Source organism: Pempheris klunzingeri, chromosome 17 (assembly GCF_042242105.1).
Source record: "Pempheris klunzingeri isolate RE-2024b chromosome 17, fPemKlu1.hap1, whole genome shotgun sequence".
In the NCBI taxonomy this organism is placed as follows: Eukaryota; Metazoa; Chordata; class Actinopteri; order Acropomatiformes; family Pempheridae; genus Pempheris; species Pempheris klunzingeri.
The window spans coordinates 23,582,418-23,653,494 of record NC_092028.1 but is presented as its reverse complement, the minus strand read 5'-3'; the positions used below and the strand labels follow the sequence as shown (position 1 = coordinate 23,653,494).

At 42.3% G+C, this 71,077-nt stretch overlaps 4 protein-coding genes across 6 annotated transcripts in view; 1 reads left to right on the top strand and 3 right to left on the bottom strand.

Annotated features, from left to right (window-relative positions):
- Positions 1 to 23,755: 23,755 nt before the first annotated feature.
- Positions 23,756 to 33,858, bottom strand: micall2a (mical-like 2a). Its single transcript, XM_070848390.1, has 17 exons — positions 33,706 to 33,858; positions 33,351 to 33,399; positions 32,112 to 32,253; positions 31,798 to 31,964; positions 31,508 to 31,638; positions 30,909 to 31,418; positions 30,607 to 30,791; positions 29,411 to 29,468; positions 28,725 to 28,924; positions 27,545 to 27,652; positions 27,305 to 27,369; positions 27,004 to 27,127; positions 24,732 to 24,834; positions 24,314 to 24,387; positions 24,111 to 24,225; positions 23,944 to 23,990; positions 23,756 to 23,855 (listed from the first exon to the last, which is right to left on the bottom strand). Exons 1-17 carry the CDS (start codon positions 33,846 to 33,848, stop codon positions 23,776 to 23,778), a joined length of 2,301 nt encoding a protein of 766 aa, XP_070704491.1. The 5' UTR covers positions 33,849 to 33,858; the 3' UTR covers positions 23,756 to 23,775.
- Positions 33,859 to 36,909: 3,051 nt separating this feature from the next.
- Positions 36,910 to 39,843, bottom strand: LOC139216984 (retinal homeobox protein Rx1). The gene is made up of 4 exons (XM_070848237.1): positions 39,829 to 39,843; positions 38,567 to 38,840; positions 38,115 to 38,272; positions 36,910 to 37,332 (listed from the first exon to the last, which is right to left on the bottom strand). The coding sequence occupies exons 1-4, from the start codon at positions 39,841 to 39,843 to the stop codon at positions 36,910 to 36,912; spliced, it is 870 nt and encodes a 289-aa protein (XP_070704338.1).
- Positions 39,844 to 45,667: 5,824 nt separating this feature from the next.
- ints1 (integrator complex subunit 1) lies at positions 45,668 to 64,417 on the bottom strand. Of its 2 annotated transcripts, none has more exons than XM_070847530.1 (47): positions 64,312 to 64,417; positions 63,918 to 64,208; positions 63,632 to 63,828; positions 63,273 to 63,410; positions 63,034 to 63,193; positions 62,833 to 62,938; positions 62,500 to 62,686; positions 62,121 to 62,266; positions 61,901 to 62,042; positions 61,620 to 61,796; positions 61,419 to 61,527; positions 61,213 to 61,333; positions 61,042 to 61,119; positions 60,810 to 60,967; positions 60,422 to 60,518; positions 60,240 to 60,331; positions 60,072 to 60,132; positions 59,794 to 59,991; positions 59,446 to 59,575; positions 59,151 to 59,330; positions 58,843 to 58,992; positions 58,590 to 58,769; positions 58,392 to 58,496; positions 58,136 to 58,303; positions 57,708 to 57,819; positions 57,468 to 57,626; positions 56,692 to 56,838; positions 56,499 to 56,597; positions 56,174 to 56,298; positions 55,740 to 55,994; positions 55,474 to 55,633; positions 55,268 to 55,399; positions 52,849 to 53,017; positions 51,918 to 52,044; positions 51,702 to 51,817; positions 51,451 to 51,538; positions 51,087 to 51,337; positions 49,495 to 49,624; positions 48,864 to 48,997; positions 48,577 to 48,769; positions 48,035 to 48,159; positions 47,800 to 47,909; positions 47,578 to 47,691; positions 47,412 to 47,482; positions 47,232 to 47,323; positions 46,976 to 47,085; positions 45,668 to 46,871 (listed from the first exon to the last, which is right to left on the bottom strand). In XM_070847530.1, the coding sequence occupies exons 1-47, from the start codon at positions 64,364 to 64,366 to the stop codon at positions 46,756 to 46,758; spliced, it is 6,561 nt and encodes a 2,186-aa protein (XP_070703631.1). In that variant the 5' UTR covers positions 64,367 to 64,417; the 3' UTR covers positions 45,668 to 46,755. The 2 variants fall into 2 exon arrangements, with proteins under 2 accessions (XP_070703631.1, XP_070703632.1); XM_070847531.1 differs by having other exon boundaries at positions 51,918 to 52,041.
- A 6,162-nt stretch (positions 64,418 to 70,579) lies between these two features.
- Positions 70,580 to 71,077, top strand: part of mafk (v-maf avian musculoaponeurotic fibrosarcoma oncogene homolog K) — a 7,784-nt gene continuing 7,286 nt past the window's right edge. The window contains exon 1 of one of the 2 annotated variants that reach the window (XM_070848255.1): positions 70,580 to 70,653. Coding sequence is in view for 1 of the 2 variants with exons in the window: in XM_070848253.1 (XP_070704354.1) it covers positions 70,652 to 70,812 (161 nt within the window). In the remaining variant the exon portion in view is untranslated. Of the gene's footprint in view, positions 70,813 to 71,077 lie in introns of both variants that reach the window. The other variant, XM_070848253.1, reaches the window with a different exon arrangement.

The window sequence follows — 71,077 nt, the reverse complement described above, 5'->3', positions numbered from 1 at the left end:
GACGACTTCAGATCTGGAGAATCTGCTTTTATTAAATGACTTCAAAACAGTGGCGTGTCACTCATTAGTTTATGTAACAAAACAAATGTGTACAATGCATTCACACTCACAGTGATTGTACAGAGGGAAAGAGACAGAGAATGCGAGAGAGGGAAAGAGAGAGTGGGGGGAGGGGGGTTAATTGGCTTTTTATGACTCCAATTAAATAACATTATGCATATACTGGCTTAACGGCTTATATGTGGCCTCCATTAACAATGTCCTCTTGATTGGTTCTTGGGCTTAAGGTCTTCTCCAACTCAGGCAGCGCTCGTCATAGTGTTTAAACCCCGTATGTGGAGAAAAAGGCTTGTGACAGTTAGAGATTCCATACATGTGTGAATAATTTGAAAGGAAAACTGCAAATCTCGAAAAGATCAATGACCCTTTTCCCGAACCGACACAACCTGCAACAAGACCGCTTGAAAACGTTATCTGTCGGAGATGACAATTGAAAAAAATAAATCTCATCATTAAGGCCTCGGTGTGTTATCTTGAAAGCAAAGAGAGAAAAAAGAGAGAAAGAAAACAAGCATGTGCCTGTCCTGAAGCGGAGCTCCTGAGGTGTTAACTAATCTCTAGTGGCCAGTCTATGCACTGCCTCCTCTAATTGCTCCCTGTATTTCAGTCTGGTGTGAGAGCAGCCATTGTAGCGAGCGCCCAGTCAGCCCCCAGAGGTCTCACACCTTCATTATCACTCTTTATTGCAGAACCTTATACGGGCACTCGGCACCAAACAGCCTGCCCGTTAAAAATAGAGCCTTCTCCTCTCCTCTCCTTTTGGTGGTTTCAGTTTTAATTACTAACACAGAGCCAAAGCCAGAGTCCTCAGCAGGCCTGGCGTTTTTTGTTCACTAATTAAAGCGAGGATGGAGTTTATTGAAGGGACCCTGACTCTGCTCTCTCATCTATTATTAAGAGGGCAGGACAAATCATTTTCAAATTTATATGCTGAAACCTGTCCAGGGACAGGCACAGGGCGGTAAAGGTTGGGGGAAGGTGGGGTGAAATGGTGCTGAACACAAGGGAAGGTGGTTGAGACACTATGTATGAGGAGAGTGGAGGAGATCCTGAGGAAGAAGAAAAAATGCGTTAAACCAACTGTTATATAACACAACACGAAGGACGGAGGTGCAGCATGTTAATGCTAACTGTTGTACGTGGGAAAAGTTCCTGTGATGGCGCACACCTTAATTTTGCTCATTAAGGGATGAGAGTTTGGTGGAGCTGCAGCAGTTGTATTAGAAAAGATAATGGCATTGATTGGAGGACCCCCTCTGTGTGCTCTGTGTAAACAGTGGGCATAAATACCAAAACAGCAGGGCGGTAATGTGAGAGCACAGTGTCCAGCCAGATTGATGTTCTTAGTGATTCACTAACCCCCTCTGTCTAACATTCTTAATTGTCTAAACAGCCGCGACCCTGACAGCTGCACAGGTACCTCTCTGAGAGAACAAAAAGACAAGCCTGTGACTGGATACTTGGAAAGGTGCAAGACATTTGGCAGCAAAACATCAAGTAAAGCAGTAGAAACAGTTGAAATGTGCCTTTACACACATACTTTTATGTCATACAAATACTCTAAATCTGATGTTTATACAGATTTTTTAGCAAAAATATGTCAAAGCGAGATATAAAACGATCATGAAGTCAAGGATTCTTGTTTTTGCGTGGGAATTATCGCAGGTAATATTGATGGAAAAGTATGTATGTATATACATATGATGTAAGTGAATCCATATTGTTTAATTGCAGAGCCAGTTAGCCAACTTTGTAACAAAACTGTTAATACAGGAAAGGGTTTATGGAGCCTAAGAGAAAACTAATAAGCTGGTTGGTGAGGAGAAATCCTGCAAACCCATTTTTTTTATTTTTTTTTTACCAAAAGGAGTCTGTGTGTGACATCAAAAAACTGACCAAAGCTTGCATTGGGAGAAATGATCCAGCTTAAGAAATTAAAAGTAAAACAACCTCATACTTTTAAACTGTTACATATAAAACAAAAGCTTTGTCAGAATCCTGCTGTACATTAAATTGGTCTCGAGCAGTCTCAGTATGTGTGGTATCCGTTGTGAAAACCACAAGTGGGAGCAGGTCCACATGGAAAATTAGCAACATACAATTAGAGAAAGAAAATCTTCACATCTGGTTTCTAACCTTTATAAGATGAGGTAGAGTGAATTGAAAAAGAGAAATAATTAATTTAGCCAAGTGAAGAGCAAGAGAGTCCTCCCTTTGCCTAACAAGCAGCTTGCATCCTCAGGGCAATTAGTCACTGTCATATGAGGGCAAATGTAGAACCTTTTGCATGCTTGTTAAGTAAAAACTTACACAGAGGTCACTGACATGTAAGAGAAATGCAGTGTAACCACTGAGCTATAGAGGATTTCCAGAGTAAAAAACTCCACCATTACAGTAAATCTGTATCTCTGTGATTTTAGATATAATCTAACTTAGTCTTATTAACCACATTCAAATGAATGTACAGCAAAACACAATGGGCTTCTGGTGCTGTGACTGATATTGATTACCTTTATTCATCACACTTAATGTCGCTGGCCACATAAGCCTCCCACCCCAAACAACATAACAAATCATTTTATATATCACTATCTTACCTTAATTCATTTCATAATAAGGTATTTTAAATTATTTCCAAGACAATTAGCATAAAGTAATCAGACCTCTGTCACGTTACACTGCTGTTTTCACAATATTGTTCTATTTCCTTTAGTGTTTGGGCAGGATTTTGCTGATTTTCTGTCAACCCTTCATGTACTGAATGCGCCTAATATATTTCCATCCAGACAATTTGACCCAATGCTTCACCCAGCAAACACCAAACAAATCCTCCCTGTACAGCAAACTGAAGAATAAAGTGAATTTCACAGCCGTTCAGTGTGTGATTGTTTAATTTCACCATTTCTATGCATTATAAATGTACATTTCTTTCAGGGTGGATTTTTCCAATACATACAGGGAGGGATATATAGGTCAGAGACCCCAGTGCCTTATCAGTAATTCGCCATTGCCTGGTTATTAAGGACAGCTTAGGTGGAGAGGGCTGGAGTACCAGGAGGGGTTAAGGTGAATTGATTGCCTGTGGACATGTTAAACATGACCCTGTCAGGCCTCCACTCCACTCCTAAAATGCACCAACCTGTGCACCTCACTCCAAGTAATCAGCTGTAGAGGCTTTAATAAAATTCAGAAAGCCCCGAGAACTTCCCCCCAGGGACTGTACCAAGTTGGAAATAATCGAAACCCGCGGCAAGAGACATTTGCACTGTGTTACTGTAGGACGCATAAGAAAATGCCTGGTGCTCTGAACCCTTAAAAATGTTTTCAGGAAGGAAAAAAAAAAGTTGTGGTTTATGAGCGTAATAGAGGCACATAGGTTGTTGTTGTTCACTGTTAAACAGATTGGAAAGTAATCACCAAAGTGTCTGTTCCTCTGCTGACTGGGTTCAGATGCAGCAGCTTGCAGCAGAGGGGCAGTGGCAGGGTAATTACGGGGTAACTTGGGCTCAATCTGTCTGTAGACGCCCTCCCTCTTGGAAGGGGGTGTTTCCCTTGATTAGCCCGACTCAGGGTGAAGCCCCCTCTGCAAACGGCAGATTGAAGTTCATCACAGGGGTCTCAGCTGCCAGTATGTTGCAATGAATTGCTTGCTGTAAGAAGGTGTTGACAGGAGCAGCTGGACATCAGAGAGTGATGAAAAGAAAGGGAAATTCATGGAGAACCCAGACAGAACGGTCCACTGGGGAAAAGACAGAGAATTGGTCATCTGCTGGCGGAGAGCAGAACTGCAGCCATTGTAGTCTGGCCTCGGGGTGTGTGTACTAGTGATATTTGTTTACGTGTGGCCTTCATTGTGGAGAAAGCCTGCGTTTGAGACTTAAGAACACTGAAGTGTATGAAGTTCAGTCACGCTGATTGATTGGATCACTGCAGCCTCTGGCAATTACTCAAGTGAGACCCTCCCCGAAATAGATATTTAAGTCAAATGATAATGTGAACCATTCAGAAAATTATGATATGCCTGCAGCATGATGATAAAATGACAATGATGGTGAGACTACATGATAAATATTTCTTTTTTCTCCGTGTCATCTCTTGGCAGGCAGAGTGCGCACTGGCAGGAATTCATGTCAGAAAGTGTTGAATGTGTCGCTGTTTAAGACACAGATCACATCAAGCCTTGTTTAGCATGCAAATTATAAATAATGGCATTGGGCGGGCGTTTCAGGGCGGCTGACAGCGACTGCAGGACATTACACACATGTGCGTCTATTGTCTCACAAGTGCTGCTCCTTAGCTCAGCAATGGTGACTAATGCTAGTGAAAATGAGAAATGTGTGTGTGTTTTGATGAATAGAGATAGTGCCCTAAGGTGAGGACAGACTATATTGGTGTGATTCTACCATTCACTATATTAATGAACTGCCTAAAGGTGCAAATTACTTTTTAATGGGTGTTACTTTACTGGCTTGGTTCTACCACACACAAAGCCCTTTCACTCAATGTTCCTCCTGCACCTTTTTTTGAAAAAAAAAAAAAAAAAAAAAGCAATTACAATTTTGAGTCATTTCAGTAATGCCAAAATAAAATACAAACATTAGCAGCTCAACTTCTCAAGAGAGAAAAAAAAAATGCTTATTCATTTTGTTATGACACTATGTTCTGACTCTTTTCCCTCCACACTTGAAATGCCTCAACTCACACTGCCAAATTTTGTCTTCCACCAGCTTACTGCGAACAAAGCCAAACCATTTTGCATGCCTGCGTGTTTGAACCCTTCATGCTGTATAATTTAACGCTCTTTATTTTGCAGCAGGAGAATTTGGAAAGAGGAAATGTAGATTTCTCCATTTCAAAGAAATAGGTGGAAAAAAGAGAACTTTAAGGAGCGGGCGGGGGGGGAGACCTAAAGAACAAATGCTTTTTAAGCCATTGGTTTGAGAGAGCAGCTCATTGCCTAACACGGCCTCTTAGCATACTTAGCATACTTGACACCAGCCACTACTTAATTAGCTGCCATCATCTCTGAGCCCCAGAGAAAGAGGGACAGGGTAATGATTAATGATAAAAATGCCTGGAAAAAAAACCTTTGACAAAACACAACATGTCATCCTGTGTCCTCTACAGACCTGAACCACTGCTGTGATTTACCCTCCTTGAAGCCGACAGAGATCATTTATGCTCACAAACCTGATTCAGCTCAGATTCGTTTCCGCTTTTTCAAACACAGATGGAATCTCAGCACACTGTTTGCATTCGTAAATGACGCCGCCCCCCCCCCCCCACGATCAGTAATTCATGAGGTATTTTTGACACACATAATGGCTGACTGTGCAAAGTCTACAGGGAAATCTGAAGAGTCATGTTTCTGTCTGTATGTAATGGTCAGGTTGTATTGCATTTTTCATGCTTTAACTCCTCCACTGAATGTCTGAGCATACTGCAAAATCAATTGCTGTATTGATCTATAACTAATTAGAGGAAGATAAATGGTTCAACTAAACAAATACAGGCTCTATAATGAGCCGATACAGTGCAAGACGTATTAATTGAGTTCTGCATAATATGAAGCTATTCTTCTATATTAGACCTTGCATGGTGTTCACCCACTAAGAACTAATGTGACTGATGTGACTCTGCAGATACCTGAAGCCGGAACAAAACTAAATATTTTTTAGCTTGTAGTTAGAGGGATGTCTAATCTCCACATCACGGTGTTTTGTGTGCGCTTTCGCCAGTGTAGCAACCAGATCCCATTGGTAAAAACCAACCTCTCTGGTGTGACTCGTGTTGTGTGCAGTCACCAGCCATCAAAGGCTAATTAGTTTCAGCTGACACGGGGTACGGCCCTCAGGTCAAAGATCATGACTGATGTTATGGAGATGATGGTGGAGAGAGGGAGAAGCAGGGGAGAGCCCAGGGATCTGAATCCTCATTAAGCAGAAATTGTTGCGCTTACATCAAATCCCAGACTAAACTTAAGCCGAGCACATTTCCTGTATTAATCACTTGTGTCACACTTTTTAAAAAAAAAATCTCTACTTTGGGCTTTTTTTTTTTCGTGCAAACAGCTCATCCCTCGCTGTGTGTTTTAGTAGAAAAGCCGGAAATAGAAAGAGATCGTAATCCATAGATTTACTGTATTTGGCCCCAAAAGGCCATTTAAAAATCCTCAAAAATATACAGTAAGCAGCTCACATTAGTGTGAGTGTAATTCATGGGCAGACTCATAACCAGGGGCTCCCTCTACAGGCTGGCTGTTAACTCCAACAGCAGGCAGCTCAGTCTCTTACTGACAACATGCTCTCTCGCAATGCTTCATTTGTCATAGCAGATGTTCAAAACTATTTTCCCTGGAAGCCTAAAATCTGAAGAAGTAAATTAATATCCCCTCCCCTCCCGTTTTAAGTCCCTCAGACTCAGTTCATAGCCTGCACTAAGTGCCCTTGTTGACTCAATTGGATTAGCACTAATATGTAAACACAGGAGGTAAGAGGAGTAATCCTCTAATAAGAGGAGAAAAAGTGAAATAAATAAGTGGAAATGCCATGTCTTTCCTTTAACTGAAGCATCTGTCAGGTAAGCTGGATACGTGGAGATTGAAAGTAGGTATTAAATGTGGTCCAGGGGATATTTTGAGGTAAACAGTTGTGACCATTCAGTGACAGCGTAATTACTCGTTTGTAACTTAGTTGGATAATAGGAATACAGCCTCTAGGGGATAAGACAAAGACTTGTTAATTATTAAAGCTTACATCAGCCAGGCACTAGAGAGTTGCAATTATTAATGTTGTTGTTCTTGTTTGTGCTTAAACACTACCTCTGCTGTTAATATGCTCATTAACCAAAATGAGTGATTTTATTACTCTTGATTTGGTTTGGGGTTTGTTAAACGTATCAGAGCTCAGCTGTCGTTGTTTACTGAGGGATAAACACTTGTGGACAGGTGAGAGGAGTGAAGAGGTGAAGGAGGAGAAAAGAGACACATCCCACTGATTAATTATGGATTATATATTTATGTGTATATATATTTAGTTTTAATTATTTCAACTATTTGCCTTTTTAGTCATATATTTGCAGTAACTTATGGTGCATATTCCTGCTATAAAAAAAAAATATTTTCACCCAGTTTAATCAAGCAGATGCACCGCAGGGCTGACTCCAGTCTAATGTCACTTATCGTACTGCAAAGGATCATTCCCAATTTAAACATAATATCGCATTGCGCTCAAAATTAAACAAGTTGTGTCTAATTAAGCAAATGTTCCCGCTCAAATTTTCCTGTGCCATCTGAAGTCCTCGTTGAAATGGAGCTATAACATAACGCCTTCCTGTAAATGAAAAATAGCTCTATTAATATCTGTTGCATAAATGATCATGACTCTAAATGGGAATAAGTTACAGCAGCACAATCCACAAACTATATATGTATATACACCACGTATTCAATGGTGTATATCTACTTGCAGTATTTCAGTACATATATGCCATAATGGGGCATAATGTAAATTAAACTTTGTCTTGTGCAGGCCCAGAGCTTTTTCTTTGCTGCCTTTTAAAATCACAGCAGCTCCACAAATGTTTTGTTGGTGAAACTCTTAAGCAATAAAAGCCTCCCTTACATCTTGCCAATAGTGATTTCAGGTGTCCACACTGTTGTTGCTGCTCGTGAAGACTCTCTAATTGGACTTGTCTGTTGATCGAGGAAAGAAAAAAAGGATCTAATCACTGGATGTCACTTGGAGTACTGCTGTACGTCTGCGCAATAATGTATGACTGTGACTTATTATAATAAACAATAACTAGTTTGGTATTGTTCTGTATTTAGACACTGTGAGCTGTAGCTGCTGAGATATAACCTTTGTCCGGTTTGGAGAATCATCAGATTCTTGAAATACACAAACAGATGAAAAATGTTAAAGCAAACAAGCTATTATATTTGTGAGTTAAAACCATATGCAGCTTTAAAGGGTGTTCCTCATCCTAATGGGCCCCGTGGGGACGAAGGGGTTAATTGATGCAGATGTTGATCGCTTTTACACACGATGCAGGGAGCGTCTCCCCAGTGGCTCCTATTAGAGGCAGTTTTAATGAAGTGCTAAACAGAAGGCTTTCCTACAGTGTGGCCTGTCCTCAGGAATACTCGGCAAAGAAAAGCACTTCACAGGAAAACAAGGTCCCCTATTGATCGCCATGCCAAATAACTGAATCCTTTCCCAATCAATGCTTATTTCTCAACTTATGGAACCTAATAGAAGACAAAGTGAGAGAAAGTCAATCACAGAGGCATTATATTGCTTAGGGCACATGACTGAGTGTGTGGTTGTCATGTGAGGAAAAAAAACAAGGCCGTTTTTAACCTCTCGATGGTCTCGATAATTCAGCGTTCATTTCACGGACAGACTGCAGTTTAATGGGTGAATATCATATAGGCTAAATCCTTTAAAAATTCATAATTTGTCAAGATTATTTTATGGGATATCTGCTTTTTTTTAAAAAAATATGTTAGATGCGTTGAGGTGTTAGACTAGAAACTTGCTATACAGGGATTACATTAGGCCACATAGAAGAAATATAAATTAGCATAGAGGCAATTCACCAATGAATTTAATTCCAAAAAATTTGATCTCTAAAATTACACACAAGAAAGAAAAAAAATCATGCAACATAACACGTACTAGTCAGTGGAGGTTGGTTAAAGTGATGGTAATGTAATGGGGCTTCTCACGCAGCGTTACCAGCCCATAGTCACTAAATTCTGCTCATTAAAATGACAAACCCAAACACACAGTTACTCAGGCGTGATCTTCAGCTGTGTATGGCATCTGGCCCTGACGCACCTCCGCCCCCAACTCCCTAGAGCATTCACACACACACACACACACACACACACACACACACACACGCATGCATGCATGCACACACACACACACACACACACACACACACACACGCATGCATGCATGCACAAACACGCGCATGCACACACAAACACAAACACACACACACACACACACACACACACACACACACACACACACACACACACACACGCATGCATGCATGCACAAACACGCGCATGCACACACACACACACACACACACAGTAACCCCAATCAAATTTTAAAACAATCAGCATTCCTTTCATTTCCAATTTAGTCACCTGCCACTGCGTCCTATTAGTGTCCACTATGATACAGCATTAGAGCTTTATAAATGAGGACGGTCTCTTCCTCCCCTTCAGTCTGAAGGAGTTTTCCACATTTTCCCCAGTCAGCCTCTCACTCCATCCGTCAGCCTCTTCCATCCTGATTATCAGGAGACACCAATTTCAAAGAGACATCTTAATAGTGATGTCAACGTATTAATTAGAAGTGTTAATGAGCTAAAAGCAACCCAAATTAAATTAATGCAGCAATAGACAGAGAGCGAAATTAGCTTCAATTTCTGTAAATGATTCTGAAGTGTGCACAACGTATCAGCCTGTCTGAACATTCCCATCCCCCAAAGCTAATCAAGAGCTACATTGCAATTAGCTGCTTAATTAAAGCAACACTCTGCTCGGAAAATCCGGCACAATTAAGTAATGGCTGTTATAGCATGAAGACAGACTGTATTTTTCTTCTGGAGGAAAAAAATAGAAAACAACATATTCTATCCCTAATGGCCTGCAGGGGATTGAGCCGGCCAAGATGTGCCAAGATGGAGAGGTTTCTATCTCACGCTTCAATGGGGATCTTTGCTCCAGCTGGAAGCCTTGTGAATCAATGACAGCAAGGCAGATCAAACTGCCGTGCCCAGGGTTGCTAAGACATCTGAATTGGCACAGGCTGGGGTGACTGTGTCCTAATCTCCAGTTCTGTTTTAGCAGCTCAATGGCTTCCAGTTGGACAGAGGAGCTCCAGACTATTGACACTTTGCACATATTTCAGCAGTGGACCTGTTACTGATCCCCGTGGCTGTGGACACTGTTGTCCTTCGGTCCCTGCTGGCGTGGCTGGAATTTACCAGCAATGAGGGATAAACAGTGTCTGTGCCAAAGGGAAAAAAAAGCCTGCAGCTTTATATTTACATTCAGTTTGAATATCCATAAATTTGATTCATTTATCACAAAAATAATGTTAACACAACCAACACAAAGTGGGTGTTCTAATTAGGACAGTATGGGCCAGTTATTACCTGAGATTTAAATGTTCTTTTATATGGGACAAGAAATATTTGTTTTGGGGGATCTAATGAGAGCAGGTTGGGTCAGTTTAATGGCTGGTAATAAATTCAAAATATACATTTCAGAAGCTCAAAGAAAGCAGGAGATACATTTGATAAAAACTGATCTATTCACTGTTGACAGCAAACAGTACAAGCAGGTTATCATACCGTATAACTGTATAACACATTTTTAAAGTGTACTGCTTTTGCGGTTACTATACAAGAAATAAACCTACTTGTTAGTGTTTTACACGAAGAGGATATGCTGAAATAAATATGCAGATTATGCTGTTTTTTGTGTATAGTTCTACATTTGTGGAGCTGTTCTACGGCTAATCCTAATTACTGTTAGTATTTTGCAGCTGTGAGTGGCTCCTCCATGTCAATGTGCACTGCATCGTGGGACAATCGTGTCCCACTAGTGTTTTTAACATACAGACTTTTGTGAGAAATGTTTATTTTGCCATTTAATGGGTGTGAAAGCACTACCAAACCTGTTTAAAATTCACATGTAGCATGAAATTTGGACACAGGTCAGTGACAGCAGTTTTCAGATGAACTAACAAACACAGAAACAGAAACACAGGGGTGGTGTCCAGAATCTCTTTATTACACTAACGAGTAACAGCTTTCAGAGCCTCATAATTGTTCCGATAATGATACCAACAGACACGAACACAAACCCACAACACTGAGTTCAAGTGAGGAATCCTCCTGCTACTCAGTTGTTTTCCAGTTTTAAAAGCGCCCGAACGAGTGGTAAGCTGTGATTAACAGCCTTCTCGGAGGTGGAGTCCAGGGACTGTGGTGTAAACGCCATCCTTCAGCAGGTGTAGGCCACAGCAGAGCATATGCCGTCAGGTAACCAGGATGGTTTGCTCTTCAGAGACTCCACTGTGATCGTTTCCCTGGGCCTGCTTCTGCTGGGAGCCAGTGTCACTCACAAACACCATCTGCCAGAAAACAGCTCCGCCTGCTTAGAGCATTTATCGGCAGGTCAAAGAGCGGTGCCTTCCTCTCCAAGAAGCCCCACACACCTGCTGGAGAAAATACAAAGGGATAAGGCTGCTTTTACAGCTTCTAATTTCTTCTTTAGGAATCAGCCATGTAAACATAAAACAGTAAAAGCACCAGGCACAAGAGATGGCTCAGACCCCACAGTGCTCCAGGATACCTTTCCCTTTGCTGAAGAGAGGGGAAAAGACACCTGAAGTGTTTGACGCTAAATTAGCTTTTCAAAGACAATAATTAGACTTCTCCCCCTAAAGGTAAATTACCTGCTAGCCAACTGAACTGTGTTCTAATTATAGGATCTTGCCTCTGAGCCATTGCCAAGGATCCTTGTTCTTGCAAGAAGATGTAAAACGCATTAGAAAAAAAAAAAAAAAAACATGTCAAAGTGGTAAAGCCTACAGAATACACAGTGGAAACATGTTCTGTGCTCCTATTGCTCTGTAACACAGAGCTGAAAACCTGAAGGATCGCTTGCATAACTGCATAACCTTTAGAGGATTTAAACAAGATCATTTCGTACAGCAACCAGATGGCAGGTATCCGTATTTCGTTCCTTATGTGCGTTTTGACTGAGAGGGTTGACTGAGCAGCACTGGATGGGTGACAACTAGGTACTTATCTGTGCTTTGCATATTTTGCAGTTGATGTCGTGACACTGCAAATTGATTTGTAAGACACACAGTCAGTGAAAAGATATTGAATATTTACACTCGCCATGTAATAAAACCCGTCTGATGGGGAGGGCTTCGTTGGCCTTTGGGTCTAGGTAATTTCTCATTGTTCTGCTGGGTTGAGCGCTGAGCCTCCCGCAAGGCGGCACTGTGGCGGTGGATCGCTGCAGAGCCACAGCAAAGGGCCACGCATTTGAATTCATCACCCGTGCTGATAGCCTGCCACTAATTAATATGTAAATTTAACATTGTTTGTTTGCTGCTGTGTCAAACTTTGATGTGAGGAGCGGCTTCCAGGTTAACAGAGATTTAGTGGAGATTGAGGGCTGGAGACCTGCCACAAATCTCAACCAGCCTGTTATCTCATATTTTACTTAAATACATTGACTAATACTGTATGTCTCCACAGCTTAGAACCTGGGAGACAGGCTAATGATATTTTATTAAGCCACAGTAATTGAGGATCCCATCAAAATATGTAATTAAACACTTAAGCATAATTATCCAACACAGTAGGAACCCGAATGAATTAATTAAAAAAACGTCAATACATCAATTTATTTGAATTCCTTTGTCCCTTTTCTACTTGTAATAATTAACATTTTAATTGCCTTAATTTGTGATGAGTAAAAGAAATTCACACTTTATTTGACACCAGCAATAAAGCAAGAAATCTGAGCTTACAGGAATGTGTTCACAAGAAAAACCACGATGATTGTTCGCCTCTTGGAGCTCATTGCAGCTGACAGAAGGACAAACTGTCTAAATGTTGGGGTTTTTTTTTGTGGAGTAAAAGTAGGGGTGTGATTGGGTGTGCATCCATCTGTGTGTGTGTGTGTGTGTGTGTGTGTGTGTGTGTGTGTGCCTGGCTTGCTCGCTTGCCTGGGTATATGTTCATTATCAGCAGGCTGCCTGGGTTTGATGCATACCTGGAGAGCAACTTAATATCCTCAGGCCACTACTACATGTCAGGCCATGAGAAAGATACACACACAAGACAGAGGAACATCTCTGGCCCCGGTGGAGCCATTTACCTTTCTCCAAGTAGGTTCAAGATATTAATTAAGATAAATCTACCTCAATTCACACATTCTGCCATCTGCCTATTTATCAGAATTATGTTAATCATTTCTGTAGGGCAGAAGAATTATTACCCATTTTGTACGTAATTCGTATTAACATTCAGAACTAAATGATTTTGTATTCTGTTCCATATGGACTCCACACACCATGACATCTTTTCAGCGTACAGTAGTAAAATAAGTGACACATTCACAACACATACAGAGCACATGACAGTGCTTTCCCTCTGGTACTCCCACAAACAATATGGAAATGTTTCCATTCTAATCATGAACAGCCTCTCAGGATTTATTCGTCATGATGCACCTCGTGCGTCTGCAAAGCTTTAAACAAAACAATAATCTTAAGATGATCCGTTCTGTCTCGGTGGCTGCAATTTCAAGTGATTCAAGGCTGTTTTTTTTTTTTTCCTTTTGGCCAATAGATGAGCTAGTTAATTAAACTCTGAGGAGATAATTAAGATGAGACGGCTGCTTGAATCACTCCGGTCATTCTGTCATTATCTGGGGCAGGCCGACAGGTGGCACAGGCCCGCATCAGGTGACAGCTCAGCCAACAGATCGCACCATATGATGGTATGGGCAAATTTCATGGCATCCCCTGGCTCAAGACACTCCTGCAGACCCACATGTCACGTATATCTACTGTAGATCCACAGAGTTGTTGGACTTGATCTCAGCTTGGAGTTTGTGTCTGTGCGGATGCTGCGGGCTGATGGCACGTCTGGGTCAGAGTCTGAGCTGGGCGAACGATGCCGGTGCTAAAACAGGGCAGATCATACTCCTGCACAAGCCAAGGACTAATGAGGGTGAGGATGGGGCCAGGCGATGCTATGTGATTAAATTTAGATCTAGAGGGAGATCTTGACCCATGGTGGCCTACGTCTAAGTGACATTTACCCAAGAGAAACACACTGCAGCTGAGGCTTATTAACCTTTTATAGATCTAAGCACTGCCGCCTGTCTTAATTGGCAATTGGATTATTAAATGGACCAAATTCAGAGTGATTTGATCCAACAAGGTCTACAATGTGGAGGCTATTTTGAAAGGTCCGGTCTGTGACAATGTGTGCATCCAATCCATGTCAGAGGTTCAATCTCACGTAAATTCGCTGGTAAGATTCTCAGTCAATTACAGGATTCAGGCAAGTGTTACTGGAGGTAAGTCATTAGGGTAAAATCTGTGTCATAAGGAGAGAAGACAGATAAATGATGGAAACTGTGTCGACCTCTTTTAACTGGATTTCATAGGTAGAACAGCAAAGTAATTCCTCAGTTTGGGGAAACAAATATCTCTATCATTCAGTCTCCCTATTGAAGACCAATTACAGAGTTTTTATTCAGTTTAGTTATATAAAGGATGAACATGTTTGTCTTCTTTGCAGATAGTTTACATATACTCTTATCTAAATTAGGGGGGTTGTTAAAAATGACGTTCCAACTATGGCAAGTAAACGTGTACTATGGAATAAAATATGTTTCATATAAGACACTGAAAACAAATATTCATCTTATTTAATATTCTTGGTGCTGAAAATTCATTATCTTATTAATAAAATGGAAAACACCTCATTCTTTTTTTAGGAAAACACAAACATTTTGATAATTATACAAGTAGTCATAATAAAGTGTAAGTTTTATTTACTAAAATAGTAAAATACATTACAATGTTCTCATTATTATTTGTTTTGTACTACCAACTGTTTTTTTTAAGAATTCTGAGTTCATCTAAAGTGGAGACTTTCCTGCCTGTGACTGTGGACCCACTGTTTATTACCATATTCTTCTGTATACTTCATTAGCTAATTCAGTGGCAAAATAATGACCTAAACTGGGTTAATTACAGTGTTGTTGTATCGCAGCATCCTCTGTGTTTGCAGTTCTCCTGCTACATTATTCTGGGGCTCGATTGTATGAGGGCTTATTTTCATAGATATACTGTACTTGTATTCACCTTTGACATCTTCTAGTAGAGAGCTTAGTTTGCCTTTTTTTTTTTAGAAAAATATTGTTTCACACTACAAATATTTTACCATGGCACACATTTTATTTCATCAATAATATCATAAGGAGGGTGGGATTTCCCTGAAGAACTATTTTTGTGCTAAACAAATGAAGCCATAATAATGGTCGTCATAATATGATGCCTGTTTTACTCCAGAACAAACCAGCTGTCAGATCAATAACTAAGGATAAGTCCCATAAATTGATGTGTGGAGTTTGATTTCTGATATTCAAAAAGCAGATTCTAACTGTGAAATGTGAAAATCACAGAGAAGGCGTGCATCCGTCTTATGTTGTTGCAGGTAGAAAACTTGATCCTAGATGCAGCATAAAGGTTTAAATCATCAGTTTAACTGTGATTATCGTGTGTTGATACACAGTTTATTTACTCATGGAGGCTAAAGTGAAATAAAGATGATGAAGCCACTGAGCTAAATATCATCAGTACAACAGATTTTCCCAGCAGCTCTAAAACTTGCGTCTGTCTCGTGGTATTGATGCAGATATTCATTTGGAACAAGACGGCCACTTTTATGGACTTCTTACAGTCAGTTAAGATGACCGACAAGCAGTGGGAACATTAGTTCTGTGCCACAAGTCCCATACATCAACTGTCTTATGACGAGTAAGGGAGGGGATCAACATATTCTAAATGAGTAGACATAATCCCACTGAATGTGGAGTTAAGCCATTTCATAATTAGCAGATTTTCTAATGTATGCCAGGCTTTAATGACCTTTGCAAATGAGAATGGTTGTTTGAATTTCCATCCTTCACATCGTTTTATCCCTGCCATATCTGCCTGATAGAATGAGTGCACCAGTTGATGATACGCATAAGCTTAATGAACAAGTGCACACACTTCTGAATGGAAACTGATGGGCTCAAGCCAGGGAGATTGGAAATGCATTTCCACACCTTGCATAACATCATCATGGCCATAAGTGGTGTCTCTCTGACCCGTTAACAATGCATTTCAAGCCTTTTCCTTCAATTAGGTACACTTCTCCTTCAGATTTCGCTCATCAAAATGCTATTAGCATGCTATAGTATAAGAATATACTAGACTTCTATAGCATCGCAACCTCTTAACTGTTGTAAATGACAGAATTATTAGCATTCAGAAGTGCAGATGGCAAACTCCGATATACTGATATACTCATATATATATATATGTATATATATATATAAAGGTTTAAAGTGACTGATCAATATTTGTAGGCTGTATTAATGGATCACGTGATTACATGAAAGTGATGAGCCCGCAGAGAATTAGGAATATCTTCCCTCAGAGTCTTTCAGCTCACTGATTTGATTTCTTTGCTGTTTTGGTTCTCTCACCACCGCCAACAGTGTCGGACAGAGCAGGCAGCCGTGTTCACAGCCTGGCCAAACCAATTCAACTAGCAGGTCAAGAGCAAGATATTTCTGGTATTTCTGGTAATGTTGCTGGAGACCATAAGCAGCCACGAGACCACTGAATATCGGACGGTCTTACGTCCACCAGGATGCGTAAATAGGCAAGTGTTTGCTAACAAGCTCGTCATAATTAACTTAAAAGGGCCACTTTCTTGTCATTGCCCCCAAGAAGCCAAAAAGTAGGTCACTGCAGGTACAAGCTCTTAAATAAACAGTGGCCGTAAAGCTGTAACTTTTCCACATTCAAACTACAGCAAAGATAGCGGATAACCTCATGTAACATTTGTTAAGGTGTTCCCCCTCACGGTTGTTCGTTTGCAGGCAGCTTCTCATCAACTGAGCAGGCACCTGCAGCGAGGATGTTGTTGATGCAATCCTGATCACAATTTGTTATTACTGAGCATTGGTGTTTAGGACAGAGTCTACGGATAGAGGGTGTTATATGATTGTAAAGCCCCCTCAGGCAAATTGTGATTTGTGATTTTGGGCTAGGACTTGACTGGGACAAACTCATGTGCCTTACTTACATCACAGAAAAGACACCATTAAGATGGATGGCTGGTTTCACTGACTAAACACTGCCCATATACCTAACTATATACCATTAAAAACCTTTTCACGTTAGCTCTAAATGCTAATAGTTATGATTTCATACGTAGCTATAAGAGTTATAAGGTAAGTCAGCTCCAAACCGCACACAGAGATATATAAATCAATCAAAGGATGTTTTTTCAGTCTGATTAATGGGGAAACATTACCCGAACATGGAGAAATCAAGTTTAAGATACCAAATGCACCAGGGAGTGACAGCAGTTTATCCTGGACAGGGAAGTTTCAGGATACTTAACTTACTGGTGAAGAAAAAGGGAAAACTTTCATCAAATTACACCACTGATGTATTTAACATTCACGCTGCCTCACTTTGCCTTTCGTAAGACGCCTGGTAGGAAGCCACATGGTGGGCTCTGCTAAAAGCCACCAACATTCATCATGGCTTTAATGCTATCAAACTCTAATCTGTCTGGGATTTCATGTGTGTTAACACAGCTACAAATGCAGAGAGCAAACACTTCAACAGCACTACATAAATGTCTCAATATATTAACTAGACAATAAACAACCTATTCAATTCCAGGGATTTGCATGAGAAATGTGAGCATTAGTGAGCAGAGACAAGTCTTCTGGCTTTCTGCTGAGGGAAAGGATGGCTTCAAACATGATCCTTTGTCAGACGGGATGGGAAACACAGTCACACAAGCCTCCCGGTTTTGGCAGATCTGGGCTCACAATGCCATAGATTAGTAACAGCCTGACCACAGAGCTGAAATAAGCTAATTGCTTAATTAGCTGACCCAATTCTATAAGCTTCTTTTAGCATATTAACAAGAGCTATGTAACAAATACTTGTGTCTCACAGAGGTGGCGTTTGTTTATGGAATTACAATAACGAGGATCAAATACAAAACATACGGTCAATGGCACTCCTTTTATGGAAAATCAAAGCATTATTTCATTTCAGCAACACTGAGGTGCTTTTATTGGTGTAAAACACAATTCAGCCTTTGTCTGATCCACATGCAAATGATCCTGGTGCTTATTTGTGTTTGACATGCATTTACCATGTGCTATCCCTTGATGTTTTTGTGTGTATCTTGTTTATGTTATGTATGTTGGGTTTTTTTTGTTAAACAATTAAACAGCTTTGGGGAATAGTTTGACCGCCCTCTCAATATTTCTGGACATTTGAGCAATGAGGGACAAACGAGAGACATGAGAGAAAAAAAAAATCTTATTAGATTGAATGATGATTGAAATGGATTAATTTACATTTTCTGCATGCATACTTTACATACATGATCTTTGCTCAGCACAGGGAGTTCTGGGCAAAAGAGCACTATTTGTATGAGATGAACTCATCTATATGCTAATTCATTGGCATGTAGACCTGCTTCATTTCTTCCATTCAGGACTGTTTACCTATTAGCTCTTATAGATGCAAAGGGAATTGGAATATTAAAACCAAAAAGCTACGGAATACAGAGCATTAGCAGTACATCACCTGTTATTATATTTATATTACGCTGGTATTTCTGCCCTTTGTTTAAGCTGTAACCACGAGCCAACTTCCAGGACACTTACAAATAAAATAAGCCAACTCTGACACTTAAGTGAGACTTGTTGCCCCCAACAAAGGCACAGTAGGTTTTCAGAGGTCCTCCAAAGGACCAGAGCAAACTGCACCCTGCTGAAAACCATACGAGCTCTCCTGATTCAAATGAGGAATGATCTGACGTTCAAAAACAGAAAACAACTCAGACTGTGAGGCATTTCGCAATGTGCCTCGGAGCACAATTTATACCATTACTGAGCACAAAACCTAACTTGGCCTTATAAGGAGATGTTTGACAGATCAAGTTACAAGTGATACTTAAATGCTAATGTAATTTCATATGAACGAGCCTGAAAGAGATGCAATCAACCATTCCTGATTCAGACGACTGTTGTGTTTAAGAGGATGACAACCCCCTTTCTTATTGTCTATGTAATTCACCAAAATTGCCACTTACAGCCGCTAAGAGCAGGACGTTTCATCTCCAAGCTTCCTCTGGTCTTTGCTACTCATCCCATTTCTACTTCCTCCAAAAGTGCCACCACTTCATTAACCTTGCCAGGCATGAGATAAGAGAGGCAGTGCATCAAAGCTGCCTGCCCACAGAGAGAACAGAGCCCTGCATGTCTCCACTACACAGCAGCCATCATACACACTGGCAGATACACAGTCCACAACCCATCCAACATGCAGAAAGGACCTTTTGTGTTCCAAACTGTCATTCACAAATGCTTTTTTCTGTAAGCAGGACATCATCATGTTTTAAATATAAGTCTAAGTAGGGTGAAAACATTTGCCTGTTCCAAAGGTTTTAAGGCGGTTTGATTGGGAAGGAATGCAAAATAATTGGTGTGGGTAAGACTCTTCATTGCCTCATGCCCAGCAGACACTTATTTAAGGTGTCTCATTGCACTGTTACAAGAGGAATTCAGGTACACAATACTGTCACCACTATAAGCTATACTCTTAAAACCTTGAAAATGAAAAAATTAAAAAAGAAAAGCATCAAAGCCAACTTCAGCACGATGAGTAACAACTCCCGACTTTCTCAAAGCATGAAAGTAGATGGTAGGAAATGTATTAACTGAGTCACAATATTGTTTTACTTGCACCACATACAAATCTCTCTGGTGCATTTAATCCCTCTACCCACAGTTTCTCAGAAAGGAGGATATAAATTATTTTCCTTTGGTGGAAACTGCAAATCCCTGTCTGGATTCTGTTAAAAGGCTTAAAATGTCACTAAATGCCAAGGCTGAGACTCCTGCTAACACGTAGGTCTTTAAGACAAGATGTTAAAGCGTTGAAAGTTACCTGAAATTGATGAGGTTAATATTCTTATCGCAAACTGAGGCTTCTGTGAAAGTGGATATTGAAAATAGCCAGGTAACCCTTCATATTAGAGGCTATCACAAGGATTAGCAGCATAAACACCAATTACACATTTAATTGTTTATTGTCAGTAGCATTTAGAAAACATGCCACAGTGCATAAATTAAAAGGATTGGGATGTAGAGGGGGGTATTTGCCACAATATAGTATCACCATGAGTATGTATTTCAGTGAAGAAGACAAGGAAATGTTCCCAAAATAACAAGTCAAACTGCTGAATGCTGGGCTGTAAATGAGTAATTTACCATGAATATCCTTCTCTATCCCTTTACGGCCATATGAATTTCCAAACCACGTTATACTAGCATGGAAGGGCCTGTCACTGAAATTTGAAATAGAGGACAAAGGGCCACCGAGCAAATAGGTTTTTTAGACACCATCCTCTGAGTTCTCTGCCAATGTGAATCAGAGGTAAAATGCGGTGCATTAAGTCGACCTCTGAGGCAGCACAGAGGATGGTAGAGTGAGACATTCTGCTATCTATTAAGACTTGCGTTATGTATATATTGTGTTTTGAAGGAATTTTACTGATCCACAAAACCAGCGGGAAAGGATAAGAGTGAGTCCCTAAGACCATGTGGTAAGCAACTGCAGTGCAGAATCTCAGGCAAGTTGAAAGTTGCTGTGCCGTTAAGGAGAAAGTCTGGCAGAATCCTGCATGCCCGCTGATAACATGGTTGGATTAAGGATGTTTAAGGGAAGTGAAAATTATTCATTTGAGATGGATGAAAGCTGCACTTGTCAAGTCTACCAGTCATGCACTTTATACATTTCATTTCCACTAGCCAGCATGCATAATTTCCCCTCAATGCAAATTTCTACACACTGAAAATTGTGAGCATATTTACCCCGCTCCCTTAACACATTCTCTGACACAGAAAATGGATCATCTCCATTGAACAGGGAACAAAACAATGCAATTTTGTTTGCAGAGGTTTGAGAATCTAATTTTGTGCAGGAAGATAAAGTCACAAGACTCTGTAGAATACAAACAATAGCTTTCATTCGAAATCATGCCTGAATCAAAAAAAAAAAAAAAGACGTCGCTGCCTGGTTGCTCAGCTCATCAGAATGACACCTATGGAAATAATTTTAGCACATGCCCAATTATCCAAACAGTCTTCATGTTTTGAGCGTAATTACTAGTTTTAAGTCACACAAGTCTTGGCCTCAGCGTTGGTCTAGGAGCCGTGTATAATACTGTATATCTGTCTCTCTATACAAATATTATGATCTCTCTGATGAGAATTAAGTCTCCAGCCTGGATGGCCAATAAATTAGAGGCACGCTTCTCGTTTACTCATCAGAGCTAATGAGCCTGATAAAATTACCTCGAGGATCATAATTACAGGCTAGTGGCAGAGACTCTGGCAGGGAGTGGAATAAGACGACACACACACACACACACGCACACAATTTAGATTGTGTTGCAAGTGGCAGCGTGCAGCAGCTAACCTAAAACATCACAAAGCACTTACGTCTTATTAATAGACTAACAGACCAATATCAATGTGCACAAGCAAAGATTATACATTGTACATTTTCACTCAGGGAGCCCAAACAATTCAGCTAATGAGACACATGGAAACCTATACTGTTGGATGTCGCCACATTAAAAAAATAAAGAAGAAATGTACAGGATTAACATAATTGTAACAGAAATGTAAGGTGCTGGACAATATTACAATTTCCACCTTTCTGTCAGAGCAGTTCAAACAGATTTTACCACCCTTTCATAAAGATTAAGCACTTCATGGGTAATGGCATATTTTAATGAACGATGGCAGCCTGGACACAAGAGCTCACCTCAGAGGATTCCATTTCATCACACATTCACAGGATGAATTGTTTTACTTATGAATATTAATGTCCCTCTAATTTGAGGCTGTTGTTAATGCTTGTCGCTAGGAGCTTGGCAAATCAGGTCCCATTCCTGTTAAAACCATGTATTAGACACCCCCCTGACACTAAGCCCTCGCCTTTGATTCTTAATTGCAGAAGTGCAAGCATTTGCAGTAGATGGGGCGCAAAGCTTTAATTAACTCTAATATCACACATTCAGTCTCGACTGTCACCCACATCACGCGTGGCATTTTGTACCAATATCATCCCCAACTCTGCTCAGCTAGAAAGATTGTGTTCCAAGTTCATGATCACAATTTCATGCATCTCAAAATGAGGAATATGTAGTTCATAAGTGGCTGCGATATATTGACGTCAGTGAATTATCTAGATGCCATTCTTGAAAAAAAAAAAAAAAAGCACCCTTATTAAAAAGCATACAGTGATGCAGCTCTGTGATTACTGCACAGCTTTAATGTAAAGCACTCGCAGCATTGTTGCTTCTTACTGAAAGCGGCGTCTGATCTCGGCAGTAGTTGAATCAACAGTCATTTGTGAAGCTCGCAACACGGAAAGTGGAGTGATAAAAAGTTCAGGGATGTGTTTGAATAGAAAGACGTGTGCCAAAGGAAGCAGTTATTAAGTAAATAATTCACCCTCTCATACACACTAATCTTCAAAGGATTTATTGGACAACAGATTTCAAGTTTAAAAATGCCATAAATAGAGTACAAGTACATACCATTCAAGAACACTTAAAATGCAACATTGCAGCACATTCCTTACAAACACTGAATGCCATTTTCACGAGCGACTCCACACGCCGTTTGAACGTTTTAATAGCTCAGGTATGGAGCAATTCTGATGCAGATATTAGTAAAGAGTAATGTTTAATTAAACCCGGTTTGAAGATAAAGAGCTCAATACAACCTATAGTTTATAAGCCTCCCCCGACCATAAGCTACTGCTCTACCTAATCCTCTTTCACATAACATTATTGCATCAGCACAGCTGAACATTTTTGCAGCATTTATAAAATTAGCAAAGAAATTAACTGTCCGTACTGTGGCAAATTGGATTTCCAAGTTCTTGCCTTGTGATACAGCATACCCAGGCTGCCACCTACAGTACAGAGGGAGAGAGGAACTACAGTCTGCAACAAGGCAGCTCAACATGTGTGGCTCTCCATTTTACACTCCACAGCCATTCAAACTTAATTGTCAAGGCTTTTTCTCCTGCTAATATCCTTACAGGAAATTTGTTAAAATCCATTATTAAATAAATACTGAAATAATTTCATTTTGGATCAAGACTGTTGAGGGATTACACATTTATTCTGCTCACTCCTATTTGCACGAGGAACAGCCAGTGCTGCCTCTGTGTTTGTAAATGATGGGAGTTGCTGCTTCTGACTCCCAATATCCAATTTTTGACTCTGTGCAAGTCGATTTGGAAAAATGTTTTTTAATTAGATACCTCATTCCTGCCATGTAATAAACATATAGCATCTTTACATGAGCACAACCATGAACTATGGTATTTTTTGGAAAATGCTCACAGTTGCATTTGCCACATAATTAACTCACCATTTTCTTTTTAAGTGGAAAACAAAAAAAACCAAAAAAAAAAAAAACCATGACCCCTCTTGTGGAAAACAAACAAACCAAAGACTGAACCCTGAAAAAAGCCATTTAGAAATTCTCATTTCACTTAACAGAAGAAGAAGAACTGAAGGTGAATGTTGAACAAAAATAAGGTTTTACCTGAAGCCTTATTTTGAAATATTCTACAACTAAAAACACAACACGTGATACAATATATGCTATCTGATTTAACCTGTTCGTTTGCCTTCTTCTTAACACACCATGTACTGTGGTACTTCAATATAAAAACCTTAACACCGTTAAAAGGGCATAATAACACAATGGGGTTTCCATTCAGCATGAAAGTTTGGTAAAAACTGCCTTGAGCATCATTCCACACGTCTTTTACTTCTTCGCCTGAACAGTTTTGAGATGGAGGATTTCCTTTTATTTTTGGCTTTCTTTACTCCTGTCCATCAAAAGTAAAAAGTGTTTATTAGATTGAAGCTTTCAAAGTGGAAAGTCTCATTTAAAAGAGCAGCATTTTGTACACTTACCAAGATTCTGCATCATTTCATTCAACTGCTGATCTTCCTCCACTTCCCTGAAATTGATCAAATATAAAACTAGTAATGCAGTTTGTCCTGTTTGCACATCAAGCGGTTATATCACCAGCATTAGTGATCAATCCTGTAAACCTTAATGATCAGATGCATCGTGTTACCTCAGCCTGTCTTCATCCAAACCCTCCACAATCGCGTTTCTGCCGTCCACAATCTGCATCAGTCTCTGCATCAGCTTCTTCTCCTGCAGTCGCTCCTCACTGGACTTTAAATGATCTGTGAAACCGAGCTGACAAACTTTAGTGTTTGAAGAGCAAAGTAAAAAACACGGAGCCGATGCTGAGAAGAGCGCGTGGTCCTTCACCTGGTTTCTCCAGCAGCCTGCGAAGTTCTCCCTCCACGTCCGTCTGCTGCTGCTCCAGCTCCTGAGTCCTGGCTCTGAGAGAAATACGCATCAAGTCACATCATTTTGCAAAACTTTAAAAACAATCTGAAGCTAATATTTGGTTTGACTTGATAAATTAGAATCCGTCCTAGTTTTAAACAAGCGTATAGAAATACTGAGAACTATAAAAACATTTCAAAAGAGGAATTGTTTATATAATTAAATACAAAAATAGCTTTTATAGCACAAAGTTTAACACAGACTGAAGTAAAAGCCTGTCTGAGATACACAATTACTGTTATTAGCTAATTCATTAGTTAAACATGATAATGACGATTTAAGAATCTCAATGTGCATCTTCCCCTCAGATTTAAGCCATGAAACACGCAGTACTCACATGTATACGAGCTCTGATTCCCTTCTGATGTACATTTGTTTTTTTTGAATGAGGTTGAACCAGTCAACCATCAATGGGTCCATCAATATGTCCCCCTCTCCCTCTGAAAGACAACAGCACCATTTAAAAAGGTCAGAAATACCAAAGTTATCATCATCATTATAGGATAATTCTTCAGTAATGGTCACAGCACTGATATTGTACATATTGGGTAATGAATCAATAGTGATCAGCTCATTTAAATGTAATCAAACAGCTACGATGCCTGAAGAGATTCTCTGTAGAGGCTTTTCTTTTATATCTGCTCTGCTAACTTGTACAGAGCAACTTGTGAGCAAACTAAATCCTGCAGGAACAAATGAAGCTTAAAGCGAGTGTTCAGACTGCAGTCTTGGCTCTGAGCTCTTCTGATGTCAAATAAAGCAGTGACTGACATTAAAGAGGAAGCTGCACAATAATTCTGTTTACCGTTTTCATTTAGACTTTTTGGTTATTTTACATCATCTTATTTAATATAAACAGTCAAGAAGCCTCATCCAGAATGATGCTTCATTTTATTTTCAACAGATCAACGCTTTGTTTTCGTATGACTGTATTAGCTGCACAATAAATACAATTAAGTGTGATAACAAATTAGGATTTTGAATAATTTGGCTGGTATGCAGCAGCAGCAGCAGGGTGCAAAGTGACTCACATGCTGGGACCATGTTAGTATTTCACTAAAGGGACTCTGGCAGCTAATAATACACGACCCTGTGCCTTCCATGTAGGTTATCTTAAATATGACACTTAACGTAAACATCACTGTCTGAAACACTAAATTAGAGATTAAACTATTAGCCGTTTTCATTCATTCAACACTTTCTGGTTCCAGGTTTCTCAAATTTGACAATTTGTTGCTTTTCTTTGTCAAATATGAAAGTAAATCAAATATCTTTGGGTTTGAGTTTTGGTAGTGACTCGAAATATCCATTTTTATTGTCACCTTTGGAAGTTTAAATGTGCATTTCTCATGATTTTCTGACATTTCTCGACAAGAAGTATGGATTAAATCGGCAGATTAATAGATAATGATCAGTTGCAGCCTTACAGTAACTACACACCTATAATATAATTCCTTAACTACATGCTTCCCCCAAGCAGTCTTAATATGCAGCTCACATGCAGGAGATGTAAAGCAACATGGAGGGAATACATGAAGAATTTGTCTATCACTTATCTAAAGATTTAGCAAAAGTCCAGTAGGGATTAGTTTCATTATTTTGATGTTTTGGGTGTTCAGTATTCATCAAGGATCTTTTTGGCCATTATTTTTTTCTTTTTTAAAGTCCAAAACACACTGAAGCTTTGGCAAAGAGAGATTGATGCATCCTAAAATGTTACAGGATGTTTAAATAAAGTCATCAGCAACATTGTGATATGCACATCTTGCATTTTGTGCTTCATAACGTCAGACTGGGTTACCTTAGTAGGTGGAACAATAGAGTTTTAGCTTACCAGAGTGAAGATTTGCCAAACACAATCAATCAAAACATACACCAAAGCCACGTGGACAAGAGGACTGAGGACAAGTCGGCCTACATGCGGCCATCATCAGAACAAACACTCAGATTTTATTTGGAATTGAACTCGAGTGCCAGGGTTTAGTTTTTACAATGACAAATTCCAGTTGAGAAGTTGATGATCTCCTAGGTGGTGTGCAATTGATGTCAAATTCTGGCCAAGCGATTGCATGCTCAGGCTTCCTGGGTGGTGCGAAGGAAAAAAAAAGTACGCAATCGACCAGAATATATTACTATACCCAAGTCATGTTGACCTTGAGCAAAGCAATCAGGCCCCCTACTCCCACTACCTCAAAAGAGAAGCAACATCCCTGTGGGCTGTCTGTGCCTCTCACCTCATTTGGCTGCAGAAACAGTAATAGAAATGGCAGGTAAATCCCCTGAACACACACACACACACACACACAGCTCCAGCTGACTGTGAGTGAATGTGTGTGTCCTGTGTGAATCAACCAGCACACAACTCTGCACCGGAGATGCTCTCACCGAAGCAGCAGTGGGATTCACCGGTTTGCACAGATACAATAAAATATCAAAGTTTGTGTTGAGGTTATTTACTGCAAGAGAGCAAAAATTGTCCAGTTCTTTTGCCGCAGAGTTGTTCGAGGGACTGTTTATTTTTCCACAACTGCACAGATTGTTTAGATGTGATGTCAGAAACAAAGCAAAAAAAGGAAGGAAGTGGGTAAAATGAGTGACAGTAAAAGTACCTTCCTCACAGCTGCGGAGTTTTTTTTCCAGCTCCACACCCTCCTTCTCCAGCTGAGCCAGGTTTGTCTCAATATCAGTCAGCTCCCTCTCGATCTGCTCCACTGGAATATGATAAGGCTTCACCTGATATAAAAACAGAGGAACTTATGTGTTGATAACTTTCATTTGAAAATGTTGTCTTTGGCCACTTAAACGTAAAGAAGGCCGTCCATTTTTTTTTTTTTTTACTGGGAATGTAATGAAAGCATATTTGTAGAGCTGTTAATTAATCTCTTAAGAGACTTAATAGAGGGAACTTACAGAGGGTGACCTCATTTCAGTCCTGGAGGCGTTGGTGGGTGACAAATACTTTCCCTTTTTAGCGCCTAAGAGGTAGATAAAATAGGATTAGATAGCCCTTTCATGGCAGCTTTTCAGAGAAGCATTGTCACATATGACTTCACCTGATTTATTTTCAGGGAAAAATGACTGCTCATATGAAATCAACAAGATGGCTGAGGCCACGTATGTGCAGCTTTGATGATGATATTTTTAACCAACCTGACGAATTTCCTTGATTGGCTGGAGCAGTCGTTGAGGCGCTAATAGATTCCACAGCTGGTCGTCTGGGTGGGGATTTCACAGCCGAGTGACTCCCGTGTTTAAAACCTAAAATAAGGACAGAATTTTACATGCTGTGCAGCTGCAGAGAGTTCAGTGTGCTAATGCCTTTTTCTGTTTTGTGCTAAAGCAGACAAAAAATAAATAAATACTTACAATCAGTCTATGTGGATGTTGCTTTGTGAATTTTTGCCATGCTAGCAGTGTGGTGGGATTGCAACATTGATCTGTTTATTGGCAAATTCACCACTTCAGCCCAGAACTATTGAATGGTTTGGCATCAAACTTCTCAAACATTCATGGTTCCCAGAGGCTGAACTTTTCCCTCTAGTGCCACCATGAAGTTGGCATTTGTAATTTTGTGTGAAATGTCTAAAAAAATAAAATCCTCTGACTTTTCCTCTACAAGTCATCAGGTCATACATTTTTCTCAATTCTTTAGTTTATGACTAAACGCCAATTAACAACTTTTAGCATACTTACAACCTAAAGCAGCCTGCATAATCATATAGCTCAGCGTAATCAATGTTTTTATAGTGACAATGAATACAATGTGAGAGGGGTCACTTGTAGTTAAAAATCTGCTGCTCCTGTCGGCTTTATGGAGCTTAGTAAGTTTCAGCTTGCTGTTTAGCTGTCTGACCTGCAACTTTACTGTTTTGGTTCACTCTCAGCGCTCTCATAGCACTGCTGCAGCAGGCAACGGTTTTCTGTAAAAAAGCTCTAAAAACCCAATGTACACTGCCTGCTCAGCACCAAAAAACAGACAGACCCAGTTAGTGACTAGGTGTTGAATAAAGGAGCAGCTAAAGAGCCAGATATTTCCTTCAGGAGTTGGTAGAGAACAAAAGCAGAGCTACAAGACTTTGCTATTTAACACAGACATGTAACAATACTGCTTAATTTTCATGGAACGACCTAGACGAGCTCAAAAATGTTTCTTAATATCGAGTCAATAAGGTGCATTGAGGCAAAGAATATAGTTTTTGACTAGATGTCATTTTAGTAGATTAAATCATTCTATATTATTAGAATTGTGTAAATTCTAAACATGGAGATTTCCATGAGATCGACCGACTCTACTGGTAGTTAAATGTCTCAGTGTACAGAAGCTACTCACCGAGGTTTCCAGAGGCCATCTGAGGTTTCTGGGGAGACAATTCTCGTAAGTGTGCTGGATCAAATTGAGCAAAGCTAACTGGAGGAGTTGGCGGTGCTGGAGCCGAGGGAGGCCTCGTTGTACTGATGGAGACATTGGAGGAAGTCGTGGACATGATTCCAGGCTTATGTTGCTCAGTAAAGGCTTCAGTTTCAGCATCTCTGCAAGAAAGACCCAATAAAATGAACCTTTATATTTTTTATTTACATTCTTAAATGGTGACATTAGCCTTATCTGGCATGGACGCAATACACCCAGAAGCTGCACAGAAAGAATATTCAAGAAAAAAAGGCCTCACCTTTTTACTTTGTAAAGATAAAGGTGGTGAAAACAATGGCGGAATCATCAGCAGGGATTAGAAGGGAGAGAATCTAGTGTTAGAGTAGGAAAAGTTCAGGCCTGGCACTCCTTGGGGCTTGTTACGATGGGGGACAGAGCTAGCGTCTGCACTCTGAGCCAGTCCACATTAACAGAGATGGATGAAGCTCGATGATTCTGCATTCTGGAGAGTTAATAAGCTGAATGGTCAGGGATGTCTTAAAACAAATCTTCTGAAGTCGTATTGTGTCCACCTGTGTGACCTTCCCACCTCCACCTTAGTGAGTCATGAAGCAACAGTGCTAATTAAAATGATCGATGATACTTACTTTAGACGAGGCTCAGTCTTCAAAGGTTTGAGCTTTGACTGCCACTCGTGGACTGGATCTGCAGGCAAATGATTTAGACAGAAAGAAAAGTTTATCACCACTTCATCCGTCACATGAATAACTGTCGAATATATTCTTGATTTCAAAACCAGGGACGCATTCTCACAGACTTATCTGACATCTGCTTTAGCAATGAAGTGTGCAATCAAAGCAGTTAAAGTTCCTTTATAAAGTAAACACCACTCGCCTGTAATGAGGTTTCTTTGCGTCTTTATGATGCAAGTAGGTTCAAGTACAAAACTTTCTGACGCTGCAATCACTATGCTTTCTTGCAAGTAAAATAATGTGATTGAATTTATTAATTCAAAGCCAGAAGTTCTGCTTGTTACTGAGGTGAATCTCATGGGCTGGATCAAACAAAAACTTTTGGATTTACGTTTTAAAATCAATGTAGTTTTTACATTTGGTTTGCAGAGTCAATAGTTTTGGTCTCAAACTTATATATTGATTACATAATATAAAGACACAAAAATACCCTCTTTTCTGCACAGCTGATAACGAGTGCAGCGATTGGTTTCATTATCTAGTCTCCAACAATAATCCCCTAATGCAACTGATCTTCACCTGCATATCTGTATTAATAAAGTAGTCTCTAATTTGCAAGTGAGACAAACAGTTTTAAAATGTTTAATTGAACAAACTAACCACTAAAATTTGACAAATCAATTATCTTAATTTCCAAGACGAGTTAGAGTGATGTCCACGGTCAATCTGTGGTTTAAATTAGGAGGTAACATTATTAGCTTCCATGACAGAGAGACTCAAAGATGATAATTTTCTGACCATTTGTGCAAAAAAAAAAAAAAAACCAACAGTAATTGTGTTTCTGTCTGAGAAGTTACCGACTGTCAGGATGCTGCACTCATGCTGGCACATCCATCCAAAGGGAGTGACAGTTCAACTATGAAAGTTCATTACAAGTGTGAGACAGAAATTAAAACGTCAGTATCCAACAGTGAGCCAACATCATGCTAAACGCACTGGCTGTATAAATAGGTCAAAAATGACAAAAGGGCTTTGTTTTCTATGAATGCGTTCGGAGACAGAGCGAGATTGGGGGAGGAGGGAGGGTTGGATGTTGGCTGGATGTCAAATAATGGATCAAGAACAAGTGAAATGAGTTTAGTAGCGCTTGCCTTTGGCGGTTGTGTGTACAGTTGTTGGCCTTGTGTTGTCTTTGTTGATGGCTGTCAGACATGGCGATTCCTTATTGTTTGTCTGGCTGGTGGAGAGCTGTCCTGCCCAGTTTCCTGCTGGGCCTTGGCTGCATTTCTCCTTTCTCAAACCGGGTCTGTCAGCTGAACTTGGCTCATCTCCAAACCTGCAGAGAGAGAAAGCCCTCACCATCGGCCTTAATAACAAGAGTCATTACAAAACCATACAGGCCGTGGGACAGACCAAATACTGCAGAGGAGAGTCTATTCCTGCCAATACTCACCGTCTCTCTGCTGATCGGAGGGTGAACGGACGTTTGTTGTTATTGTTGCAGTTTTCTTCGGCCAGTTTCTTTCCAATGGTTGCCCTCGCTCTGTTCTTCTCATCATCCGGACTCGGTGGGACCTTTGGCCTTCCTGAAACACTTGCGGGCTCTGTGGGCTTCCTGTTACCTGTTGAGGCCTCCGCAACTGGCAGCGCGGCCTGGAAAAACCTCTGCCGTGCCGACTGGGTCTTCTGCGCCGAGGCCGTCCAGGACCGGGAAGGTGGAGCAGGGCTGGCTGGCTTCGCGACAATATTCAGCGGGGCTGACAGCACAGAAGAGGGGCGTGGAGCAGGCTGGGTCCGGCTGGCACCGTTTAAACGCCAAGCTGAACTGGTGGGTTCGTGTTTGATCGCAGCCTCCGAGGAGGAAGGTTTGCAACTGTTGTGGTGGGCGTTGCAGATAAAAGTGTCTGGATTCTTCCCAGGTTTGTAGCCTCCAGCATGAAGCACACTGGAGCATTCACTGCATCTGGTGGAAGTTTATTAACATGAAATTATGAATGCAACAAACACAGTGCTCGACAGGAAAGCGTTAATGAATACAGATCCAGCTCTTACTTGAAACAGCTTCTGTGATAGAGCTTGCCTTCCACAAAGTGCCTCTGAACCAGATGAACGTGACTCTTGCATGCAGCACATTTGCTATTGAGGGTCCCATTTTTGTTGGCGTTTTCTGCCAGAACCTCCTTCTGTGAGAGAAAACCAAACCTGATGTAACTTACACTACCTGATCAACATTTACCTAACCCACTGAAAAAGGAAAACTCCTCCTTGTTCTTAAATTTAAAAAAAAAAAAAAAAAAAAGTCAACAGCGATGTACAATTTCAGATGCTTGATGAGTACTGACCTGAACTGCAGCTCTGGCCAACTTTGGTGAGGTCTTAGCACCAAGAGTGGAAGGTAAATGATTCTCAATGGCGGTTTTAGACACAAAGGTTTTGGCAACCACTGGGAGATTTTTCTTCTCTGATGGCTCCTCCTTGGAGCCCTCTGCTGGCCTCTTCACACCTCCCACTGAGGGAAAGTAAAACACTATTAGTGTCACAACAAACTCTAGCACAGGACACAAAGAATATGTCTCAACCTAAACTAAGCTCTGAATTAAAGGCTCAATCTTAGCTATACAGTCTCTTAGGACACATGAACCAGCCATGTTCTCACTGGGAGGCCGTCCTTTGAAGTAGTTGTAGTACTGGGAGACGTAGGTGAGAATGCTCAGCCTGTCTGGGATCCTTAAAGCCACCATGTCCTCTGCATCTAACAAAGCTGGGATGCCCAGCTTCTCCTCTGCGACCTGAAAAGCCTTTACAGAAGAACACAAATACACTGTTTCACCAAACAGCCATCAACTCCTGCCAAGGCAGCATTTAATGGCAGAGTATAATGGACCAAGTAAACAAATCCAAAGCATCTTTGCCATATAAAAACAGGGTATTCACTGGACGCAGTAATGCCGGCTCCTACAATTACAGCATGTGTAAAAATGTCAGACAATGCTCTCTCCTTTAAATAGACGCGCAGCAGCCTGTGGCTCGGCCCAGAGAGGTCTGGAAAGGGCTGCATAATGAATAGTGCACTTCCTGTGAGCTGGTAGGGATAAGAAAAGGGATGGAGGGAGAAGGATATCGGGGCATTGTTTAGGATCAGCCTGGACATGCTCATTAAATTTAAAGCAAAGCCTTACTGAATACCAAGTCTGTAAAAGAAAAGCACCGGAAGCTGAAAACTAAAGCTGGTTTTGCTGCAAAATACATAAAGCCAATTTCTTATTTAACAGCTTGTGAAATAACCACCTGTAGGAAACGTGACACTATTCATGAAATATAGAAGGGTGTGAATTACCACACTAGCCACGGTCTCATGTTTCAGTGCAGGGAGCATCTTCAGCAGCTGATCAAAACTACAACCTCAACTCAAACACACTATTCACTGGCCACAAATCTGGTTTCTTCTTGCATAACCCCGAAGAAGAACACAACACCAGTGGCTCCAAGTGAATCAGCATCACCAGGATCGAGTGGCAGATGACAGCGGGCCTCATTCAAAATGAATAAACTGCTCAGAGTGTCCCCTGAGCTCGGGTTTGTTGATGACACAGCCAAGACAACAGGGAAGTCGTACAGGGTGCACACACTCTGCAGCGCTTGCTGGGGCCTGTGATCCTCAGAGGAAGCTGGGAAAATGGACAGAGACTAAATAATGGAGAAGTCCATGCTCAGGTCATGCAGGGGTTAACAAAATAAATGAGGTCAAGTGGACAGAGGCAGAGGAAAGATTCTGAAATGTTTAGTTTGCTTCACTGCTCCGTCGTTAAAATATTTCACCAACCTGCAGCGGAAATCCCAAAACAACAACAAATACTGTGTGGATGGTTTTCTAGTGTTTGACTGGACGTCTTACCAGTCTGTTGTTCTCAAACACATCCTCCTTTCTGAGTGAGTCATAGTCTCTGGGAAAACAGAAATACAATGAACAGAGAGAGATGTTAGAGGTTAGACATGTAGAGGAAACCCTTATCTAAACTTTGGATCAGGACTCTCAGGAGTTTAACTTCTTAAAATAGCTGTTGTATTTACAAAGGGATCATTTTTCTCATAAAAGTTGTGGTTTTTCTTAGAAATAATGTTTAGAAACAGCAGAATTAGCCTCCCAACTAAACCAAAAGGACGAGAAACAAATCTGAATTAAACAATTTTAGGTCAATAACATTGAACCAGACACAGCAGAATATCTGAAGCTACAGTGAAACACTTACATCAGGTCCGGTCTGTACTTGTGTAGAAGCGCACAAAAAGCCAATCCGTTCCTGAAAGACGTGGTCATGTTGGTGATGGCCACATCTCTGTAGCCCTCACAGTGCGTCTTACACCACTGCTCCAGAGCCTTGATGGCCGCCATGCTCCCAGCCCGACCGACTCCGTGCGCACTGAGGACGGGCAGCGTGCGCAACAGGCAGAGGTCTGACTGTGGAGGAGCCGGAGGAAAGGGAGGTAAGAACAAAAGTCCCCGTTCAGGATTTGTCCGTGAACTGCAGCGCTGCAGCTGCGTCCTGTTTCCTCCTTTTACCTGAGTGACCGCCGAGGCTCCGGGACGGAGCTGCGCTCATTACACTAATTGATACCGACTGCTGATTCGTCACTCACAGCCGGAGAGGTAAATAATAATGCTTCTAGTGTTTGGAGTTCAGTCCTAGAGAGATTGGTGCAGAATTCAGAGACGGAGCTCCCAATCAAACCACTCGACAATATGAGTACAGCTCTCAGTGTGCAAGGTCAAATTCCACTCAGTCCAGCCTGCACGCTTCATCCTGCAGACAGCACCACAACTGGGTGACCAAGGCTTTGGTGTTGACACTATGAGACGTTGCAGGGTGTTCACAGAGAGCACCCAGTGCCTCTAACACAGCCCTAAATATGTGACCTCCATGCTTACTGTCTAATTAGAGTGGTCTGCAGTCTGGAGAAGCCATCTTGGGGAAATGAAATGCAGGTTGCAGTGTCCATGTGGTTAAATACCAACTAAAAGGGAACACATGTCTATCTGCAGGACTGATTTGATTACACAATAATCTAATAATAATCTGACAAAGAATGCTGCTGTGCTTCTCAAAAGCTTCAGTTGTCATTTCTATATATGTTGCACGGATATTTACAATACTTTTTTAATTAATGCCTCATGAAATTAATCTTTTTTTTGGGGGGGGGTCTCAGTAATGGAGAAATATGCTGTAGGATTTCTGAAGTAATTAAACACCAGACTTGCTATCTCAGCCAGCATATCGAGTTCAGGGTGCAGTATGAGAACCAAGAGCAGAATCTATGAAGTGCTTTTTCTTTTTTTACCCCAGTCATCTTTGTGTGGGGCCTAATTGGGGACTAATTGAGGCCAACTATTGTCACGTAAGGATTCTGACCTAATTAGCCCCCGTGATGGTGTCCCACAGAATTTCAGGATAGAACTGGTGACTTGATTTCTCAGCAACTTTCCCACAGTAAACTATGAAGACAATGAAAAAATACACTTGTAAAGTTTGTTTAGAGAGATTTGGAAAGTCATTCCACCCAAACAGGAGACAAAATCTTCCAATGACACATTTTGAAAAGAAGTTTGAACTTTAACCCCGACCTCAAAGGGAATCTAAATAGTGTGAGACCACAGTCTGACATGAATTGTTTATTTGTTACAACAAGAGGATTTTCAAAAAAACGGAGTAACACAACTTTGAAAGTTTCACTAAGGCCGTCACAGCAAGTTAAAGATGTGGGACTGCAGAAAAAATTAAATGTGTGCAAAGTGTAAAAATTACAGAGAAGACAAATTTCAAGTCGTTCATAATGTTTTGTAAAAAGAGAGTTCATTGAATGGGAACATTTCCAGAATGTACTTTTTTGCACTAAAACAAAGGGAAACATCAGGAGTTATTATTTATTTATCGGTTATTATGCTGTGATTTTACTGGTCCGGCCCGCTGGAGATCAAATTGGGCTGCATGTGGCCCCTGAACTAAAATGAGTCTGACACCCCTGGTGTAGACTGTCGGGCTCTTCTGTCCTGTCTTAGGACACCTTCGTGCCCAGAAGGGGGCAGCGTCACACTGCACTGTGAAAAGACTCTCACCTCTCCAAACTTGTGGTTAAATACATAAACAATGCATGCAGATAGACAGCGTTAGCAAAATATCCATGCAGAAGAATCAGCATAAGCAGCCAATGTTAAGAAAAAAGTACCATCCACTACCTGTATGATCTTATGCTGTTATTATTAGTATCAAATGTTAGACATACAAAACATGAATTTACAACTCTGGGAACGTATTACTCACTTACTTAGCTGCTTTACACCAGCATCATCTTATCATGTCGTATTTTGTACGTTATGATGTAAAATCCTGTGTTCAGTAGCTGAAGACACACACAGAGGTTATGAAATGCTTCCAGACTCACTGCTGAGTTTGTTTATGAAGTTTAACATGCGAAATTCACTAATAATTCACTCGCACGTCGCTTAGATTAAATTTGCCTGCAGATTTAAGATGGATAAGATGGCTTTCATAACCTGAATTTAGAAAAACCAGACCAAAAATGGTTCTTTAAATAACCCTGAATAGTTTGTTTTATTTGCCACCCTGTTAAGAATCATTAGTTAATATCATTTTGCATTTGTTGATCATTTAACTAAAGTGAGCCCTCAAACTTTACTCTCTATAGATTCACAGCTCTCTTTGTGTCAGTGAAAGCAAAACAAATCCTTCTACTATGTCTTTGATGCATACAGTTTATGCATCATCGATACAGAGTCACTCTTCATGATTTCATTTTCCAGCTATTTCCATTTTTTCCTGTCAGGACGTGCGGCTGCACGCACACATCCTGTCTGTCTGTCGGGGTAAGCTGAGAGGTCAGGGACGAGCTCGTCACTGGTGGAATCAGTTAGAAATGATTTGACTGGATCCCATCTCGGCTGATCTCTTTGATACGACAAGGTGGCAACATTTGTCATTGGTCACCGTAATCTGACCCGACATTCAGTGTGTGTGCCGTCGTTTTACAGATGATAACCTGAACACTTTTTAAAGTGTGATTTAGATTATGAAGAGACATGAACAGCACATGCATGTGATGTTAACTAATTACTCAAAAATCCAAAGTAAGTAGGTTTATATCAACTTTTTACACTTTTATCAAAACAGACGAAGCAGTCGAACCATTAAACTTCAAAAGAACTTTAAAAATTCTGTTTTAATAAAAATGGCCAGAAAATGTCACCAGGTTAAGTAAGATGACCACTTTTTTCAGAATTTTATAGGAAATTATTGACATCTTATACTGCAAGAAATACTGAATTATTGATGGCTACATAATAAATCTATGTTCAAGAAGTACGTTCTGGCGTATTAATAGCATTCGTTGTTTTGGGGGCGTTTTAGGATTATCTGTACAAACAGGATGAAGGAAAATGATCAATCACTGTTCCTGGCATCAGCTTCCCGTGTTTGTGACTGTGTGTCGCCTCCTGACATGTTTACGGTGCTGTGGATCTCGGCCTCGTGCTCTCTGGCTTTGGCCCTCAGCTTGGCGATGCTGCTGGAGCGGAGCTCCTCTGAGCTCGGCCCCTCCGGCCTCTCCCACGTCCCCGACCTCTGGGTCACGGGCTGCGCACGCACCTTCGGCTCGGCACTTGCAGATTTTGTCCACGGGAAGTTTTCTTCTCCTTCCTGTCGTCTCTCCCAGTGCTCGCCGTCCGAACTTTCTGTCTGCTGTTTGAAACTCCCGCTCTCTTTCTCAGATGTTTCATCATTGTCTGTGTTTACATATGGGCCTCCAAGCTGGCCCCGGAGTTTCAGCTGTCGTCTCATCTTGGCACGGCGGTTTTGAAACCAAACCTGGAGACAAATGAAGGAATACTAAGTAGAAATAGTCTGGGAGTAGAAATAAACGTTGCGTAATAGTTACAAAAGATTTTGATCTAACTTTCATCAAACTTTACAAAAACAAAAAAACAAGGTTCAATAAATGTCCAATAAAAATGTTCTTTCATTACTATTTAAAAAGATAAATCTTCTTTTTTCAGCATTTCATAAAAGGATCCAGTCACATGTTACGTTCACTGAAAAAGCTGGTCGGAGTCACTCCGCCTGTCTGCACTCGCCGTGAAAGAGATCTCTTTCTATTGTGCTTCCAAAGTAACCGCAGTAAAACATTTTGCATCACAAAGACTTAAACTTTTGAAGACGTCCGCTTGACTTGACAGACTCAAACTGCCGAAGCCTCATATTGGTTTCAGCTGTCCGTGCTGTTGATTTTGACCCCCTTCTCTTACACAATAGACTATAGCACAGATTCTTTACTGATGGGATGCCGTCACCGTCGGTACGGACAGCAGGAACAAGCACAGAAACCAATGACTGCTTTAATGTGCATGTGTGAGCCTATCCAAGCTAAAAAATATTCATTGCTGTAGTACAATATAATACATTTCCCATTCATTCAACTAATTGTGGCATTTTTTGGTATTGTTGAGAACTTTGGCATCGCAAGTACATTTTTGTGCGTCAGTGAGTCAGATAGAGTCCGTAGGGCTCAATAGATTCTATTCACACACTGCGCAGAAAAATTAATATTAGTTGAATGAACATTTCCAGAAGGAGTTCAGTGTGCCAGTTACCTGCACTCTGGCCTCTATGAGGTCCAGTCTGACGGCCAGGGCTTCCCTCATGAAGATGTCTGGGTAGTGGGTGGTCTCGAAGGCCTTCTCCAGCTCCTCCAGCTGCCAGCTGCTGTAGTTGGCTCGTGCACGACGCTGCTTCACTGGCCTCTGTTCGTCTGGAAAGGACAGCGCGAGCACCAATTACACAATGGCCAACGGGTGACAATGAAACTAATGGCTCTAGATTGGATAATTAGCGCAGCGATCATTAGATCCACTTTAACACTGCCTGATAATTGATTGTTAGTTACGAGCTGTTAGCTAATCTTTTGTAAACATTTACACTGCAATCAGATGGTGCTCACTGACTGTCCTAGAATCTGTGATCACACTGTGCCAGTTTGGCTGCACAAGTCTTGCATCGCACAATTAGTCACTTTTTGGCCTCGGCAGCCGTGGTTTGAACTCACCTGTGCCCTCTGTGAGCGGCCCCATCCCGACCGCCTGTGTGGCCAGGAGCAAAGCGTCCTTGCATGGCTCTGGCTGCAGGTAATTCCTCAGGGATTCATAGCTGATGAAGGGCCCCGGGATCAGGATCTGGGGTTGAGAGCCGAGTCTGGTTGGGAATGCGGGGAAAAAGTGACCTGCGGGTGAATGGAAGACTGCAGGCAGGAGGGTAGATACCAGATGCCTTGGGCCAAACATGTCCAAGCTATTAGGAGTCCAATAATAAGTGTCAGTCGACTGAAAAGGGCCAGGTTGACTCCTACAGGGATGCTAGTGGATTAGTGAAATTCATCCCAACGTCCAGAGCAAAAAAGAATAGAAAATAAAAGGGTTATGTCCACCAGATGTATCCAGTCGGCCGTCAGAGCTGCCGTACGTGGCGGAGGTGCTCAGCACAGGTATAAGGTGTTGCCTCAAGAGTAAAGGTAACACTTGAGGAGTGGAGGTGGTCTCACCTTAGCTTTCTACTCTTCTCCTCCAGTCCTTTCCCCCTCCCTTCCCAGTCACATGACAAACAGACGGCAGGGCTCATTGTTTACGACGGAGATGAAAATCCAGCCTGTGATTCATCTCTCAGTGGATTATCAGTGTTACTCCATCAGTGTTTGCTTCATCAAACATCATTTCCCCTGATTTTTTTTCTCTCTGACTTCGTGGGACAAGTTGTAACATCTTTGGTTTCTGAAATTGTAATCAGTGAGCTGGACAGGAGCTCCGTGTGTGTTACTTAGACACGTTCACCTTAAAGATGTGCACAACTCTTATCTGACTGCTTTAACAGTTGTCCGATGTAATTAGAACAAATTACTGCAGAGGAAACATAATGGAAACACATGTTGTTCAGTCCTGTGGGTTGAAAAGAAGAACAAATGCTGCAGACCCTGAACAGCAGGTTCCAGGATAAACACACATCTTCCTGGCAGCAAAGGGACACACCTGGAAGCTCATTCGCTAAATGTTTTTACTCCCTCCCAGCAACCCTTCGCTTGCTCTACCGCTGAAGTCATTTTACTGATTGTTGTGATGCTTTATTTTCCACACAGGCAAATAAAATAATGTGGGAAACTAGATGTAATGAAAGTAGGACAGAGTGAGAGTAACTAAATGATCATGCTTAACTACTACAGTAGAACAAATATTTAAATCTTTATATCTGAAAGTTTGACAGCACACACCGTCCTCCCTGATGTGTTTCTCAGTCAGTCTAACCTCTGAAGGTACTTACTCTGAAGGGACACATGGTGTGGTCATCTTAGGGTGTTTGTGCATCATCCCGAGTAGTGTATTTAAACTTAACCTGCCGCTGATTATATCTAAGAGAAAATGTGCCTTTTCCACTTTTCTTTTGCTCAAACGAAAGAAAAAAAAGTACATTTTAGGAGTTTTTAACACAATTTGAAGGAGCATCCAATTATAAATGCTACAAATACTTTCTACCTGCAGGTTTAATATGTTATATTAAAAGGACAAAAGATGAAAATCCTTTAAATAGAATAACGCAGGGACGTTTTAGTTCCAAGTACGAGGCCCAGTTTGTGCTGATATTAACATTAGCGTTCCATTCAAGTCGCAGAGCCAAGCGCAGACGTTAATACCTGCTGATGTCTGAGAACCCAGAAGGTTGTTTAACAAGTATTTAAAGACTGTCCGGACCATCTGCTGCATAAAAGGCATTTCAAACGTATTGAACTTTTCATTTGGGGCATATTTTTGGTACCAAAGTCACCTGGAATGCCACTTCCTGAAGCTCAGTAGAAAAACAGCCCCTGTGAGATGTTTCTGTTTGTTATTTGTAATATATCCTGTTTTTGTTAATTACTGATGTGTTGCAATAATTAGTGGTGATATAGTCTCACCAAGTATGCCGTGACACACGGTTAACGTGTTACCGAACACTTACAGGAGTTTTCCATCTCAGATCAAAGCACGCACATCAACACATTAACAGCGAAGACAGGGAGATTATTAACACTTTTTTTTCTTTGAGCAAAGCAGCTGTAGCGCAGTGTTGATGGATCTCTGATGAGATGATCGCCAGCGCCGTCCATGAGAATTAAACACAGGTGTGACAATTAATCCGATGATGCATATCACCTAACAACACGTCTCGCTGACTGCTGCGGTGAAAACACTCAGCTGTCAGCGTTGTCACCGCTGCACCGGCGGGCTGAGGCGGCTTTGATCGGCCCAGGACCTTCTGCAGGAGGCAGCTGGTCAGAGCTGAGGTGAGTCACAGGATGGTCCATCCTCTGCAGGCAGCGAGCACTGCGACTCCCTCACCTGTGACCCTTTCATCTGCACCTGTTCAAACACTAAATTAATGCCTTAGTGGAGGCAATAAAGAGGCTGGTATTAGAGCTTGACAGATTTGGATTTCTTTTAAGCTCATGTTAAGACTGAAAGACGATATTTAGTCAAGTTTACGTCATTTTATATCGAAAAAGTTACAAAGATTCACTGATAATTTGATTCCTGATGTGAAAAAAAATCTCTTTAACTGCACTAATCTCATCACGGGACACTTGAAACATTTTTAGCATTAGCATCTTTTTATTGCCATGTTGTGTTCTTCTAATTACCTCAAAACACACATTACTGAAAAAGTATGTAAGAATAGTCACAACCTCGACATAATCAGCCGATTAAAAAAAACAAAAAAAAACAGCTTTTAGCACTTCACTCAGTTTGTGAGACATTGAAAGAAATCATTTCTTGGGTTTGGGAGTTCTGCAGGGAAAAGTAAAATAGATTAAAAGTGTCTAGTCTGAGCTGTGGCTAAATAAACACTGTGTGGTGGGAGTGACGACTGAATAGCCATCTCCGTTTGTCCCTAGCACACAGGTAGTCACAGGGATTTCTGGTCTGTTTGAAAGTAGACCCCGTTCTCCCACCCCCTCCAAACTACTGTGTTTGTCTTTGCCGGGGTCCTTTAATGCCCGTTGATCCAGATAATCAGGGACAAAATTGGCTAAAAACCGGTGGGGGAGGTTCTGACAGTAGTTGCTCAAAAGAGATGCTTGTGGATAATTGAAGGAGGCATTAAGACAACAATGGTAATGGCTAATGCCAGGCCTTATTGGTCTCTCAGGTATTTCTAGCTCCCTGGATGACAAGGCAACACTGGAGACCTGCAGCTAAAATGGCAATCACGGTGTCATTAGCAGGCCTTCAACTGCGGGGACAGAATGTGCATTATCCGTGGGTTTAGCACGCCACCAGTGGGATCCCCCTCACATGGCTTTAGCTTGAAATGGGCTTGTTTGAGCTTGTATTCATTCATTGGAAAATGAAGTGAGAGGGACACCTGAAATGTTTTTTTGGATCTCAGAGAATGTTTTGATTCCTTCCCCTGTTCTTTCTTCACTTGGATGTTGACAGTGCAACATGGGACACATTTAGGACACATTTAATGTTTTCATATTTGTGTCCTGAAGAGGGAAAGTTTCTCTGAGCTTAAATCTAAGTTTAAGATATATGCATACATTCAAGCCTGATTGTGGACATCACAAATAATGTGGAAGCCAATACTTGTAAACGTGGGGTGTGAAAACTTAAAGCCTAATGTTTCTTGGTGTAAAAACCATGTGAAAGACAAATGATCACAGATATTTAATCATTTTTATGTCTTAAAACATTGTTTTGGGTGCAGCGCAAACAAGCTGTGAACACAACATTAACTTATCAAAAGCTTTTTACGATAATTACATCAAGAACATACGGAGCAACACTATCAAATACGTCGTATTTCCTGACTCCAAAATTCTCTTTTAGCTCTGTTTTTGGTCTCTACCAACTCATGTGAGCGTTTGTCTGCTGTTTGGTGATGAGCAGGAAGTATTTTATGGCTTTTTCACCAAAAACAGCTGCCTGCTGCAGCTGAAAACAAGGATTTATTAAAGTACATCGAGCCAAATAACTCCCCAAAACAATTCTAAGAAGAATTACTCTTTAAACGGTTATCGGGGCGTACACACCCATGTAGAGATCTTTCCATCTTGTGGAATCTGTTGCAGAAAAAACGCTTTCAAAGAGTCGATATTTGAATGAAATGATGCGTGCTGTTTACCACCTTTTTTCCTTGACAGACACGGCTGAAGTGGACGAACTGCCCTCAGTGTGATAAGATACGATCTAACATAATGGAGATCGTGAACGCCGCACATTATTCTTCTTTCTCATCCACCACAATGGCACTTTAGCTCATAAAACAAGAGTTCTGCCAAATGTCACACGAAGATGGATGATTATCGCCTGCTCCGCTGTCATGGGAATCTATCTATCTGGTGTAATTTGCAGACGGGAACTGCAATGAGCACAGATAAGATCAATATTTAATGAAAGTGTAAGTGAAGCTTAAGGGTTGTCACTTATGCCTCTGCTGTTAATGACATGTCACATTATCATACTTATCAGATTGGGTCAATCTTAACTACAATTACTGGCCTCATTTCTTTTTAATTCATTACAAATGTTGAATCATTTCAGTCGTCCGCTTCTGTGCAAACACACCAGTAATATATTCTCTGGCTGCTTGCATATGTGTCTTAATGTCAACTGCCCGCACAAACTTTAAAATAAAATCTATTAATGGGAGTGCGGATTGGTATAATTCAATCAACACACCTAAAACCTGTTTGCAACTTGGAAGAAAAGTGTATTTCATGGCTGAGGAAGCCCCTATGCTGGGTGCCTCACTCTCCCCGGTAATAGTATCCCACAGTGAGCAGGCTGATTGTTTTAGTCCTGGATCACTGGCCATGGGATAAACCTGAGAGCCCAGCCTGCTTTTCATGTCAAAACCTTCAAGGGAAAGCTGCCACAATCCAAGAGCAATCACACTTGAGACATCAAAGTGCCAGAGAGAAGAGAGGCGAGAGACGGTCCACATTTTTTTCTACGCAATCCAAGTGCAACTCAAGCGTGGAGGAAGAGGAGATGATCTAAGGCGAGGGTGCCATCGAGAGGAAGACGGAGAGCAGACAGATGTGCACGGGCAGGTAGCGGCACATCAGGGCCCCTCCCGTAGCCGAGAGAGGCACCGAGAAGCCTCCGCTGGTCGCATTCCTGCTCGCTGCTCGTTCACTGTCCACTTTCACATGACGACCATGTGCCTGCACTTTGAAACAGAACCTCACAAACTAACGTGACCACGTCAGCGCTGGGAGACGTGTTCAGATCCTGCACGAGCACGACGCCACAGTGCAAAAATACCCCACTACAAAGTCCTGTGGTCAGAACTTGACGTAAATATCAGTAAAACGCACTCAAAGTATCACAAGTAATAGAGGGTGGTTTGATTTCAGCTGGTCGAGGTGGAGCTAACTTTAACTTCTGCTTTCTACAGCACTTCTTAATTAATTACCTTTCATGCATTTTATTTATTGGTCTTATTTATTGGTACATTATGTCCTTTGTTTCAAGTCCCTGTGGTATTGATTTTATATTTTATTTTCTATTTATCATCATTATTACTATCATCATTATTGTTTTCTACAGTTAGCTAGTTCAATACAGCAGTTTCTAAGGATTACAAGCTAAACTTTGGGGGTCATGAGATGATTTATGGGAAAAGGAAAAAAAAAACTACACAAATTTATATTCATACTCTGACCTTTTTACTTTTCTCTGTTTTTGTGCTTAATTACTTGCCCCCACTACCCGTGGTTATCTCAGTGAATATGTACTTTTACTGCCATGAAGCAAATTGTTCAGCTTGGACACAGCAGCTGCATTTGAGGTCATGAAGCCTGGTATGATGAATAAAGGCAGAAAGGTTGTTAACTTGTCAGTGGTCCGTCAGACTATTCAGCAACAGGCCAGCCCGCCCCCCCCCCTCCACTACCACCTCCTCGTTAGCTGTCATTCATCTCTGTTCCGCCTCACTGCTGCCCAGCCAATAGGATGCTGGCGCCTGACCAAGAGCTCAGGCTGCTAAGACTTGTGTAGTAAGTTGACTGATAACCATAAACAGAGCTGTTGGCCAGTTATAGGACACCATACAGGTGCAATTAACACACCAGGCAGGGCCAACAGAGAGGGATCAGCAGGTATGAGGCATGATGGGTAGGACAAGATTGGGTGGGGGAGGGGGGTTAAATATGAACAAGTTAATTAAAGGAATGGATGTGTGAATACATATTCATTAAAGGGGATCTGGTTCAGAAGACAAAGGCACATATGTGATGACTTAACGAGGTTTTTTGTTTGAATTTGTTGCCCAAATGGACAAAAGACATTTTATTCTTCTTGTACACAAAAAAAGCCCCTGTAGTTTATAAGAAAAGGTGACAACACTCGACCGCCAGCCTCGGCTTCTCTTACATTTTAAAAGAAAACGCTGCATTAATGTAGTCTGAGACAATCTGCCCATGTCTCCTACTGAACGCCTGTTATCTCTGAGTGACAGATTCCACTGACCCACCAGTGTGGGCATGTCTCACCCTCAGCCATGCTCTGACTTCATCTTCACGTCCTCCCGTGTAACAAAACACCAGCAGCAGTCTGTGCAGCCAAACGGCCTACCCTCATCACGTCTTCAAAGCACCCTTTGGTCTGTGATTGAACAATTACCATCACGGTTAATTTACTATCAATGGGGACGTCCACTTTCCTAGTTTACCGACATGCCTATGCATTGTTTAGCTTGTCCCTTTGACTCCATCAAGAGGTTTTCACATGAAGTCAGTGGCACCGGGCTAAACAACTCACACTTTCATGGCAAAATGGTTTCCATCACAGCATGTGCATCACGCCTTTAATTTGTCTGTTACACGCCAGTGAAGAGCAAGCGTACCTATGACAGCTGTTTCCAGTTTTATCAGGATCCAAGAATTATTGGAATGAAAAATGAAAAGCCGCAGACGTTGCACCACTTATTTTTTTCCCCCTTCCATCTTGTTTGAGGTGCTCAGATACTATTCTGGAAAGCAATAACGGGTTCTTGTGAAATTTGTTTTTACACTTTAAACACTGAACTGCTTTCCAATTAAACTGTGGTGAAATGTCTCCATTCAATTCCCTGTTAAAATGTGTTAAACCACTCACAGAAGAATAAAAAAGGCATATTCCAAAAGTTCTTTTATTTAGTTCACATCAAGGTGGCTCACAGGCTGTGTTCAGGGGACAGTTAAAGCATTGCGAATTCAAAAGAAATGGCCGGTTCTTTTAATTTAAGTAGCTGACACGTAAGTTGTATTAAGGAAATAACATTTTCTCATTTTGGCTTCTTAGTCTGAATAATTTGATTGTCAAACAACTAAAGTTTGTTTGATCATTTCCACTTGCATTGGACAAACCAACAGCTACTAAACCAGAGCCCTGGTGTAAGAAAAGTGAGACAAACCAACAGTTTAAGGCATCGAATCCGACTCTAAAGACCTTTTCAGGTTTTCAACAATCAAAATTTAGAGGAAAATTATCACAACATTTCTAACCAAGACTGGCTGGAGACCAATGAGCAGTAATATTAAAAATATCAAGCCAAAACTAGTGTGTCATTTTCCAACTCTGTAGTTTCTAATCATGAATCTTCGTCATATTTTAATCACTGCAGAATTACAAAAACTCCCTCGAAAATGTGTAAAAATGAAACAAGAACAGTTCATTCTGATTTAATTAAAAAAAAAAAGGTTTCTTATAATCATAATTTTCAGTTAATAGGTACAGTTGATGTGCTACGACTCAGATTTCATATTTTCTGTCTTTAACAGATTATATAACAACGTCATCAAATAGAATTCCAATTCACGTCATCATCTTTTTGTCATTGTTGTTTAATGTATCATTACATCACTTAAAAATCACTTACATCCCCAAGGTAACAAATGCACTAATTATGGAATTATTACATTAACGTTAATTTTACAGTTTTAATTATTACCTTTTTTTAACTAATTTAGAGGGAATTTAATGAATTCTTTGTAAGTCATTAAATTATCCAGACGTTATTACATTACTGGGTCGCTACCAGCTCACTGTAGGATCCTTTAATCTGCACCACTGAAGAGCCACAGAGTCCGTTAATCTGTCCTCATCAAATTAGAGTGATGATTGAACTAAAGGCAACGAGAAGAACAAAATAATCCAGCTCTGGAAAAGTGCCGAAAGTGAATGACACAGCTTTTAGTCGGATGTGAAGTTGTACGCCTTGTGGTTATGTTGTTGCTTCCATGTGAAGGACCTTCATCGACTCCGAGATCATTGAACTGGTGTCGATTTGTCCGTAGATTCCCACTAAAAACGCCTTGTGGAGTAAGATGTCTGCATGTTCTGTGAGGGGGGGGGAGAAGTACATCACCACATGCAGCTACCGTCACGTGACTATAAGACCAGATCACCGTTAACAAGAGCGTGGCTAAAGAGTATCCTGTTACCTTGACAGAGCAGCACATACTCTGGAAGATTCCTGAGAGCAGTCTGCACCACGTCGAAGTTACCGCTGCCCATGCAGTACATGAACGTTGGCAGGAAGTCTGTTGCCAGACTGCAGCAGAGAAAACACACCCAGAGAGAAGTGAATGAGAGGAAAACTATGCAGACAGACAGATAGAAGATTGATTGATAGACAGTGTCGCTGCAATATATATCTATTTTTTTTACCTCCAACTGTTTGTGGTGCTGTAAACTTACCAGGGATTATTCTGGATGCAGCGCAGGGCCAGATTGAAGGCCATGTTGCGACACAGCTCCTCGGAGGAAGTCATGAGTCTCTGCAGATCATTCTTCAAACAGTGACACAAGGTGTTGATTGACGTGCTAACGCACTGACAGGTTATACACTTGTTCCTGTATTTGTTGTTTATGACTCACGATGAAGTACTGGATGATCTCTGGGCTCCTCCTCGACTTCTCATCCACCTCTGTCAACACCTCCAAAACGTCTACAACAGACGGGTGGGGTGGGGGGGGGCAGCACATCGGTCATTATGATACAGGATTTATACGTGTGAAATTGCTGCAGCAGAGTGTTAGTTACCCTCGACTGCCTCTCCTCTGGACATCTTTTTCAGGTACATGGTCATGTCGGCCGCACTCAGTGAAACCGAGGCAGATATGTTGACGAGGGGCAGGGAGCCAGCGGACAAGTCGTCTGGTTTGGAAGAGCAAAACAAAAGTGGCACGTCATATGTGCATTACTGCGTTATGATTTAAATGTTCCATAAATATATGCATCTATATATATATATACACTACTTACCATCTCTCTCCTCTGGTGCAACCTCTGCAGAAGAACTTTTCACTGGCAAAGTGAGTCCAGCCAGCAGAGACTTCAGCTGAACCAGATCCGGGTTTTCTGCACACAGAACCCTGACAGGAGAGACGGCAAAACTAAATGTCTGACAAAGCAAATGAAGCTCATTCAGTGGTTTGCCATTTAACTGTGATTATCGTGTTCATCGTTCAAAGGGACATTTTTGCCATGATATGCTTACTGCAGGATGTTAGAGTGCTTCTGTAAATAGGGAATGGCCGCTGCTGCATCGTGGGTAATGTACTTCTGTGTGAACTGCAAAAACTTGTTGATGAAGACCAACGGAGAGCGACTCCTCTGAAAGTTCTACAGCAAGACGCACAAACAGGAACAAACATTTGAATAATAATAATAATAATAATAATAATGTAAAGAAGGAGAAGAAGAAGAAACGTTATTTATATAGCACCTTAGCTACAAAGTGCTTTACAGTAAAAACGAACCATAAAGCCATAAAAACATACATTATAAAACACAAAGGGAGTAAAAGGTGAGGTTGAAATAATAAAATAATATATAGAATAATAAACAAGAATTTAAAACATTAAAAAAAGCAAATAAAATCAAATAAAAAGCAGGCGGCTACAGTACATGCAGTCCGATAGAAGCATGTTTTGAGATGAGACACTGACTTTAACTCTCCGTATCTTATTAAAACACGTAGTTACGCCTGATGTCGATCCTAAATCTCATGGTGGAGAATAAACGGTGTGAGCCGCCCACCTGGAGGACCTTCATGAAGGACAGGAGGCAGTCCTGAAGCGCCCTCTGGTGGCTGCTGTGGAAAACAAGCGGCTGCAGCAGCTCCAGGATGGCGAGCACGTTGCTGAAGAACGTCATGTGGTTTTGCTGCCGAAACTCTTGCATATTCAAGTGAATGCGACCGTGCAAGAGACCTGCGATCATTGGCAGGTGTCTGGAAACAACATAAAGAGTACAAACAGTCAGTAGGTCGAACCGTCTCCTAGTGTTTTTAAACTAAATCCCAAAATACTGCAGCATTTTCTCACCTGAGCAGAAGGACCGGGTGCGATACAGCCAGTTTCCTACATGCAAGGTTGGCGTCAGACACGCGGCTCTCAGCAGACTTTGAGTCTCCTGTGTCGGCAAGCAGTGTGACCAGGCGATGCACCAGGACATCAAGCTGAGAAGAACACATAAGTACACAGTCTGGATTCAGTGTCCTAACTGATTAATATACAATAGTATTCTATCCAAACATCAAAGCCATCTTTACTACAGACAAGAAGACAAAGAGATGGTCGTGACATCAGGGCCCACTTTTCAGCACCGTGATCTCTTCCTGTGGACTTCAGTGGTGTGTGCAGTTTACGGGGCTCAGTGAAGGCTGCAGGTCAATAAGCAATGTGATACTCCTATCTGTCTATTTGTTACTGTTGCTTCGTCCCGTTGGGCTTAACTTCACAGCAATTACAAAATCAGTTTCAACTCATTTTTCCGATTAAAAAGTTCCTATTAAATGTGAAGAGTATCCAGCTTCAGTGTAGGAGGACGTCTCTATTATACTCACAAGAAAGATACACAAACATCATTATGCCTCGGCTGCAGGGCATAGCAATTCAAACTGTGCTCAGATGGAAAGAGCTGTCCGGTCCATGAAGCAGGTAAGACATTTCTTACCTTGCAGCTGCTGCCGTATGCAGCCCCCCCGCTGCTAAAGGTGCCTTCGGGCAGGGTCACGTGCTGGATGACCTCGGGGAAGTGCAGATAGATCTGCAGCAGCAGGTTCTGGCTCCTCTTGCTCATCGCACTGAAAGGTAAAATGAAGATAATGGGATGTATACTGAATGCTCTGCTTTAGAGAGAAGGCACCAACTGCAGGAATGTGACACTCACTTCAGGGAAAACACATTTTTAAATTGGCTTAGGACAGTTCAGCTGTCCATGGTGAAGCTAGAAGCTTAGTGACAAAATAATCAAGACAGTAATCCCTGATGTTATTGAGTTGTGTAGCTTGGAGCTATTTAATTGACAGTGACTGGTTGACCAATTTTGTGCAGCCACAGAAAGTTTTTCAACTCAAGTGAGCTTTACTCTACAGTGGGGTAGATATTATAAAGCAAACAATGAACCCAGTTTCACAGGAAAACCTCCTTGGGTTTGTCAAATTCACCTTCTTCATCCTTTTCAACGGATTACACAGACAGAGCTGATATGAGATCTCAGATTAGAGAGCACGATGAAGCACTTCTCTATTGTTTCTGAGCACAAGCGACAATAATTAATGTTCTTTAATACAAACTAGGCACACGAATAGCGTAATGTGGATCTAAAGCATTTGCCTTCAAGTTACTGAGGTTTCATAAAACCCTCCAAGACTCAAACTCAAATGCTGCACTCTCTACTAACTGAAGAGTTTATTACAGCCATGAATTAAGCAGATCAGAGCAACCTTGACCGGGAGGAAAGCGTCCGCTCGCTGTTCAAAAGTTGGTGTTTAATTGGAATAAACAGCAGCTTATCTGACAGCGAGGTTTCACACGAAGAATGCTGAACATACAGTCAAGTGTTTATTGAACACAAGGCCAAAACCCTTTACTTTCAACATGTTTTTATCCTGCCATATTTTCACGAGCAACCATTTTACCAGAAGGCTTAGCTGTACTTAAAATACTGGAATTCGGAAGCTAATTTTGCTTGACCTTGGCCAAAGTTTCCTCATTAATGTGGTTTAATAACCAGAGACATTCATGAAAGGAGGGTTTGCCTCCACAAAGAGTTGCACCCTGATCTCTGACAGCTAAGTCAGAGCAGGAATTCACAACACAGGCAAGTTTAGAGCTTCAGCCTTAATCCTCTTGGCTTCATTATAATACACTGAGCTTTTAAAGAGATCACAGTACAGACGACTTCTGCTAGTTTTAATTTCACACCAATAGACCTAATTATCGAATTTCCCCTGGTCCACGGCATTCTGGCTGACAGAGGAAGTCTAGAAAGTTCATCTGCACTGAGAAAGAAAATCTAGTGAGATTTACCCCAAGTTTATCAGCTCACCATAACAGGACAAAAAAAAAAGACTTTCCGTATTTGGGCTAATTAGGAAGAACAATGCAATGTGTCACAATGAATGGCCTGTGCACTTTGGTAAACCTTCCATGACAAAATGCGATGAGTGCATGTGTCTTTGAGCACAGAGGGATGAGACAGAGGAGAGAGGAACGGTTTGGGAAGAGAAGATCGAACAATAAATATACTAGATTATAACTCACCTGTCCTCCCATTTCTTTGTGCAGCTGATGAGGTACTCTGAGACTTTCTTGATGTTTTCTAGATCTCCGTTGCAGTAGGAGTGAAGGAGGGGCAGCCGGGACTGGATGAGGGAGCAGGAGGCCTGGTCCAAGCTGCTTTTGTCGTCGTGGGGCGAGTCGCGAGTGTTGAGCTCCGACTCCGACAAGATCAGGTCCACCAGGCTGATGAGCTCCTCCGAGCTGAGTCTTAGCACAAGCTTCTCTGTTTTCTTCTGCACGGATGAAAGTAAAAAGACACAAGCCATCAGTTTCAGCAGAATTAACTCAAAAACGCAGACAAAAAGGGTCTCGGCTAAGCACTCTGCATCCGGGCTAATGATCTTACTTGGGGGATCTTCTGGTCACGTCCTTGCCAGATACGCGGGATGTGGCTGCACGCCCACAAGAAATCCAGGGCGGATGATGGGTCAAGTCTGAAAAAAATATTACACAGAGAGTTAATATGACGTGCTGTACTGTAAGACACATGATGCTCATCAGAACCAGGAACAGAACTGTTGCTGTGTAATTCCTGAAGGTTAATCAACTGAAGTCACATGAAACAGTGTCTGGCAAAACGCTTTGAAAATGGTTTACTTGTAGTCTCTGCGCTTGCTGAGAAGAGCACTGATGCACTGCAGGAGGGTGGACCAGTTTGACTGATGTGTAAGCAGAGCCAGAAGATAAGGTCTGTGGGCAGGGGTTCCTCGTGCCTGAAATAAAAGAAACCGTAGGAAAGGAAGAAAGTAGCGTCAAGCGAACACTCTGGTGTGATAAGAGACGTACATTATCTGCAGGCAATGCTTATCTAACCTTGTTAAGGGCAAACAGCAGTTTCTGTTGAAGGTCTGGACACACTGAAGTGACCTCAGGGTCGAGATGCTCCAGCCAGTCCACCAGCAGCCCAGAGCTCAGTCCTGCCTTGGTCACCTCAGAGCTGCTGTGAAACAGGTGAAACTGAAAGGTTAGCTCTACGGAGGTGTGGCGGAGCAATTATGCAGCTCCAAATAATAATAATAGCTAAGCTAAAGATAGACTTCATGTTCTCAGTCTGAAATGTACAGAACTATTTTTATGGCACCTACCAGAGTGCTTCAGTACAAGAGACTACAGAAAAAAGCCTCATTATTCGGTACCAAATAATTATACCAAGAGATATGCAGGAAAAACATCAGTTAGCCGCTGCTCCGTACTGCGTTGCAGGAGCGAAGCATCAGGTTGTCTGGTAATCTGAAGGATCCCAGCTTGATTCTGGCTTTTAGACATTTTTATTCACTGATGTTTTGTTGACAATCAGCTTAAAGTTGTGATAAAGAGGTTTATTTTTTAAAATACCAAGGAGCTGAAAGATAAAACCTTTAAGTCAGAGGAGAAACAGACACCTTAAACACCAGCTCTCACCATCCCTCCATATAATCTTGCTCTCATTGGACGGCACGTTGCAGGAATCCCTAAGCATCCTTTCAGTATGTACCTGCCCCACTGGCAGTGTTGCATGAACACAACACAGGAAAAAAAAAAGTGTAACATGTTCTATGATTTTCACAGCGGGTGAATCTGTAAAGCTGCAAAACCAATTAAACCTTTCCGAACCAAATCCAATAGCAGCTCCGGAGCACGAGGCCCCAGACCGCCAGCGCCGCTGTGCTGTTTTTGTCACAGCCAGCCGTGTTTGTCGTTCAGTCCTGTCAAATATAAATGTTTCTTGCATGACTTGAGAGGGAAATAGAATTGCGGCACTCACTTGCTGGAATCCACTTCCTTTTTCACAGCTCGCTCCTCGCTTTCCTGAAGCAGCAGGGAAATCACCGTGGCAACAGGGCCGGCCGTCCCGTTCTGCGTACCAACAGTCATCAGCAGAGACAGAAGCTCCTCCAAATACGGCGACCTCGCCTCCATTAGCCCTTGTAACACTGGAATATGATATAAAAGGCATGCTTAATAACAGGCTGGGGACTACCAGAGTGTGAGGAAACTACACAGTGAATGTGGGAACAGCTTCTGTGCTGCTGTGCTGGTGAACTATGGGTGTAAAGAATCTTTCACTTCAGTTCACACGCTACGTCAAACAATCCAGCACGAGCTTTGTTTGCTATGATTTTGTCACCAATCTGCTTTTGTTTTCTTTTTACTGGAGAGCATTTCTTTGTCTTCTGTTGTACACTCCCCTCCAAAAGTATTGGAACAGTGAGGCCAATTCCTTTATTTTTGCTGTAGACTGAAAACATTTGGGTTTGACATCAAAAGCTGAATATGAGACAAGAGATCAACATTTCAGCTTTTATTTCCAGGTGTTTACATCTGGATCTGATACACAACTTAGAAGTTAGCACCTTTTGTTTGAACCCACCCATTTTTCATGTGAGCAGAAGTATTGGAACATGTGACTGACAGGTGTGTTTTGATGCCCTGGTGTGTCCTGTTACATTGATTATTCAAACAATAAATAGCTGAATGTCTACGTTCAGTTTCAGATCTGGGTTTTGCCTGTGCAGACTGCATTTACAGTTAGAGGCGTAACCAACAAGAAAACCAGAGAGCTGTCCATGGGTGAAAAACAAGCAACTGTGAAGCTGAGAGAAGATGGAAAATCAATCAGAGTCATTGCACAAACATTGGCCACAGCCAGTACAACCATTCTGAATGTCCTGAAGAAGAAAGAAACCACTGGTGTACTAAGTAACAGACGTCGAACGGGTAGACCACGGAAAATAGCAGCAGTTGATGACAGAAACATTGTGAGAGCTATAAAGAAAGACCCTAAAACAACTGTTGACATCAGCATCAACCTCCAGAGAGCAGGAGAGAAGGTGTCACAGTCGACTGTTCGCAGAAGACTTCATGAACAAAAGTACAGAGGCCACACCAGAAGATGCAAACCACTCATTAGCAAGAAGAACAGGTCCAGAAAAAGTCCAGAGACAAGCCTAAAAATTCTGGGACAAAGTTTTATGGACTGATGAGACAAAGATGAACCTTTACCAAAGTGATGGAAAGGCTAAAGTTTGGAGAAAGAGAGGATCTGCTCATGATCCCAAACATACAAGCTCATCTGTGAAACACAGTGGAGGTCATGTCATGGCTTGGGCCTGCATGGCTTCTTCTGGGACGGGCTCATTCATCTTCACTGATGATGTAACACATGATGGCAGCAGCAAAATGAACTCAGAAGTCTACAGAAACATTTTGTCTGCCAATTTAAAGAAAGATGCAACCAAACTGATTGGGAGATCCTTCATGGTGCAGCAAGATAATGATTCAAAACACACTGCCAAAACAACACAGGAGTTCATCAGGGGCAAGAAGTGGGAGGTTTTAGACTGGCCAAGTCAGTCTCCAGACTTCAACCCTATAGAGCATGCATTTTACCTGCTAAAGAGCAGACTGAAGGGAGAAACCCCCCAAAACAAACCACAACTGAAAGAGGCTGCACTGAAAGCCTGGAAAAGCATCACAAAAGCAGAATGCAAAAGTTTGGTGATGTCAATGGGTCACAGGCTTGATGCAGTTATTACAAGCAAAGGATTTGCAACTAAACATTAAGTCTTTTCACGTTAATGTATTTTAAGTCTATCTGTTCCAATACTTTTGCTCGCCTAAAAATGTGGTGTTCTGTCACAAATTCTTCTAAGTTGTGTATCACATCCAGATGTAAACACCTGGAAATAAAAGCTGAAATGTTGATCTCTTGTCTCATATTCATCTTTTGATGTCAAACCCAAATGTTTTCAGTCTACAGCAAAAATAAAGGAACTGGCCTCACTGTTCCAACACTTTTGGAGGGGAGTGTACATGCTGCTGTGTCTGGGGGAAAAGCCATTATTTCATTTTCAAGTGTCAACATGTACACAACACCAGTTCCATTTTTATACTTGTTTAGCTTTTGCTGTAGAGTAAATATACTAAACCCATACAATGTGAGGACAATAATGGATATATCTCAGTGAAGAGGTCATTGCCAGTCACTACTAAAAAGCAACTGGCATTTTTACTTGATAAATGAAAAAAAGATGACCCCATAAAGCAAAATATCAGGTTTCAATAAAGACTTTTCAGTAAATTAACTCTCTGTCAATCGACTAATGTTTGAAATGCTAAATCTGACGCTCAGTTCAAACAAACATCAATGCACAGTCACATTCACACAACGCCTCCATTAATACCTTTCCCAATGAGCTCTGCTTCTGCATTACATCTGTCTCCAGCCTTCAGCATCGCAATGATGGCTCTCAGGGGCACTTCAGTGTCTCTGTGATATGCCAAAGCCTCAGCCAGGTGGAGGAAGCCTGTACGAACTGAGGGGCAGAGCGATTAGTTCACAGATTAGCTGAAATGATTATTTGAAAAGACAAAGCGTCGAGGCGCTCACCATCACTGTGCCTGTGTTTGTGAGAGTTCTGACCAGCGAAGGATTTGAGCAGACTCTTCAGTGGTTCGGCCTCCACCGTTGGGTTGTCTAACCAGATTAACATCTCAACAATTACTTTAAGGAATAATGAGGAGAAAGCAACGTCCTGGGACACGAGACGCTGGAGGAAACAGACATCAAGCAGGAGAAACAGCAAAAAAAATCTTATATTCCATTGGTTTATGAATCTACAAGGGATTTTGCAGTGAATGCCAGCAAGCCTTTACCTGGTAGAGGTGAAGCTGCCGCATGAGAGGACAGGAGAGGGCGTGGCTGCGGTGCATTGACATGACAATAGGCCCGGCATGAGCAGACGTGAGCAGGGCTGCAATGGCCTGTAGGAGCCGAAATGCCAACCCACCCTGCTGAATTTTACCCTGCTTGGCCCGCATCAGCTCCTTGGCCAGGGCCTGCTGCAAGGCCAGAGAGAGCTGGCTCGGAGGGGGTCCATGCCAGCGAGGGTCCACCTTCAAGGGGAATATCTGTGGAGGGAAGCAAACAGGTCAGCGTGACGTGAGCGACTCAGCGGCAGCCTGGAAGAAATAAATAAAAGGAGAAGGTTTTGTTTAAAGGTGAAATGTTTTTGTAACATTTGATGCTCAGCTCACAAAGAATTAAATGCCATGTTATTCAAACCGTTGAGCCAGATAGTAAATGTCACCTGAAGCATCAAGCCAGCGAGGTCATCGTCAGGCCCGACTGCAGGAAGCTGACTGGCTGCTCTCATCTTCACAGAGCTGTGGGGCGTCTCTACAGTAACTTTGGCCTTGCTGGTTTCAGCAGAATCTGTCGAGGAGGGTGCAGTAGGACATGGGCTAATTTAGATTTTTTGTCAGATGCTCAATATTAAATCTGTATGCCATCTATGATTATGTATATCATGAAAAAACATATTTAGAATATAGTGACAATGACTTAAATGTAAAGTGTCATAAAAGATAAGATAAAATTGCACATAAACAACTATTTGGAGGCTAAAGTCCAACCTCTGTCTGGAGGAAGAGAGGAGCTCAGTAATCCGTGGAAAGTGTGCCCCCCAGTGGCTCCTCGCTCATGCTGCACTTCAACCAGGTGGGCCATGTAGTCTATCACAGGAGAAGTAGAAACTGAGTAAGTATGAACTAGAAATCTCCACTTATTTAAAGCACTCCACCATTAGGATATCTGCAGGAATCTTACGCTTGTCCATGATGTTCTGTTCCAGCGACTGTGGATCATGAGAGACAGCCTGGTCCAGGTACTGCAGCAGTTTACTCATGCTAGACACTGGGATGCCGAAGGACTGAACAAACAGCAGCAGCTGCTGAGGCTCCAGGTCTTGTAAAGCTAAGAGAAACAAGTATTGTTCTGTTACAAACTAAGACACTCTGATAACACAAGAGGCTGCACTTCCTGTCTCCTGAGAGGGTGTGGTCGCCTCGTTGTGATGGAGGGAAGCAGACGGGGTTGAATTGATCAACAACTAACTACAACCTGTACTGAGCATTAGCTGTTCTGTATTCTAATATTATTCTAATTTTTGGTAGGCTGACAGACTGTCAGACTGTTTTTATTGTTAGCTTACATGCTAACTAGCCTTGAACTACAGCGGCTTGATAAAATAACTGAAGATAACCTGGTTGTAAAGGTGTAAAGTGACGACCTTCTGTTAGAAAAGGCTTCAAAGTGCATTGAGAACATTTGCTCATCTTTGGTTGATGTTAAAACTCACAATTATGCTTTTACAGCCTCCCACCAGAGATGGTTCAGGAACAATATCTGGGTTGCTGAAACTGCGGCAGGTCTGGAGTAACGTTAACTTTCTCCTGATTTGTCCAATGTTTATTTTGATGTTTGAAAGAATCGGTCATAGTCTGTGATCATCATCACTTTTCCTAATCGACTCAACAGCCACTACCCAAACTCTTTCCTATGACGTCTAAATGTATGTACTTGAGTATTGTGGCAAGTTGTACCTGCATCAACCAGTCGAGAAACCTCTGATCTTATCATCCTCAGCTTCAACCAATCAGGCAGCAGAAGGGCCTCTTCTGAGGTGTCAACCAGGAAGGCGGTGGGCAGAGGCTTCTTATCGGGAAACCAAATGTCCAGAAGAGCGTAGAAGTCACTCTCTCCTAAAAAATACATAATAGGAAACATGTCCTTACAGCCACTTTAACATTGCAAAAATGTAACTGTGAAATGAGCAGGAATACCTTTAGGTGGCCCCAGAGTCAGCAGGATAACCATGGCATGGACTACTAGGATGTGCATTGTGGCAGTTTCACCTGTGGTCCAACGCAGAAACACCTGGTCCTGAGATTCTGACTGAAAAACAAACCAAAAGAACATTTATCACACACGTTTTATCATGTTTTCCCCCCTTTTTCATTACAGAAAACACCTACAGACATGCAGATACATTTCAGCTGCAGGCTCAAGCCATATTTTTGAAACCTGGTCAATGGTTCCTCTTGTATTTATTTTCATCACTGGAAAACTGTCAGGGAACGAGACCCAAAACTTTTTTTTTGCAAGAACGTTTTGTGGGGTGTGGAACTTGCATCTTCTTTCTAAATGTTTCACTTACTTTCAGACCAATTAAAAAGCTAACCATTATGTAAATGACAACGCTGGTGCTCACCCAGCTGTAAAGATCCTCTCCCTCTTTGGTCTTCCTCATCCTCTTGATGTATGAGGAGAAGATGGTGAGGAAAGCACTGAGTACGGCGTCAGACTCGGGCCTGCAGGAGTGTTTGGAGAACAGGCTGTTCATGATGGTGGAGCGCTCGACGATCAGCCGCGCAACGTCCTGCAGGAGGTGACAGAGGATGACATTTATGGGTCAGCACTGCTCCATGAACACGGCAACGTGGGTTTGAGCGACCTGCTGTGATTACCAGTGCCAGGTCATTATGAGAAGCCTGCTCCTCCACTGGTGCATGCTGGGATAGGTAGATGAGATAGGCACTGATCGTCTGTGGATCTGTCTCCATGTGAATAGCCTACAAGGGAGCAGACACAACCTTCAATCTCCCACTCATAAGTCCTCCTGAAACGTTTACATGCATGTGCAGTGAATGGCAGTGCAGTCGGACCTGTTGCAGAGCTGTGGACGTCATGCCTCTGACGCTGTCAAACAAGGGGAGCTTGGGGAGGTCTTGCAGCAGCCACTGGTAACCTGGTAAGAGCTCAGCATCTGCAGAGTCTTCCTCCATGGGCTGGTCCCGCTCCTCTCCATCCTTCAAGCCTCCTTCACTCAGCACCAGCGACAAACCCTGCACACAAATTATAGCGTTAACTGAATGACAGTACAACGGTGCTACTAGAGCCGATGCTTTCTGCTGCTACCTTCATTGCTAGCACTCTCGATGCCACCTGGGAAGAGCTGAGACGACGCAGAAAGTAGTCCAGCACTTCACACGTTGTCTGTTCGTCAGCCTTCGGACCCAACAACAGGTCCTGGAGCCGTCCGAGCAGCTGCCTTTGCTTTTGTTGTCTCTAACAGGAAGAGATGATAATTCAGGATTAGTCTAAAGTCGGTAAAATCAAGCTGCATGAATAAGTACGTTAATAAGCATGTTAATTTAAGACCAAAGACAAATAATGCCCCGTGAAAACAGGACGGCAGTAAGATACAGTATTATAACTCAACATACTTGTCTCTTCTTGGCCCTCTGCTCTTTGCTCTCTCCCTCCTCATCGTCCTCTATTGGCAGACTGTCATCCGCAGCATCATGCAGAAGGAACTCACACAGACACTGAACTGGAAGCACATCCAAGGAGCCCTCACTGGACTGGACCAAATCAGCCAACCACGGCATGGACTGAGAGGAAGCCTGTGAAGGATTGAAAAAGTTAGGACACACACGCCTACGAATATGTTACATGAGACATGTTACTTGTGGTACGAGTAGGAGTGCGGTGTACAGAGAGTGTGCAGACGGCCATCACCTGTCTCTGGATGATGTTGAGGAGGAAGTCTGGGTTACGGCTGCGGCACAGAAGATGCCCCAGGCGGAGAGACTGGTTGAGGCTTTTTACCTGCTCCTGGACCTGAGGAGGCGGCCGGCGAGGAGGACCCCTGAACATAAACAAAAACTGAGTCCATCCTCCAGTCCAGTCATATTCTGCCAGTTTTAAACGTTTAGGTACTAATAGAAAACAGGACATATAGGACAGCGGGCGTTTATCATCTTCCCTTCAATCTAAAAGAAAAGTGGAGTCTCTTTGAGTCTCAGTCTTTTCCACCTTATAAGACATCATCTTTGAGAGTTAAAGTAACTCCTGTGGGTCCCTTACTGTGGGTCCAGACTGGTGAGCTGAGACAACAGCAGGCTGTTGCTTTCTGTGATGGTCTGTTTGGTGGAGGCTGCTGCCAAGTGGCTCTCAAAGGCCAGAATCTCTTGTTTCTCTCTCTGGGAGATTTGCAGCTCCCTGTTGATCATCTCCGTCTTTGTGTCTTCATCCGCGACGGTGCACGGAGGGTAGGTGTAGTTACTGTGGAAGCACAGAGAAATGTGCGTTAGTCATTAAGTCTCTTTCATTTTGAAAGTATCTTATTCCAAACGTTCACCTACTTTGTCATAACCATCTCCATGAGCATCTTCAGCGTTGGATAGCCATCCCAGGCAGCCAGCCCTGAAGGGAAAATGATCATATATTGTAATGTATTAATAGGAAATGTTTAATAGAACATATACAGAAGTAAATCTCATGTAAGTAACATAGAAAACTGAATTCTGTACCTATTTTCTGAGGATTAAACGCAGCCACCACAAGCAGGAGCAGCCATGCCTTCCAATACAGCGTGGAGATTGCCAAATTTGGTGGTTGGTACCTTAAACATTAAGAGTCATTTGTTATTTTACTCTGTAAACTATGTGACCTGAAAGTGTTTTTAGAAGCCAGTGGGGACAGCTGTGAGTACCCTGTGGGCAGCTGAATGTTCTCTGGGTGGTGGTATGTACACAGATTCAGCACTGCATCAATGAGCTGGATCCTCTCCACTTTCAGGACTTCCAGATCTGTTTAAACAGAAACGTTCAGTCACACCAGAGACAGTTAGATTCAAGCTCATATGTCAGGAATAATGTCAGGAAGTACTCAAACAATGACAATTTCCTTCGATCACACTTTCCTCAGATGCATTTTGCCGACTTGTGAGGATTACACGTGAATAAGGAGCTGCCCCTTGAAAGGCTCATTAAAACGAGGCACGTGTGTTTACCAGACGTCCAAATATTGTGTCAGAGAGGAATAGAAGCAGCTGTAACTGTGACCACAACCAGTTACAGCCTAAGTGGATCTTTACACACCATCAGACTGAACTCCGGCAGCCCTCTTCACCAGGTGATCTGCCAGCTCCATGGCGTCGGCTGGACCCAGGGGCAGGTCACGTGACAGCCCGATCACCAGGATGCGCATCAGTGTGTCCTCCAACAGAGGCACCTCAGAGCAGAGCCGCAGGAAGAAACTGAGGAATGAAAGAAGCAGCTTAGCAAGGTCAGAAAAAGCATTATTATGTTTTAAGAACGGGGGAAGACCCACTTTCTGTCGCTCTCTGGAGGCCAGTTGTCCCACTTGTAATACGTCTCCGGCTGCTCTGTGAAAAGCACTTTGTGAAGGCTGTGAACATGAAACAGATCATTCACATATAAGAGAAGCTGAAAACAGGAGTAGCTTGTGCACTTTGTACAATAAATACATGCAGTTACCAACCAGTGGACGTAGTCCTTTGCGCCAACTTTGCTGATGGTGGGAACGACGGTGTGAAGCCACCACACAGCGTCTCTCTGGATGGAGGCTATCTGATTCTGAAACGACCTCAGGACCTCCAGATCTGAAGCAAACCAGACGAGTGTTTAAGGCAACGTAAGGATCGAGCAGATTATAGTTAATAATCCTAACAACGGCACAGCACTAACTCTTCTTCTCTCCTTTGTCCCACGCAATGCCGGCTTCTTTGACCTGAGCGGTGATGCCCAGCATCATGGAGACGGTCAGTAAATCTGTCACCTGGATGACAAAACGCTCCTGTGGGAGAGACACAAGTAAAAAAAGTTCACAGTAAAGTGCAAACACATGGAGAATAAAGCCGAACTGACTTTCATACAGTTTATACTTACTTTGAACTCCATGTCCACGTAGCTCGTCTCCTTTCTCTCCTGCATCAGACCAAAGCAGAAGGACTGGAAGTTGATCTCATGCTTGGTCTGTTTGATGATCTCCCTCAGCAAAGCTCGGGAGGCACGCAGGTAATCATCCTTATTGGTGAGCAGGTCCTGGAACACCATCGCCAAGAACTACAGACACAGAAGAAGAGGACGATGATTTGGAGAAAACAAAAGGATTTAAACACAGATTATAGAAGCCAACTAAAACACTTTAAAACAGTTTGGAGTGTCACCTTTGGCGCTTGCTCGGGGCTGTGCTGCAGCACTGTGTGCAGGACCTGCATGTTGTTGGGATTCCTGGCATTGGACAGCTCGTTGAAGATCACCAGCTTCACCATAGTGCCGAGGTTGTCTCTGTGTGCGTTGAGCAGCTCCCTGGAGAATCACGGCCAAAACACCAGTTAGTCTAAGTCCCAGCGTGCTGGAAGGAAAGCGTAAAGAGACTCCACAGACCTGACACACAGCATGTAGTGGTTCAGGAGGACTTTAGGCTTCAGTCGTATCTTGATCAGGTTGGAGATCACCTCCATGTCGTCCGCTCCGTGGGTGTTGCAGTTCATACACAAAGACATGAGGAGGTCTTGAGCTGGTCGAGTCAGCTGCACGCACAAAAACAAAGAAAGTGGATTATTACTAATTTAATGCAGCAATTAACTTCATCTTCATACAATGATGACTTCACATAAACACAAAAAAACCTGTGAAAATGGGAAAAATACTGATACTGCAGCTTTTAAATCTACCCAATGATTCTTGTGTCTCTTGCATTTAATAATCAATAACAATATTGTTGCAATGACGAGTGCTTTATTCCCGGATGTCTGTTACTCACCTTCGGGTTCTGGAGCCACATCTCCAGCCGCTGCACGGCCATCAGCCGCGCCTCCTTGTAGCCACACGTGGCCGTGAGCAGACGCAGCAGGTTTCGGGACACGTTGTCCATCGGCTGCCTCCGGTTCAACTGATCCCTGAGGACGTCGAGCACGTAGTCCTCCACGCTCTCTGCCAGCTCATCGTACCTACAGCAGGGATCATTATGGATTATCTTATTGTGATGAACGAATAAAGTTAAGATCACCCAGAGTCAAATATGTTCATCTGGATTGTGTGTAAACTGAACTGGTCGTTGAAGCATCGCTCACATCTATAGGAGTAGTTTTCATACCTCGGCATAACCTGTCCTTCGTCCTCAGGGCTGAGCTTCTCCTCAGCTATCAACAGTTCAGTCTGGCTGTCGTCCTCATCAGGGGTAGAAGGATGAGGGCTGCTACCTAAAAACAAGGTGTACGGAGCCAAACGGAGAATAACCAATCAGCATCGGCTATCCTGACTCGCAATAAAGAGCGTTTTCTCAACGCCGACGTACCTGCACTGAGATCTCCAGCAGCGCGGCCAGTGTCGGCCTGCAGCAGCATGCTCTTAGGGGGCATTTTTGTCCCGAAAGCCGTCTGGATGTTGTCCACAAAATTCTTACAGTGAGAACTGTCCACCCAGATTCTTTCCCCCAGAGAGTCCTCAATGTACACCTAGAAAGACATCTGAGAGTGACAAACTGCAAGAGCTCCTACGTGGCTAAATAAAACACTGTTCTTAGGAGATTCTCACTTTAACAAAGATCTCCGGCCAGTTCTCGTCCTCCTCATAGGCCGCCATCAGCAGATTGCAAGCAAGAACAGACACGAGGCTGTTCCCCTTCGCTTTAAAGTTGATGGAAGCATCCCGCCGTAGGAGGCTGCACAGGGCCTTGTGACAAGAGGGAGACAGCTATTAACTTTGGGATGCACAAGATCTCTATTCAATATCTAAAGTTTGTTTTTAACAAACTCTAAAATACACAGACAGACAGTTATCTTCTTTATTCGTCTGAGTAACTTCACATACCAAAACTACTAACACGTGCACTGCATTATAATTGCTCCATAAACAGATGTCATGTTTTCCTCGCTGTGCATCATAAAAATTACCTCAATAATTCCTTCAGTGGCAAAAACGTTGGGCTTGATTTTGGCCAGGAACATGAGACTGAGGTACAGCGTTATGTCCGGCTTGGCTCGGTTCATCTTGAGCTGCTTCACCGCTCCGCACAGCAGCCCCTCGATGCGATCGTCGTTTCCTTCAGACTCTGCAGCTTCGATCTCATCCAGCAGCACTGCTGGGGACACTACAATAAAGGAGAAGAAGGTTGAAGAGCTTTAACTCTCCATGCAACTATGACAGCATTCAACACGCACTCTGCAGCCACTGATTTACCCTCAATAGGAATCACTGATGGCTCCTTTATTGAGGGTGATATTGCCCTCTTGTCTACAGCTGCAACATCAGCCAGTCGTCCCAGCGCGCTCACTGGAGGGGTGGTGGACAGTTTGGGCCGCTTGGCGAGGCCGGACAGGCCCGATGAGGAGGGCAGCGTGGAGGAAGCGTCTCTCTTCCGGTCTGCAGGTAAACCTGTGGATGCTGGCTTCAGGAGCACAGCGGGGGCTTTGGGCTCTCCTCCCTGGGTCTTTGATCCGAGAGCAATGAAGTCTCCTGGTGGAGGGTGTCCTGGGAGAGACAGACAGACAGACAGACAGACGGAGGCCACAGTGAGTTGTGATCTCCTCCTGCTTTAAAACAGCACTGACAGGTGACTCTGCCTGCAGCTCACCTGAGGGTTTGGCAGCACTGGGGCGCCTCAGGGTTGTCGGCTTTGGACGATTCATCTCGAGTAGTTTGCACCAGTCAAAGCTAAATCTAGCGCAGACTTAAGCAGGTGACATCTTGGAGTGGTCTGTGCATGTGACAAACATGGAGAAAAACACGATTAGCAAACGTAAACCACGCAAGTTTAGCACATAACGTTAGCTAACTTAACTTAACGGCTACGTTGGAGCTAGCTTAGTGTCCGTTAGCCGTTTAAAACCGCAATAATTAATCATTTGGAGAGGAAATCGATATTAACATTATAGCTCTAAAGTAGCAGAAACGCTGTGTTCAGTCTCTGTTTATATCCTAAATGTTGTTCACTACATTTGTACAAAAACTGCTAAGCTAACAACAACAAATACAGCTAAAGCTACATAAGTGGCTGTTAGCAACATTAGCTAGCCTAACGGCGTCCAGCGCTGACAGCGGACCAGTGTTGGTTGGCCCTGAAATGATCAGAATTAAATTAAAAGTGTCTCACATAACGTTATTTATTCGATCTCATGAAACTGGCCGTGGTTAGTCTGGGCGATGCACTGTTGGACTAGGATGAACGTTAGCCGGCTCAAAGCTAGCAGACAGCCGGAGCAGCCATAACTACTGCTGCTTCTTCTTCTTCTTCTTCTCTGTGTTTTAAAGCTGCTCGCTAACAGACAGAAAACACAGCGCCACCCAGCGTCAGCCTGTAGACCGCCATGGTAACGGCATCATTATACAAAAGCTTTACTTTTAAATTTAAAACCGGAAGTAGCGCGACGTCATTTTGTCTAGAATGACGTTCACTCATGCGGAAGTAGTTACTCACTGTGACCAGCAGAGGGCAGGAGGACTCATCATTACACACACATTACAGCTTCACTTCTATCAAATCAGACAAAATAACTTATTAGTAGTTTATCACGCGTGTGAAACTATGAAACTATCTATTGTAAAAGTTTACCAGATGTTTTCTTACGCTACGCTAACTTCACCATAGACAGAGATGTAATTATGTACTATGGCCACCAGAGGGCAGCGCGTCCGTCCCATTGATCTCTATGGCGTAAATTAGCTGGTGTGTGTTTGCGCCCTCTAGTGGTCACAGCTGGTAACTACAACAGCAACGTCAAGTCAGACAGATTAATACAGTATAAGTTCCGGTTAAGACTTTCAAAATAAAACACCCGTGTTGCTGTAGTTGCGCACTGTGGCCACTGGAGTAATTTGAAAATAAACATGTTAGAAAATATGAATTAATCAATCAATCTTCATTTTTATGGCACCAATTCATAACAGTGTTATCTGAATGCTTTCAGATAATACTTTCCATAAAGAGCAGGTCAAGACCAAACTCTTTAATTAGATTCAGGAATCCCCACATGAGCAAACATCAGATATTATATTAGGCAACAAGGGCAGGAAAAAGTCCCCTTTTACATAAGAAACCATGACTAATGACAGCAGGGGGTTTATTCACATTATGACTAACTCCTCATATTGTCTTGTTTTTATTAATTGCATGCGTACCAAAGTGATGATAAGTTTCCAAGCAGATTGCATCAAATGCTTCTAAACAATGAGTCATTTTAAGCGTCTGTGCTTGGGAGAGCGTTTTTCCCATCAGTACCGTCGGTGTCAGCAGATATTTTGCCATCTCATAATCATAATCAACGGTCCATTAGATGTGCTATGTGACAAATAATCTACCCCACAGCAATAAACCAGGACGTTTTGGGGAGTCTTATTCTGATAATGACTTCAAGGGAAGAGAATGACTCATTAACCTCAATGAATAGCACGTGTGTTTATCCCAAATATGACTTAATGATGAAAGCTTATTTCCTTTCAGATAAAACAAAAGTAGAAGAAGAAGAGACGGGCGATGATTCAAGAAGGTAAGAGTTTATTTGTACTTATATTTCTCTTCTTGTGCGTCAGATGACGAGTTGCACTTCCTAGAAAAGCAAAGTTAGTTACTCACTTCCCCTAAATCACCACTAATCTAACAGGAGGAGGCAGCAGTCTCCACTTCCCTGCGTTCAGATGGTGCTACTCCTTCTGCGTGCAGGCCGGGAAGGTTTCTATCATGTGTGTAAATACATGAAAATAGATTAAAGCAGAACGAGACTTTAATCTGACCAGAATAATAATCAGCTGTGATAAAGAAAAAACAACATGACTTTGTCAATAGGAGCAACTTTATCATAACGCAGAAGGTTAAAATTCAGCGTTAAGTCACCAAAGTTCAGAGAAGTTCATGCAAGGTTTCCCAACACCTGCTTTCACTCTTTAAAAACACCCAGAAAACAAAGCGGGAGCATCAAAGCTTTGCGGCCCCTAATAACGTCCATATTTAGTCCCACCCGCGGTCAGCAGCGGTGACATGTTCAGCAGACTCTCAAGTGCAGCGTGTTTACAAGCTGGAAGAGAGAATCGCAGAACTATGAGGCCGTAAACAGTCTACTGTAACTCCACCATGTTCCTTTCCACGCTGCCTCCACCTGCCAGCTTGTTACGTAAAGTGTTTTCATATGAAACACATCTCGGTGAAGTCAGTGGAATGTCCAGTCCACGCTCCAAGTTAAGTCTTGTGTCATACGGGGAGTCTGCAGATCTGCAAAAACAATCCGGACGAGCCGTGCCAGAAGCAGCTCGTAGATGTTCCTGAGAGAAGCAAAGTCGCTCTGAGGAGGAAAATGTCATTCATTTTTTCACCCATGATGCTCTGACTTCAGTGTCAGTGGTCAATATCAGGCTCATGATTTGGAGCATTGGGAGGAAAAAGAAGATCTTCTTCCAACACGAGGCCTCTTTGTGCCAGATCACATTTCTGACTTCAACAGTCTGAGTCAGAAAGAAGCCACATTAGTGACTCCATGTTACTTCCTGTAACCCAAACCGGCCTGTAAGAGCCCCCCCCAACCCTAACCCTAACCCTAACCCTACACACACACACACACACACACACACACACACACACACACACACACACACAGCGCTGCTCCACATTCACCAGACACTAAAGGTGTGTTTCAGGTCGTCCTCCGTCAGACGTGCAGAGACTTTGTCCTTTTGTCAGGAAACAGACAACAAACAGACGACACAGCAGCACTGGTGTCTTGTTTCTGTTTTATTCTCTGTCTGATCTTTATTTTCATCTCAGACTAACATAATCCAATCGTATCTCATTTCATCTCTCATGTAATCTGATCCAATCTACTCTCTACATTACTCTAATGCTTGGTATATTTTTACTGTTCTTATTTATCTTTATTCTTTTTATTGTTTATTTCCTGGGTGCTTTTATCTTTTGGTTCTTTCCTCATTTTTAACTGTCTTGTCTGGTTTTACTTTGTTTTGTGAAGCACTTTGCAACGTTGTTCAGAAAAGTGATGTATAAGTTTATTATCTGGTTATTTGATGTGGTTTTTGTAGTGGAAAACACATTTTAGCCTCCTAAAACAAGCCCCACCTGAAAAAATCAGCATCAGTTCAAGTGTTTGTTGTATTTTCACATCTTTATATTGCCGTCAGACAGGGAACTGAAGACGTCTCTCCCTCTCTACTTGCTCTCTTCAAACCTGCCAGACTTCATTGACAAAAACAGAGATTTTACCGCACAGTACACAGGAGCTGCTGGTGCACCGCTGCCTAAATCAATGAACTAAAACTTTAGTTGAGATCCAAACAAACATTTTAAAACACCAGAGTCACACAATAACACAAACAAACTAAGTAACCAAGGCAGCGGTAGACCAGCAGCTCCTGTGTCCTGCTGAGGTAAAATCACTGGTTTTGTCAATGGAGTCTGGTGGCTTTGAAGAGAGCCAAGAGGAAAGATGGAAGACTTTAATCTAATCTCATCTAATATAATCTCTATTTTAATGACATTTAATCAGATTTTCATCTAATTCTATCTCCTATAGCCCCATCTCATCTGTCTTTCAGATCTAATATCACTCATATATCTCATTTTATTTCATTTGATCATCTCATCACTATTGTAATAAAATTTAATCTAATCCCATCTCACCCAGTCTAACTTAATCCAACCTCACCTCTAACCTAAAATAACCTAAACCCATCTTTATTCTCATCTTTGACTTGAGTAAATGTGGAAAAAAGTCCTGCAAGTAAAAGAGCAAAACTATGAGCATCAAAATGTATTTAATTTGTTATAATCCTGGATTATAAATTCCTAATCTGCATCCAGTGATCCCCAACCAGGACTACTTGTGCCCCAGAGGACACCTCAGCAAGAAAAACTAAACAGTAGTAATGTGACAAAATAGAAACTATAAACTAATAAAGACAAATGTAATGAGTCTGAACGCACTAAATAGTTAGCGGGAACGTGATAATTCATCAGTTTATTCATATTTTGTATTAATAATCTGCAAAGTAACCAGTTAGTGAAGCTGTCAGACAAATATTGTTGAATATAAAGTACAATATTTGCCTCCAACAAGTATAAAGCAGCATAAAACCCCTCCCAACCCTGTTTTCATTTCACGGGACAAAACACAGAAGCAGCAGTTGACCAAACGAAGCGTTGAGCTCCTGAACGCCACACAGAACCAAACGGCGTGCTGGTCGTCGTGGTGACTCAGGCACAAGAAATGTTTTACTAGAAACGAGCCGAGTCCAACATGTGTGGCGAGGAAAGTGATTCCACGTGAGGTTCAGAGGAAGAGCGGTGATTCTCAGGAGCTGGTCCGTTTTTCTGGAATGATTTGATTTGTGATTAATACGTGGAAGAAGTCCACAAATCAATAAGTTGTCTGAGTAACATCGGAGCTTTGGAAACACGTCAGAGGACAACGTCCGTTTGTTTTGGCCACAAGCAACGTGTAACACAACAGTCCTCATTTATTTCCTGGTGGTCACACGTTATCTAAAGGTCAAAATGACGTCACACGGCTGATACGACGTGTGTGTGTGTGTGTGTGTGTGTGTGTGTGTGTGTGTGTGTGTGTGTGTGTGTGTGTGTGTGTGTGTGTGTGTGTGTGTGTGCGTGTGTGTGTGTGTGTGTGTGTGTGTGTCACTGCTTCCTCTTCTGTCTCCCCAGTAGCTAAACTTAGCGCCGCCAAACAGAAACCATCACGGAGCAAAAGTGATTCAATAATGAAGCGACTTTTGGCCTCAGATGGACAATTAAAAAGCTGGAAAAACAAAAAAACCAAACCACAAAGACTTGGACTTGTTTGTCCAACTGGAAACTGAAGCTTCTCGGTTTATTGTGATGGATTCTTCAGTCGGTTTGTACTTTTTAAACAACTTTGACGTTTTCTTTTAATGTCCATCTGCATCAGTCGTGTCGGCACTGATCAGTTACAGAAATACTTTAGAAGCTTAAATTCCACATCTGACTGTGAGAGAGGTGTTGATCATATATTGATTATATAACAGTTGTCGTTAAGGCGGGAAACTACAGGCAGAATCATTGCACTTAGCCTAGGGCTAGCTGCTAGCTTAGCCTAAGGTAGCCGTTAGCCCTAGGCTAGCAAAGCCACATTCTAAGTGGGCTAACTTCCTCCTAAGGCTAGCTGGCTCTGCTCTGGAGCAGCTCAGCCCTGCGTGTGCAGATGTTTCTGATCGGAGCCCTGTAGCCGTCCGTCCGTCCGTCCGGTCAGCACAAAAGTGCATTTTCCTCATTTTTCCGGCCCGTTTGCAGCCCGCAGTTCTTTTTTTAGTGCAAACACGCTGCTCCCTTCTTCTATCAGACCAAACGAGCAGAGGAGCCCGTGAAGAAGAGCGCTGCACCGCCAAAGGCCTCTGACTTCACATATTTACATCCACTGCTTTAATTACCCAGAATAACTTGTGACGTGACTGGCAGCAGTGCAGTTAAAGTAAGAGAAATCCTGTGACTGCTGGGCTACTACTCCACATACTTTCCTCAGGAATGGAATGCAGCCGCTGAGGAGGAGGAGGAGGAGGAGGAGGAAGAGGAGGAGGCTGTTTTAATGCACCTTTTAATGCGCATTTTTGTCTACCTTGCAGTGTGAGGACCTGACCAGAAAAGAGTCTGACGTGAGCCTCCAGGTGGGCCTTTACACGCGCGCGCGCTCTTTGGCTCACATTGGCAACGCGCGCTCACTTTGCGCGCATTAGTTTTGTAAAGTAAGCAAAAGCAGCCGGCAGCAGGATCTATCTTCTATTTATGGCCTCACACACACACACACACACACACACACACACCTCCTACCCCCTTACTCCCTCCCTCCCTCCCACACTGACGTCAGCAGAAAGTTATTTTCATGAATGGAGGGGGCGGTCACGAGGAATCGGTGACGTGAGTGCTTGCGGAAGCAGAGCGTGGAATGTGGGTACATTGTTGTTGTTTTGTAGTTAATTTCCTACGTGGATACTTTGCTGTCCGTCCGCCGGACGCTTCACACCGACTGCGTGGACTTACTGCGCATCGGAAACCTTCTGCGCCGCTTTTTACGCATTCCGCTCCTCACGTATCCGCGTCCGCAAGGTGAGCTAGTGCTTTGAATTATTATTGTTGTTGTTGTTGATGTTGTTTTTGTTGGGGGGGGTGTTTTGACATTCCTCTTCTCCAACCTGCTCAGGTTGTCTGTGGGGGCGCGTGCGGACAGGGTTGTGATGTCCACGCGCGCGGTCCGTAAGTTGTGATGTTGCTTCGTGATATTGTTTGAGTCGCGTGGACACGTGTTGTGTTGGAGTAAATTAACACAATACCAGCCCCCCCCCCAAAAACAAAAACCAAACAAACAGCCGTG

Coding starts and splice junctions, on each gene's coding strand:
- LOC139216984 (XM_070848237.1), bottom strand. Junction 38,273..38,566: donor GCCGCTCACAGAGGGCACAG/GTGAGTTCAAAC, acceptor TGTCCTTTCCAG/ACGAACAGAGGCCAGTGAAG. Junction 37,333..38,114: donor TCATAGAGGCCAGAGTGCAG/GTAACTGGCACA, acceptor ATTTGTCTCCAG/GTTTGGTTTCAAAACCGCCG.
- micall2a (XM_070848390.1), bottom strand. CDS start 33,848: ATGGCGGCCATCAAGGCTCTGGAGCAGTGGTGTAAGACGCACTGTGAG. Junction 24,388..24,731: donor GAATCAGAGCTCGTATACAT/GTGAGTACTGCG, acceptor TATTTCTCTCAG/AGCCAGGACTCAGGAGCTGG. Junction 23,991..24,110: donor TTGGATGAAGACAGGCTGAG/GTAACACGATGC, acceptor GATCAATTTCAG/GGAAGTGGAGGAAGATCAGC.
- ints1 (XM_070847530.1), bottom strand. CDS start 64,366: ATGAATCGTCCAAAGCCGACAACCCTGAGGCGCCCCAGTGCTGCCAAA. Junction 57,627..57,707: donor GACTCTGGGGCCACCTAAAG/GTATTCCTGCTC, acceptor TGTATTTTTTAG/GAGAGAGTGACTTCTACGCT. Junction 56,598..56,691: donor ACAGAACATCATGGACAAGC/GTAAGATTCCTG, acceptor CTCCTGTGATAG/ACTACATGGCCCACCTGGTT.